At 34.2% G+C, this 65513-nt stretch overlaps 1 protein-coding gene across 1 annotated transcript; it reads left to right on the top strand.

Annotated features, from left to right (window-relative positions):
* Positions 1–14927: 14927 nt before the first annotated feature.
* On the top strand, positions 14928–46671 carry JMJD6_6 (jumonji domain-containing protein 6; the record flags this gene model as incomplete). Its single annotated transcript, XM_051219353.1, has 10 exons — positions 14928–15017; positions 15064–15261; positions 19153–19394; positions 32816–32870; positions 34182–34343; positions 36687–36729; positions 38200–38440; positions 40680–40869; positions 45568–45775; positions 46493–46671. 10 exons carry the CDS (start codon positions 14928–14930, stop codon positions 46669–46671), a joined length of 1608 nt encoding a protein of 535 aa, XP_051066713.1.
* Positions 46672–65513: the final 18842 nt, after the last annotated feature.

The raw sequence follows: 65513 nt of genomic DNA, 5'->3' as shown, positions 1-65513 counted from the left end.
CTAATACATGTCTTCATTAATAAAACAAACATCCCCAAACTTTCCATTTTCGTGTGTGTTCAGGTGATTTATCTACGAGTATAAGTTCTAACTGAACAGCGTTTGACAATGAAGTTTTTCTGTTTGTAAATGTATAGTCGTATTCCAAAATATGTTAGTGTGGAGAGTCAATGTTACTTAGTGTGAAATTGTAAATCAGATTTTGATTAGCTTTTAGGTTATTGTGATTGGAAACGTTAGGATTAATCAGTACTACTCAGGTGTTGGATTCTATAAGATGGAATTTTGTAGTTTATGAAATTTCCGTTCTACTACCTAGATAACTAGTCCTGACTATGTGCATATAAAATGATAAATAGAAAGAAACAAAATATCTAGATTGAGATTAAGATGTACAGTCTAAAATCCCTAGATAATGTGGACTTCTGAACTGCTAAATCCGAAAATGAGATTTGACAGTAGAAAATGATACACAAACGAGTGGATTTGAAAAAGCACATCTAATTGGACGTGTTTCAGATGTTTGACAGTGATTTGTGAGCAATGGTGAACACGTATGGAGACAGATCATATGCTTTCGGAGGTCAGGTTGTGTTTTTCCTATTGTCAATTAATTTTGTATGCAATATTTTGCTGTTTGTTTGTTCTGACAAATCACGTCTTTATGAGACAAGTGGCGTATCAGAAAGCTACGATGGTCGAGAATTTTGTCGTCACCTATTTCGTGACCATTTCTTACTGGTGAAATCCACATAAATTTGTCTAAATATTTTCACAAATGCAGTGCTAAACATAGCTTGATCTTTATAATCATTTTCTACCCCTATTTCACAGAATTGTGATCATCTATGTTATATCCAGTAACTCAAACTGAGCAAGAGTGCAAAGTGTTGTTTCACTACTTAGTGTTTTCAATGAGACATGTGATGGCAACACCTTTGACTGGAAAACATTTCTCTTAGTTGAACTACATTGGTGCATCTGAGAAATTCAAACTCGGAATGAAACAGTGGGAACTAATTGACTGTAATTAATCCAACATATAAATACATTTTTCAGTTGAATTAATAAAAGCAACCAACAGTTTTAACCACACTATTATAAAGGGTGAGTTTAACATGGTGGTAGATCACCTTAATTCTTGTTCCTTATTGTAGTTATTTATTACAAACAGTTCCAAGATGTGACACGGAGAGTTAATTCACTTTAATTACTATTTCTCCGTAACGTAATAAACAATGAAAATAATGGTGAAAGAACCTTTATTCACTGGAGCATACCAGATAGACAATAGAAAACGCCTAAATACCGGTGTCTTATATTCATTCAATTTGTTATCCTTAAATTATCTGCAGGCTAAATTATATCAATGCTTTATTACAATATGACAGATATGAATTGTTTCAATAAAGGGCAATCGATGTATTAAATAAAACAAGATATCAACGACCTCTTATAGAACACCATTTTGTATTATTCACTTATCAAGTCAACGTATAATATTGTTTTATTCAGTCACCTGGTTACCAAAGTGTTAGCTTTTTTCATTTACCTTAAGGACAACTTTGCAAGTAGTACAGTGTATCACAGTTCAGTCTCAGGTTCACTTCATACTTTCAACTCACTATCGACCAAAATACTAAAGACTTGTTAATCATCTTCATGTTTTTGGTCAGTATAAGAGTATGTAGAAATAATTGTTGCTAACGGAGTGTTCAAGTTTTTTGTTGTTCAAAAATTCATTCATATGACAAATATGTGGATTGTCATCAGGTTTCGTTTGTAATTTGGGATTAGAATAAATAGGTGTAACTACCCAAAATTCAGTGACTGCATTCTGATTGGCTGAAACGACTACATATTTTGCAACTATTTAAATGAATTCAGCTTTACTTGAAATTAATTTAGCTACTGACTGAAATTAGTTAAATCATCCGAAAATATTTTAAACAAAGTTGAACCCAAAATTTCATCATCATCATCATCACCTTCGTTTGACTTACATTTTCACATACATACATAATGATCGTCTATCAAAGAATTCCAACAGATTTGATCATTATACTGATTCATACTGTTTGTAAGTTGATGAGTGATTGTTTAGGTTTAAACTAATATATTGCATTCAGTAGTTCATGGATCATTTGAACAATCCTCAAAATTGTGTGAAAATAATTCATCGTAAGTCTGTTGATAGAATATTAATGGTTTATGATCATAGTAGTGATGGTAATAAATATTTACACTTTTCTCTTTAAGTGTCCTTAGTTGATTAGAGGTTTGTTAATAAACAGAAATCAGAAGATAAGTGACAAAATGTATTCAGTCGACATCAGTTATTTATCATTACTTTCTTGTTAATATTGTTCATCTGTAGTCATCTGCTTACACTGCTTGGTTACAGAATAATCGTTAATAACATGTATGTTTAGTTCTTAGTGGTGACCTAAATCTATGGTTTACTTAGCTGCTAACAAGCCCCGAACAATACACAACCAGCGTTTCCTATCGACTATCCTCAACCACCTAACAAATTTCTGTGTGATATAGATGCATAAGTAACACAAAATGTGGTATAATTGTTTGAACTGAGCAGTTACATGACATTTATTTCACTTGTGGTATATAGCATAGACATCAGTTATTAACTATTTATGTATAGAATTCGGAATCGCTAGTCAAATTGAATTAATGTGACTCAAACGATAGAGGAAGCGGTCAACTATAATCACAGTCAAATTAAACTGTGTTACAAACAAGTAGTAGAGCAATATCTTCAATTTTCTTTATCAATACTACATCCCAAACAGGTTTGTTCTACCATTCGATATACGTGAACTAAATTGCAAATGATTACTGTGCAAACTATCCATAAACATTTTACCAGACTATTTAAATCGGTACCTCTGCCTAAAGACAGGCAACTAATTGATAACAAATCAAATGAGGAAAGGATCACCTCTAGAAGCTAACACATAGAAAGCCCATAGAAAAGATTTAAGTAATCAGAACTACTAAACACGTCTCGACTTGATTAGTTTAAATGACGGTTCTAAACTAATTAAGAGTATTGGCCTGAAGACCTACCATTTGAATGATATAACTTTCAATATAACGTCCAATGAAAGACAGTGCTAAAGATAAAGTTTCTCGAAATAGTGTATCCATAAATTCAGTTGCTTGATTTTGAACTTTAACAAATCAGTTTCTTTTTCGGAAATAGTTTCACTGATTGTTGATTTTAATAATCTTAATATTTTTGGTAAGTGCGAAAACTGTCCAGTAATATACGAAAAGCAATTTAAAATATTTAGACTGTCTAAAATAAGGATGGGACTTAGTTGATCTTTAGTCAGCCATTAATGCTAATGCGTTATCTTGATATGAGCATGTTTGCTGACGCTTCTGTTTGTTTGGAATATCACATCAATAGTGTATAAGAATGATAGTTAAAAGTAAGCTGAGCAATACTCAAGAATTTCGGGCTAATTATTGGCATTATTTTCGGTTTCGTTTGTGGTTGAACTGAATGAACAAATCGTAGATCTTAGTCATCTGTTGTTGATTGTGTAGAAACTACAGTCAGCGATTTCGTATTGAAATCATATTCAAAGCCCTTTACTCTTAGTTTCGATTTACCAACTTTGCAAGATGGAGAAACTTGTAGAAGTACTACACTATGCAGAGATATTGGGATGACCAGGTCATATCCAAATAGTACAAATTCCGATATATTTAGCTAATGTATCGAAAAAAGTTTGTTGTACTAAGTATACACCTTGTTATCACATCTTCAGACTCAAATAACTGATTTTTATTAACATAAAAGTGTTTTTCTTCGCAAGTCGGTTTCACGCACTAAAACTAATGTTAATGAAACATCCAAAACAAATTTCACTTATCTACATATTCTAAATTACTGGTGTGTATAAGATCGTAATACACAATATTTTTGACTAGGAACTGTGTTAATGGTCACTGCATTAATGGAACGTGTGTATGTAATACATGTTGGATCGGGAAAACCTGTGAAGAACGAGGTAAGTCAGTCATTTATGGTTTAACTAGTCAATATTACTAATAACAAGATAATTTTCTGTTCGGTTTTATAAATATTTGGTTACATTCTATCCTTTTCTTTTTCGAGATGATGGTAAATACTCTTATCTGAAGCTCATAAGGTGTATTCTACTTTAGCCTGTTGACATAAGTAGTATATAGACCAATCAGAAATTGGATGCCTGTCAAAAGAAGCTTGAGAAAATAGCACTGAAAAAACAGAATGGGGAAGCATGAAGGGACTGAGAGATGGATGAATCATGAATGAGGTAAGGATAAATGATGTAGGATTTGGAAATGAAGTGTTCAATGTATGGTTTTCACATTTCATGGAAAAGCTCTGTAATTTTGCATTGAACAATAAATTTGTCTTCCACACCCGAGTTCTTTATTAACTACATTACTTGTATAAGAAATAAACATTACACTGAATGGATAATAATTCACACTTCTTGATAAGCTTGTAGTCAAATTTACTTCGCATCTTGTTATAAGAAATCTTGGAAAATCGTCAATTGGTTAACTTAAACAAAATTTATTCATGAATTTGTTCATCTATATGTAAAAACGTTCAATCATTTGCATTGTGCATTGGTTACAGTTGAAGAAATACTGTCCATTCCATGATTAATAAGTCCTTTCTGGTTTATATTTATTGTGAAATATTAACATTTTAGTACATAGAATTCCAAAATTCACTCAGACAGTATTCACCTTCGAAACCAAGTTTTCTAACTGGATCAATGGAAGTCTGATTGGTAGTCTTTCTCTGAGTGATGAAAACTCCTCCTTAGCATCGTGTGGAAGTGTTCGATTTAACATTGTATCTGGTTCAAACTACTTACCAGTAGCTATCGATGGAACAACTGGTATTTTGAAAGTAATTGAAAGTGATTATGAAACAATGAAGAATAATCACACCATCACTTTTCAAGTGACAGTTAGGAATGCAAATACTTCACTAAATATATCTGATGATGCAACGGTCAACATTTTAATTGATGAAAATTATTCTGACGAAGAAACAGGAAGTGAAATCACTGCAGTCAAGAGGGTATGATTTTTGTTCATTGTAGTATTTTTTAAAATGAAACTGCAGTTTTTGTCATTGATTTCACAATTGGTAAGCTGTCACTGAAAGAGATTCATGACTTGTTTCAATTGACACTGTAGTAACCTGTTCCTTTGAAACAAGCATAATAATATGATCAATGGTTCTTCAAATCTTATCTCATAGTTCTGAGCCTTGATTTTCAAACAACAACAACAACAACAGCAGAATATCAACGCGATTAGTGGTATGCTACCACTGGAGATAACCTACAAGTCAGATGAACGTCAAACTCTCATAAAACGCTACGAATAATTATTTTTGTCAAAAATGCTAACTTAAAAGTATGAAAACTATTTAAAATAATGGTAGTAATAAGAATTATAAGTAGGCATAATCGTCTTTGAATTCGTATGTATTTCACAGTCACTTATCCTACAAAACGATGTGGTGTTTCAGATTGCAACCTTCATTCATTAATGAACTCGATTTAATAATTCCGATGTTAATGAAATAAAATAGTGTTTTCATCAGGACGTTGTGATACGATTAAGCAAATGTGCACAGTAAGATATAGAACCATGATGTGTACTATCCAGAATAATTATGATTTGAGGTTTTCAGATGAGTAATGTCATTTTTTCTTCTTTATAGGGCGCCATACTTCCACCGAATACTATCAATGTCACATTTTCCAGAGTATACATCCAAGATAATCCAAATTATTGTCTCTTCGATACATGGTTTATTGATTCGGTAATTGTCCTTCCACCTGGAAATAATAGTTTGATCATGAAGTTTTCTGGTCCGTCTCTAAATAATGTCTATTACGGATATATACAATATTTGTTTGCTTACTACAACGGTTCAAATATAGCAAATAATTATCCTGTGAAGTTTAGTAATCTCACATACTTGAACAATAATTCCTCGGTAAGGATATGAATGTAGTTTGATTAATTTTACTGTTTACAGCATTTTCTGTTAGAGATTGTAAATGTATGTGTAACAAGGAAGTACAGATAAATATAGATATGACCCCTCTTGATTCCTGTCACTAGAGCTTGTTCGTTGTGATTTGATGAAAACTGTGTGAAAGTCTCAGGGTTTTGGATATTCATTGATACTGCACTTCAGAAAATAATGAAGCATATCTAGTAGATTTCTAAAGCACATGGTTATGTACGGAAACATTCATCGTGAAAACAGTAAACAAACGTGTTTGATTTATGTTCACAAATGATAAAATACACTTCGTCTAACAGATATTAAATGTGTATAAAAATGAGAAATCTCTAGATAATTCGAATAACATTATGTAGACACAGTCAGGTTTTCTGAATTCACTTTGTGTATAGGTATAACCCTTAGTTAACAGTCTCTCATGAAGCTGATATATCGTCTAATGCTTTTCTCCTAGCCTTCAATATATCTTACATTGTAATTAAAAATATTCTACTAGGTAAAAGTTACTATGGAAAGTACACCGATATGTGCAACGACTTATTCCATATTTCACTGAAGCTTGAGAGTAAATATCAAAGTTCTGTTTCATATAAAAATATTCAAAATGCCAGCTGATGCTGATTATGTACTCGAAAGAATAAAAGATTTTAAATAGTTAAAATCAACTATTAAATACTCACAGTGAGATTATGAAGATTCATAACAATGGATATTTAATTTGTATAAAATTTAATTCAGTTTCGCTTAAAAAACCTTCCTGATTTACGTCTCATCCAATAATCTCCATATCTTAACAACCTATCGAAAACCTGAATACAAAAACCCATTATGAGTATGAATTTGAAAAGTGAATGTAAATAGAACAGAATAATCTACAAGATTAGAAGAAAGAAAACACTGTAATATAAGACTATAGTCATCACTGAGTAAAAGTTCTAGAGAGACGAAGGAGTGGAAAATACAAGAACTAAAACAGAAAGGATCAGACAAGATGTGGCAACATCTTTGTGAGGTTCATATTTTAAGGAGCAGTAATAGATAAAATTTCTGATTTTCTATATTTGCTTTGTTTTATTCTATAAATTAGATTTTGGTTATAGATGAGTTGATATACCAAATAATTGTAGTCAATCTACAAACTTGAGGAAATATATGATAAAAGATGTCACATAAAATGACTCAACATCGCTTAAAATCGGTTCTGTGAATGAGTCTAAATTGGTTTGAAATTGCAGTAGTATATCTTCGTAAGTTGATATTATTTCATATTTTTGGTGCCAAATTATAGATATAAAAATGGATAATTTCCTGAGAATTCCAGCCCTTAATCCATTTTTGTTAATTGTTTTCCGTAGTCTTCGGAGTTCACAATGACAAGTCAGATAAGTGTTTCATCCGCTCCTGCCAATGATTCAAATGACTTCAGTATTAGGATGCGATTCAAAGTTGGTCTTTTCCCTCAAACGTCGATTCCACCAATAGGTACCAATTTAACAGTCAGAATGGAGACATTGTTGACTCCAAAGATTACCGTAGATATTCCCATGAGTGTTTCCTCGAACTGTCCGATTCAATATGATTCAGTTAACTTTACCAAGTGCCCACCGCAAGTGGAAGTAGGTGGGGTTTATGAATATTCTGTGGACTACTTTATAAGCAGACCCATTGACGATTACGTGGTGAGTGATAAGTATGATACTTGAAAAATTTACTTAATTGTTGCATACTATGACGTGCCTCATTGCGAAAAATTAATTTGTTCATCATCAATATGAAATGTGTGGAGCTTTATGTCATAAGACATTTCAACAGCTAGGTGGATGCATATTATTGTCTTTTGAGGATCAAAAGGATGTTCATCGTTCAGAGACAAGGCATGTAACGAATTTATTTAACGATCACCTAGACTTGCTTTTATCCACTTAACTATATCAAAACCTCTCTCTTACAAAATTGGTCATTGCTGACAGTCAGTATCCTACCTTAATTTACCACTAATTCGTTATCATTTAGTGGCCCGTGGATCTGACTCCTATTTAGATCGCATAAATGTTTGTTATCGTCTATTCTCATATATAATCGTTATCCAATAACGGAATTAAATAAGTCAAATAAAGGGAATGGGATTTTGAATACATATATTTTGTATATGTGGTGAGTGGAATAGAAGGAAGAGAAGCAACGCAGGGTGGAGATGGCTGGTAAGCCAACTCATTTTTAGTCAGGCGTTAATCAATATTTATAGGCAGACAAAAATAAGCTACAGACATTCAGTGAGTCATGGGATATGATGTGTGCACGCATATACGCTCATATAAAAACAGTCAAGGCTAGTAAGCGAATAATTAACAAGGTCAAAATATGACTCAAGTAGAATGAATAGAATGGAATGCCCGAAGGCTAGAATAAGATATATGGGCTTAAAATAATGACTGACACTACAATCATAATAATCCAGATCCTAACTAACAATAAAAAAATTGTTCAGGAAATTCAGTAATCAAGACTGTTTGTTTCCTCCTCTCAGATTTCGCTAATACGATAAATTTCATTTGGTGATCAATAACACTTATGATTCAATCTTCAGTACAGATTATACATATATTTAGTTCGCTCTTTCGAATAATAATTATTATTGGTTAGTTTTCGTACAAAAATCTGTGATCTAAAGGTGATGATAAATTCAGTAGAACTAGACGAGGCTATTAAAACATACCGGGTCCTGATGAACACTTCAAAATTACAAACTAAATAGAAAAGGTGTCAGGTTTTGATGACAATTACTCCAGAGAATATCAGCTAGAGGAGTACAGATGCTGCAAAATGGTAAAAACCTGATAGTCAGATGTCTGTGAAAATCTGATCTTATTCAGTTACTCTGCTGAAGAATATAATGATTCAGCTGACACTGTAAATAAGTGAGATGAATTACGTGGATTAAACACCATATAAATTAAATCAAGATCATTTGTCAAGATCAACAACATTCAAGTATGTTATAATCATCACCTCTATCTTTACCACACTCAACAAATACACTGAATGTCGTTCAGTGTTTTCCATTAATTTCCGATAATTTCTGATATGATATTGGAATACATTTATAAACCTTTAAATCATTAGAAGAAATATAAGAATAATCAACCACTCTTTTGAAAAAACAAGATCTGTTTTAAAGAAGAACGGGTGAATAAAATAAAACTCTATTAAGGTTTATCATCTCACATCGTACCGCCATAAATCAAAATCAAAGACTATATAACATTTAAAAACTTGAAGTACGTTGAATAATCGACCAAATAGAACGAAATGAAGTTGCTAGACTTATTATCCTGGTGATTATATTCTCATTTTTATAGGGACAATTTTAGGTATTGACAGTGTGTTGTTATAGCTGACATGCTATCACTATTTCTCTTTAATATCAATGGTCATATCAACCATAATTTTCTTAAGTATTTGACCTGATGAATATTATCCAATTTCATAATACGAATTTTGTTAAATATACCAGATCAGTGTTTCACAGACTATTAATTGTTTGAACAAATAAAGTGTGGCAAATTTTTAACAAACCAATACAATACGAAACAGGTAATTATTCAATATGATAACGAGAGAACTTCTACAACATCTAAGATCATCCATGTTCAGACAAAATTAATCGAGTACATTTAAATATGCATCATAGTGTTGTAGGACATTGAGTAGATATATCTGTATATAAACACTTTACTTTTGTATGTTCACGCAATACAAAACTCAACGTAATTATTTCCTTAAAGACACGTACAGGAAAATACTTACTGTTGTTTCTTAATAAATTGTTTGATAGTTCACGTTCACTACTGATGAGTTTAGTGCCTCGATTGGACATATATCTTTGACACTACCTACAACAATCTCTACATACCCAGAAGGTTACAAAATAGATACGCAACAATTCGTTGGTGATAACTTCGTACTGACTACCATTGGCTACGTTAGCGTTTCAAATCTACAAAATCCAGGTAAGTTCACCGTACAATTATTTCTAACGTTAAACACTCTGTTTCAGTATAAACCATCTATATTGTTAACTGTATCATATATTAACAGTTTTGTTCAGTCTAGCTGTGTTTTATAACACTAAGTACCTGATGTTTCACAACTAACCACGATACTCAAAACGTGGTACTCATAAATATTGCATTTTCCAAATATTACATCTTTTCCTGTATGTATTTTGATGAAATTAAGTATGCACTTGTCAAAACAGTAACAAGTGCCTTTCCATTTTCTTACACTTATTTACACAAGTACCGAATTTTCATACTGCATATCATTAGGTCAGTGGATGATATGATTTTAGGCACTTATTCTGCTACTTGCATTTCTCTGTTAATATTTCTTCGATGAATCACTTTTTTTACCGGTCAGTATGATGGCCTCGTCAAAGTGATGTTACTAATCAATTCTTAACAACCACATATAGTTGGTGACAAAGTTTGTGCATAGACAAATCTGTGAATGAAACTTTTTCAACTGTTGATGATGACTTTGAATAAGCTCAGTGTTTATTCTGTCTTGCCCAGTCATAAATTGAAAAGTGTTCGGCTGTTTTACTTGGAAAAGCTATTAATTATGACACTTGTAGTGTAATGGTATGACAGTTTCCACGTACCAAACATATTAATTACTGAACTGAAATGACAAGAGATTTTGTGAACAATCGAATATGCGTAAAGATGGAGTGATTAAGAGAAATGAAGAAGATGGTAGGGGCTGAATACATTGTTATTAAAGTTGGATAAAAATATTTGTTTCCAGAAGTCGTATTCCGAAAAATCATTGATTTTAAGATATATTTTACTGGTAATCATCTTATGAACAATGCTAGCTTTATAATTGTAAATAAACCAATGGATAAACGTAATGTTACTTTAGTCTCTGTGCTTGCTGAATACGAGATCATACTATTGACACGAATCTCCAAGTGAAGACAAAACTAATGGAAAGAAGAACAGGATTTGTTTTACGAAAAGTTAAATGTCTACATATAAAAATATGGACCACAAAAATGAGCATGTGTAAAAGTCACTTCAAATGTAAGCTCCTGTATGATACAGATTTCACGGTTCTCTCAATGAAATCGAGACCTGATGATTGAGCTTCATACCTACATTATATATCAGTTTACAAATGAAGAGCAATTGCTACTAACCAAATGATATCTGCTAGCAGATTGTTATACATTTCATTATCAGATATATTTACCTTTGTGTGATTGCATTTAAATTCCGAATAATCCTGCTACTTGTAACACTATTTTATTTTGTTAGAGATTTGTTAATAGATTTGTCTTAAAACTTCTAAACTTGTATTAGGAGAATTTGTAAAATGTGTTGTCATCATTCTGCTTAAAAATACACGATAGTACTTCTTCGCTACTTATCATGGAATCAATATAGATTTATTCACACTGCGAAACTTCTGATTTCGCTAGTTTATAGCCATCTCCTATTGTCATAGTGAAATTTAATAAGAAAAAAATAGTATGGTTTGACCGGGTTGTGACCAATAGTCGAATTCAACCACTATCAAATAGTTACTAACTTGTTTAGACCAACGAAGATACATTTGATTTTGTTGTTATTTTCTAAACTTTGTACATTTCACTTATCATCAAGCTGTCTATTGAAAGCAAATATCTCTTGTCCAACTTATTTCCTGAACAAAAATTATTTAATATATTCATAGTATGCTTTGTTGAGGCTTCCGTGAATTGTATTGTATACGTGGTTCAAAGTTATGATTTCACTCAACTCTGTAATATAGAAACAAAAAGATGACCTTTAAGACTATAGAAATTTAGCTAACTAGAAGCAATGAAAGTCAATCAGAAAATGGAATGAAAGTAATATGGAAAACTCCATTCAAAAAATAATTACGACGATGGTTTCAGTAAAATTATACATTAGGGACAAGTCAATCAGAATTGAATTTCAGCGCGAAATTCAAATACTATGTGTGACGAGCAGTGGAAATACTTTTGTGTACTGCTCAAAACATTCACAATGACTGCAAAAATTCAGTTTTTGCAGATATAGATTAAAATCGTAAGTGTTTAGTGTTTCAGAATTTTACTTCTGTCTCATTTGATTGTATTTAACAGGCAAATTGGCACTATCCATATGTCCTAACTTTAAATATTTAATCCTTAAACAAACCTATACCTAGTGGGACTACATTTTATGAATGAACTGATCAAATATATACTCCAGTATTTTTGACTGAAATTCACTCACACATACGACAACAGAGGAGTTTTAATTTGTCATTTTGTGAATAAAACTCCAAAGCCCTAACCATTACCGTAAATGTTCTATCCCTAACGAAAAATAATGTGAGAACTGGTTTTGGGTCATTTTAAAGATTAGCGAAAACGGATAGTCTCTAACAACACGGTTGAAGTAATATCTCTGTTTCTTCAACTCGCAGGCGGAACAACAGGTAGAAGACATTAATATAAACATTAATTACCTAGAATCTATTCACACTATAGTCTCATCGTTTTTTTCCATAAACTATTCATATTTAAAAGCTGCTTTCTGATTAGTTTAGAACTGACTGGAAATTCGGTTCAGTTTTTATAAGGTCATCCATAAAGCATGCTTTTACTATCATTTCTAGTATGGTTTCAGAATTATCAGGAAAATTTAAGTAACCTAGTAAACACCTTAAGCAGAATCCTATCCAGTAAATAAGATTGTAATATTTTGTGTTATTGACAACAAACAAAATAGACAAGTAGATATTTTAATTTTAATGGTTTCATACTTTCCGATTTAAGTACTAACTCGAAAAGTAACTTACAAATCTGTGTGTAAAATATTAATTTAAATCGATTCTAGTTCACTCCAGGGAGCATCCATTATCCTATTGAGGCTTCAATCCAAACCACGTTCACAGTATCAATTCAATGTCCACTGCGGAAAAAATGTCAGGCTTAGAGTGTTGCTATTATTCACATATATGCTGGCGTAACTTTCAGGGTAATCACTTAGAAACGAGAAAGAAACAGTTTTGGTTAGATAAATCAAAAAACATGATTTCTTTCATCTTGATACTACGACAGGAAGCGAGAGATCTCTCAATTTAGTTTGAAATGTCTTAAATATTTTCCGAAAGGAGAAATAAAGATCTTTGACAAGTCATAGTTACAATAGTTCATTTTCTGCTATTAAATATAGTAGTATAAGCTGAACAATATTCTTCGATTTAAGTAAGAGCAAAGGAATAGAGGAAACTGTGATTTCTATTTGGTAGTTAGTTTGCTAAAGAAGGTAACTAAGAGTGAGACGAACAGGATTTCAGTTTTCCAGGAAACCACTTTGAACACGTATTTACTGTCTAGGTCATTTTGAAAGTACCATCAAGACGTCTTGAAATTTTATGTAAAAAATTGTCCAATGACATAAAATTCATTATCTTTGGAAAGTGATGTTAAAAGACGGTTAACTGCTCAGTCGATAGTTCCTTCATCCCTGAATATTTAGTTTTCCTAATATAATTGCATTCGTAAATTTGTTACTGACTGGGGTAGGTTAAATTACAAAATCATAAGTAGGTGACACACACCCATTCTGTCTATGATCTATAGAAAGTTTTATGAAAGATATACTAGTTATTTTCTCTTTCGTGAATAATTACTAATTGCAGATGAATATCACACAGAGAAGTACCAACAGTAAGATGGTGGAATATTGCTCATTTCAATTGGGTAAACTGCTTTATTTTGACTTGAACCCCGACTATATAGCGGTCGTTACAAGGTCTGTAGGTGGCTATCGAACACAGATGCATTGTGACATAGTGAACCGTCAATTACTATCGCAAAAGAATGCGATGCAGTTAAAAACAACCCATGCTTTGCAATATTTTAAAAATTACCAGTGAAGAAAGTTATTTTTTACCTCTTTGTTTCTCATTTTACAAGACGTTCCATATGTAGACTGATAAAAGATGTAACAATAAAAATTTCTCACCCCTCAAACCTTGATAAAAAATGTGCTTCTTTTCTTGGCATAGTTGAATGGATGTATTGTTAGAAAGTTTGCGATCATTCTTGACTAATGTAGGAGGATCGTGAGGATTTTTGTGTTTCCGAATCACATACTGATCTTCGCTGAACAATTATTAAATATTAGGAAGCACTGGAAAGCTAAGTTTTTTTCTAAATTGAGACTTCTCGCCAGTACGCATCCACCATTTCACTGTTGTGAATAGTAACCACGAACCTCGGTGTGCCGTGCAAACATCTAACCTCTAGACTATTTAGCTTACATCCAGTGGCTCACATGCTTACCTTCAATCAATTCTTGATATCTTGCAGCTATCTTTCAGTGTTCTCAGTCAGATTGGAAGATAATGACCTTAGTATATTCAAGGTTACTAACATTACTCACCATTAGATCTCTTACATTTATGAAGCATATAATTACGTTTAGTTGATTATGTTTTAGCTTTCATCGGGCTCATTTTTTTCATGAATAGCTAACTGTCGTGTTAAAAAACTGCAAAAATAAACTATTATTTTCCAATATATTTCATTACCGAACTTTCGCGATTTACTCTTATAAGTCTCAATGACAAGCATTCTTTCACAAAATGATCTTGTTTTCATATTTCTTTGAATATTTCTTTTCCAAGTTATTGGGACGAGCAATTCTTATTTTATATTCATATGTAAATATTCACATTTAATTTAAAATATATTTTAGGTGTTTATGACACTACTTTGCCAATGATGAATCGATCAGTTCGTCTAACAGTTTTTATCCAGATATATAAACCAAGTTTGGCATCCGTTATGTTTGAAGCGAAAATCTCACCATTAGGTAAGAATTCTACAGTGAATTTTTGTGAGAGCCAACTCATAGCATTTACAGGTTCTAATTTGGTAAGTTTTCAGTACGAATCATGCTAACCTTCTTTTTAACGAATAGGCTGGGAAAAGTAACTTGACATTAAAGGATACCTCAGTGGTGAATCAAGCTGAAAAGTTGCAATTCGTTAATGTTGAACTGAGTGTTCCACCTTATGCAACAGCGACTTATACTATCCTGATAACTATTACTGGTAAACTAAAGACGGAACCATGTTCCGTGGATTACTTGTTAACAGAAAATAATTCAACTAAGAACGTAAGTTTAAAATATCGTAATGATTGTTTCCATTTTCTTTGGTTTTTAAAAAACTCTCATAAGGGAGAACAAACTTTACGTGTTTACTTTAACAAACTTTTGTCAATAATTTTAAAGCACGAATAACAGTAGAATTTTTTATGGTTGATAATTGACTTCGGCATGATTGTATTTGAATCATTTATATTGCTTGCCACTTGATATTGAGATACCTCAAGTCAATAAACAAGTAAGTGGTAGGGAAAATGAAAACTCATTTATAATTGAAACACCTTTTTCAGGTTTTTTATTAACGCGAGTAGTTCAATTTTCTACTTACTGCGATATGATCAATACACTGTCATTCTATCCAATGCACGGATTATTTGTAATCATTAAGTCGCCATGGTTGTCCGTCGAACCGTAATATAATTCGTAACATTAGGATTTCCCGTAAAATTTAAGAACTGGATATTTATGAAATGTTAAGCGGTGTTTGTAGAGAAAATACCTCGAAAACATTAATCCTTTTCGAATTGGTTTCTAAAACGCTTCAGTGAACTAATTGATGTAGTCAACAACGATATTTTGAAAGTACAACATGGAATTTTACTATTCCAATGCAACCATTGAGCATATGTGCTTTTTTGCTTTTCAATCAATAATTCACTATGATAAATATCAATGTATGCAAAGGTCATCAAAAGGATTGTTTGCATTCCGTGATATCAGCTTTTTGTGCATAGTCATAAGACGTATTTAGTATCAAGTCGTTCACTTCGAAACATATCTTATGACTATTCCAATCCCTTTTACCTTCACAAAAGGAATAACTACTTAATTGGAAACCCAGTTTCCTCAGTTTTGCCATTTCTTCTTGAATGAAAAAGTCTGGATCGAATATGTCTGTTATTATATTTTCATACTGAATAAAAACATAATCCACTCGATTTTCAATTCATTGTTTGGCATTTTCGTTGCACTGAGTACTTACAATATACAGCTCAATAGTATGAACCCGAAATCAATTAGTGAGTTACATAATAACGATAATATTACAATATGGTAAACAATGGTATCTGAATGCATATTTTGAAGATATTATTCAGATAATGAGTTAAATTATAGAGCATTTATTATGCACATAACTTTTAAGATGTTAAAATACTTAGGATGAAGGTCTAATATTTATCACGAATTCATTGATGTTGATCGATATTTTTGTAGTGGAGTGTATATGGCGCGGCGTATGCGTTCTATATTTGCATGTAACGTGAAATTGCGAACGGAAACTTCTACACCTATGTGTAATTTTGAGATGACTTGACATGTCTGCTCATTCTATTATTGTATGTAATACATGCTAGCGACCGCGCCCATCTATGCCTAGGTGTTTATCACTCGAATATTTCTGACATCTGAATTTAATGAATATATGTTTATACAACATATTTGGAATAGATCCATGTTTCTCCACTGATGGACTGATCAGTAGCACATTGGAGTGTTTGGTTTGCAAAAAGGTTTCCGAAATTGATAGGAAAGTATAGTGTAGACTAAAATGTGTCCGTCTGCACTACGTAATAATAATGATTTTTAAAATTATTATTCCAATGGAAAAACACATGTAATCAAATTCTCATTTATTAGTACATTCAGTGGAATAACAGCTACTTCCTCATAAATATTGAATTAGACATTTGGATTTTATTTATATTTTCCCTGATAACACATCTATCTGGCTTGCCATTATTTGACTACAACAGTCAGATAAAGTTGAATGTAGACTCGCTATGCTTATTGAATGCAAAAGCAAAATCCTTGCAATAGTCATTGGTTCTATTTATCTGATGTTGAACTCTGTTGATTGAGTGCTGTATTCATCATATGAAACAGTAATGGATTTTCAATAGATTTATCCCATCCTTTACTTAGTCATGTATCCATCTTCACAGGATCAGTTACATTGGGTTATATACATATAATCGATTTGACCCGAAAATTTATGTCACATGACTGAACAGTGTATAATATCTTCTCATTACAATACATGTCGTATATGTGTAGTGTTTTGTGTGTATTACTTCTTGCTAGTTTGATTGCTGGAAGTTGAACAATAATATTTCTCTCGAAGTCAGGCATAAAGTATAGATTTTTCTTACTCAGTGATGTTAAACGTTATCCTATTGATTTCGTTGATATTTATAGACAAAGAACTATCATGTCACCATCAAGGAATTCGATATTAGTAAATGTTTTGACATTGTATTTTTAACTTGATTGTTTTACTTACATTACAGATCAGGCTAATAACAGAATACACTGCAACTCAAACGCGAAGAACAACAGGCACAACGACAATTGGTATATTCAGAAACAATAGCCCATGGAATATTAATTACAATTTTCGAATCGGATTAAAATTATTTTACGATGCCAGCTATACCTTGGGTGATACAATGCAAGTGCAGCTTCAGATGTTTAGTATTGTACTAAATGTATGTTCTTTTGTTGTAACGCTTCCAATAACGTCTATGGAGCAACCCATAACCACTACTCCTGTAAGTTTGATTCATGTTTTCATTTACTAATGCATCTAAACGACATTCTACAAATAAAACCTGATCTATCAATGTAGGACAAATATCTTTTTCAATATCGATCTAGTTTATTTGTATTTGTTACATGGACCTTCCATTGATATGTTGAAGAGCAAATGATCATTTTCTTGTGGTATACGTGCATCACATCCAGATCACTTCGATATTGTGATTAAGTTATAAGTGTTTTAAGCAGAGTTGGGCAGTAGATAAGAATAAAATCCAGGATGATTATGCATATATGATCACAGACACTAAGTGGATGACGCATTGTACGTTCGAAGTACTGAGTTCTAGTCATCATATGAAAAACAATACTAGAGTACAGGAAAGCTTATATGAAATCGTATATGCAAGCTTAAACTCATTTGTAAGTCTACTATGCTACCTCAGTGATCAATAAGTTTATCTAACATTCAGAGCTCTATACTTCTTTTCAGGGTCATACTGGGAATATTTTACCAATCTATGGGACACCGGTTCGAATATGAAGAAGAGTCGTGGATTCTACTGATATCTACTGTCCAACTCTGCCTAAAATATTTGTGACTTAATCACAATAACAAAATGATCTGCATAGGATGCACATAAATCAACTATGACTAGTCAAAATTCAGTCAGAAAACCTACAACGGAATAATCCAAACTCTTGCAAGTCACGTCGAAACACTTTTGTTCTGTAAATATACTGATTTAGGCATGGAATCCCAGATCACATCAACCACCATTTTCCTATACACGTCGATTTCTTGTATCATAGTCTAATTTTGAGTCACCATCCATCTGTCACTGAATTGACTGAGCGTGAATATGCTCCACTGAAATAAATTTTTGACCCAATTAAAAGAGGTACAGATTTAGTCAAGATCTCTTGTTTAGCGTTAAAATGTACGGCCGTTTATTTTACGATATTTGACTTAGTGATTGTTGATTTATACCGAGGCAATTAGTGGTTACAGACGTCAGCAATTGAAATACAAAAATATCAATGTTTTAGCATGGAGCAGTTTAAATTGCACAGCTTTATAAATGCAGCATGAAATATAGTACTACACCAAGTTAGCTCCTGGGTAACTTTCAACCAAATCTGGATGTCCTACTTACCCAAATACTTTTCGTTTAAATCAGACCTAATTTAATCAGTCATGCTGTTTGCCTAACATTTATTATTCCATGCAAATCATTTCAGATGAATGCTTATAACGCAAATATAAACTGCATGTAAATGTAAACTTAAATTGTAATCAATCTCTCAATTTTGCATTCATTAAATTATTATTTGTTATCATTTGCAAACACTATTTGAAATTAGGTCTCTAAAACTCCTGTAGTTACTATTGAAAAAGTCGAACCACGAAATTCACAACCAACAGTAAACTTTAGTACAATTGTAGAAGTTCGAGTGAAATTCATTGAAGACTTTGTCTACATGCCGATAACTTTTCAACTACAAGTAAATTCAAATGAAGCAATTATAATCAGGCAGAGTATTCAAACAATTGGATATCTATTAAAAGCTGTAGCACTTGTGGGCTATGACTTTTCTGTTAAACCGTAAGCTTGATTATCAACCGTATTCTTATTTATATGTAAATATGAATACTTAATTCATTATATATATACTCATGTATAATGTTACAAAAAATCAAGTATACGGATATGGATCAATTCCGCGACATCAAACGTGGGCTAAACTAACTACGAATACTTGTAATTTACTATTTTCAAACAAGAATCCCTTGTTGAAATACACAATATCTACCAAACTTTCAAATTTTGGAGATTATTCTCGAAGACTGTCTTGCATAATTCGTCAATAAATCTGAATGTATTATCCAGAACTCTATGCCAGTTTGTTTTATCAGTTTTCCAAATTACATTTCACATATCAGTAGATTTCTGTGCAAAGAAATGCATTATACTTTAATGAGTTATCATTTCAGAAATATCCACTGAGTATTAGACTACATTTTTTCCGATAGATAAGATTTAGATATTTGAGAAAATACTTTAATTCTCAGTATATAGAAATTGTACATTATTATCCTTTTGTTAATCCATATTTTCGTTAAGAATTCAACACGTGTAGGGGTTGTAGATTGCCACATACATTCAATTACCAGTCACTGTAGTAGGGACCTAAATATAGGTAATCTACAACGAGTTAATGTTCAATTTTCATTTATATATATAAATGTTGTAGTATCCATGATGCTGACCGTTATCCTTTATATACGTTGAAAAGACTGAACATAACTGAATCACTGTTGATCAAGCCCGTTTGACGTATCAACATTATTATTTTTATTATTACAAAATGTACCTTATCACAATCCTTAACAATATGCGTAGCCGATTGCATACCAAGTGTTTCTCAAAAGGTAATTGAGTAAAATGTCCTATTATTCACTTCGTATTGTTTCCTTGAATCTTCCGATTGATGTTTAGGATTGCAATTGATCAGTCTTTTAATGGCATATGTGCACACTGTGCGTATTGTCTTGCTATTGCCATAATTCATAAGCATAATAAGCAAAGATGGATAGTGGATAGCAGTGGTATCCAGGACGCGCGTTTCGTTCTACTGAGGACTCAGTAGCTAAGTGGATAACACGATGGCGTTTGAAGCGATCGGCAATGGGTTAGAGTCCCAGAGTGAACATCACATCTAAGATGCAGGTACATCCGGCTGACGAGTCCAAAATCGGACGAAACGCACGTCTTGGATTTCACTGCTAGCCACTATTCATCTTTGCTTATAATCCTATTATTACTATCATTTCGATAAACCATGAATAAAATGAAAACTGAACCTAACCAGCTTCAATAACCACTTCTATATTTGTTGTTCACACTTTTGGCAAAACACTCATGAATGTGGTGAAATTATGCACTTTCTACTCACTAACTAACTGTGATTATCAAAATATTTCAGTAAAACAAAAACTCGGCCCCAACAACCATTATAAAAATGATTTCATACTGAACTATTTTTAAGTCAATTAACAAGAAAAAAAATTCACACCATTGGAAGTTTCATTGATTCCACTTAACGCCTCTCATTAATTTTGTTTTATAGTAATTAACTATGATAATTTGAAATCATTAATTTATTCATATCTTAGTTTGAAGTTGGGCTTCATCGGTAATGATCCCTTCTATGAATTTTAAATCAGAAGATGCACTACAGTATTTCTCTAATTCTAACAAATATCAACAAGTCTTTCTTCCTTTTCTTTCACTTTCCTTTTCTCGATTACCAAAGTAATTTGGCTAGATTGCAAATAAATTCGGTGTACTTCAATGAATCATGTACAGATGCTCAGTGTGATATTGCAATGCGTTATTCGATAATTCCAATCACCACAAAGCCTTTGATAATCACATCAACATTTACCTCTGGTGTATCCAGTTTTACGAAAACATTAACTATTTCTCCACGAGCTAACTACTCTACTGTGTTGGTATGACTTCAAACAATATTTTTTACATTGAATTTTACTTTATACTTTACTTCAGTTTGTTAACCCTACCATAAACTGCTGGCTGTTATTTAGGTTTACACAAATATTGTTAACTGGTTAGAACAAATATGATTTTTGCAACGTGTCATACATACACAGGTTGAAGTGATGTACAACAGATTGTTCACTTCGTTGCGTTGTAAAATTTGATAAATTTGAAGACGACTCTCATGTATGATGATTCAGTAACCAGCAAAAGCAGAGTAATATTGAATATAAGCATTTATGATACACACTATGTTACTAAATTATTAGTGAAAATTCACTAATTTATAATATTCTTCATTAATTCACCTCGTAGATTAATCCTATCAGGATTTACTTTCGATTTGAACACCAAACCTGACTCTATGATTGACTTACATGACAGGTTAATGGATCCAGCAGGAAATTCTAAAATTCATCTTGAATGAAACCACTGAAGAGCACTGTAAGTTTATCGAGTTTATTAATTCGTGATTATAGGGGTAAATTGTAAGTGTTTAGTTCATACCACATTCACATTTTACAGCGTATTAAAGGAATTTTCATCTATTATTTTTTTAAGTCATCAAGTCAGGCTCCAGGAGTTGATCTAATTTCTATTGATTCAAAAACAGTCAAAAATCAAGTTATACCGAACTATTTAACATCACTGAAGTTAACGCTAACTCTGAAACCCAATGTATGGCAATCGATATATTTTCAACTTTATGCTCCAGGTGCCTACCAAGAATACATATTAGTCAAGCCAATAATGCTAAGCCAATCAACATCATTGCCATATGTCAGCTCAGTTTCGGACTCTTTGGAAAATATGGTTTATATCAGTATAGATAAAGCTTATTACGAAGGTTTGTTAACATTTACTGCACTATTTTACTAATAGTGGTCGGTATTGATATGATTACTGATACACTATCTCTCATTAGGGAACGAGTTTATAGATGAATCCTCTTCGCTGTATTTAATAAGGCTACCGAATAATGTCACGGCATTCTTCAAGTTAATTTCTCGTCAGTTAATAGGGTTTTATTACAAATTCAATAATGTACACATTTTCTGTTCTAACTACATATGGACAATCCTATCTACGTCGTTGCACTTTCATATAAATCCCCCTGATTTTTGTTATGATTTCATCAAAACAATGGATGTAGATTGTTTCCTTGAATGGTAATCTATTCAGCTTACCGTTTCATTTAAACCACATACATTGAATCATTTCCCCATAAAATTTTAATTTTTGATTGATAATAAACAGATCAACTACATTTATCAAGACATTGAAATATTTAATCTGCAGAACGTGTTTCCCTCCGTTAAATAATCTAGTGAAAGTAAATCGGTTTCAACTCAGTTCAAGAATTCCAAGAAATTAGTGACGGTTCGCCAGTAAATCAAGATAATTTCCTATGTCTACTCTTTTCTTTGAAACACTTATATAGATATGTCTGTGAAAAAAAAAACATCTCTATTGTTGATCATTTGACCGTATTCTTAATTGTAATTAGTGTCTGCGATCAAGTCTACCATTCCTTAAGTTTATTGTTCCAAAGAGAACAAAATTCATCTAAGTTCCAAAAACCATCAATATCTGTGGAACTCAGAAAATAATTTTGTCACAGTCTCTTAATCAAACTGTGAATTTATGGACACGGTAGTATTAAGCTTGCAATTTACAATGCTCTGCTAGTTTGAAATTTATCCAGAAAGAATTAATTGATATTCCCACTGGCATTCCTATATCGAGACTAGTTTGAATTATTCCAACTGAAAAGTAATTATACTGACCTACTTTAAGTAATCTTAAAAGATTTATTGTCTGGTTTAATATAGCATTAGTTTATTTGAAATAATGATGATCAGTCATAAGACTGATATAATGGACTCAGTTCTAGTCAGTACTTAAAGTGAACGTTCTTGAGAAACTTCATACCACTTCTGTTTTATTTGTAACAATAACTGTATTGACTAATCATTGTCAGCAACCTAATCCCGTAGAAAACAACCTTGTGAAAACAAACGCTAATCAGAATAGACAAATTAAAGCAATATAACTCTGATCTCCGAGTTGAAGTATCTTCATTCAGAAGAACTATGAAGCCTAGTGGTGAAGGCCGAGATTCTTCGGAAGTCATGAGACCGATACTCATTCTAACAACCACAGCAACAATTTTTATAAATCCACGGAACGTCCGGATAATGTGGGAGACCGAGAACACTATTCAACTGGCTGTGGAAATGGAGAAATACAACTTGACGGTGCTCGAAATCAGTGAAGCCCATTGCATTCAATCCGCACAAAAAAGATAGATACGAGTGAGATGCTGCTATACTCTGATCATGAAGAGGGAAATTCTCTTCACACTCAGGGAGTTGCATTGATGCTGTTCAGTGAAGCATGAAATGAACTTATAGGATGGTAATCTCATGGATCCAGATCCATCAAAGCATCCTTCAAAACAAGAAGGAAGAAATCACAATGAATATTATCCAGTGTTATGCACTCACCAATGATAGCAATGAGGACAATAAAGAACAGTTTTAAGTGTAGCAAGACAGTCACCGAGATTTAAGAACGGAGGAACAGATGTGTAGAACACTTTGAGAAACTTTTGAGTAAGCCAGCTCCACTGGACCCAACGGACATTGAAACGGCACACACAAACTTTCATATAGACATAGAAGTTACTGCAAACATGCATCACATTCTATTCAGAAAGATTTTGAGGAGTAACAAGTGTCACTGACATACTGGAAAGAAGAACAACTCATCAAGATACCAAAGAAAGGAGATCTGAGCCAATGTGAGAACTACATAGAAATCACACTGTGGCGCGTGCTACTTATATTGATGTAAGTAGTATATGACGCGAGTTAAAAAGGTAATGCCTGGCAGCAAAAGATGGGAGGAAGATCAAGAAATGAAGAGCGGGAACACAATACAATTTGTAAGAAAACGCATGAACAATGAAATGTGAGATAATGGATTGATGATTGCAACAGGAACAGTCCGGTTTGTTATGATGAATTGATATTTTGCAAATTAACGACAGAGTATATGGCTTTTCTATTTTGCCAGATAACTCTGTAAATATGCCCTGACGGTGTTCTGTTCATTACAACACTACTGTCAGTATTCGACAGAGTGTTGCTAGACCGAATGAAGGATTCAGGAGACATCCAACTTCGAGATCCACGTACTGGATATCTCAAGAATAGGTCGTACACAAACCAGATCGCGACACTACGGATCATCGTTGAGCAATCAATCAAATGGGACTCGTCACTGTATATCTACTTCCTTGACTATGAGAAAGTGTTTGACATTGTGGATAGGAGGACTTTATGTAAACTTCTCCGACACTATGGTGTACCTGAAAAGATCGTCAATATCATACGGACTTCATTCAATGGACTACAGCGCAAAGTGGTGCATGTATGACAGCTGACAGATGGATCACAATTGAGGAACGGAGTAAGACAAGGCTGCTTACTCTCACACGTACCTGGGAAGCATCATCGATGAACATGGAGAATCGGATGCAGACGTAAAGGTGAGGATTAGAAATGCAAGCATAACATTCCTACAATTGAAGAACACGTATAACTCAAAGCAACTCTCAGTCAATACCAAACACACAATGTTCAATGCGAATGTCATAAAGTTTGTTCTGTTGTACAGAGCTGAAACTTGGAAAACTACTACAAGTAATTATAAACAATTGTCTACGTAAGATACTGGTGGGTGGCCTATGCTCCAACACTAGGGGTAACAGGAGTTAGTAAGCAAGTAATTAAGTACCTATTTGAGATCGTCCAGCTAATTTGGTAAATGATATCCATCTTCTTAATATTCAACTCAATGTTATTTTTTTACATAATGCTTGCACAAACTTTTTTATTTCCTCATGTTATTTTACTTATTATTATTATTATTATTATTATTATCTGTTCTGACAATTATGATACTTTACTTCCATATATGTTTTGATAAATTCTACATATCCTTACTGTATACCCACTTTAAAATCTAAATGTGAAATCCAACTTCAGGTACTAATTGTTTCTAGATTGATAATTTTGCATGCATACGTGCTGGTGCATAGTTGAAAGTAGATTAGTTGACGAGGAATTCCTTCGTTTATCGAACGTTCTTGAAACCTAGTGGATATGTTACAACCTAGCACAGTATTTAATATACCTATACATTACTAATTGATCATCTAAAATATCAATATTTGATTTTACAATCAAACAATCTGAACACTTTCAAACAAATATTCCTTCAGCTGATCGAAAAATCTTCAAGAACGTTATGTTTGTAGTAGGTCGAGTGTATTAATATCCATTTCGTATGAAATTGTCGTTTGTCGATCCCATAAGAACTACGTTCTCTTGTGTAGATGCACAAAGATGTAATAAATTGATAGTTGTCAAAATTCAAGCGTTCAAATTCGCCTCATTAGGAAATTAGACTGTCAATTTATATCTTGCGTTTATAGGAATTGCAACCGATCAAACGACTTCGGCAGCAAATCAGTTGACTTACTATATCCCAATGTTCACTGCAAATTCTGTCAGACCACTGGTCAATTTCACTTACAATCTGACAGTCAATTCAATCTCTATATTTGGGAGCTTCATATTTATTACCACTACTCCAGCAGTAAGTCAGAGTACTCATTTTCATTCAACTTGCTTCAAATTACATTAAGATCATTTTGTTACTTGACTTATTTACATTATTTAATGGAATCGGTATACAATACTTATGGTTAAAGTGTTATTTTCAAGCAAGACACTGATGTTTAGATTACGTAGACTCGATAAAACTTTTATCCGTATTATAGTTGTATATTGTAGTTTTATTGAGGTCGTTTAAGAAAAGACAGATTTGAGGATACCACTTATCTGTGGTTGTAATTAGATGTTGATAGTTCGTCAAACACAATCAGTACCGAATTTTGGCGTGAAATCGTTATTCACACTAGAGGATCTTCTCAAATGGCCGATAATTCGGTTATTAAGCTTTTCTGCTGTTCGTTCGGTTCAATTTATAACTGGCAGAATATAATATGAATTGTATTTCGTTTTTCACCTCAGCTAAATGCAAGTTAATAAGTCTAATTAGTTCAAGGTAATAACATATATGAGAATAAAACATAAACCATCCGTCAGAGGACAATCATTGTTTACCATGACAACATTGTGACAAGTTTAACAGGTTTATCAATAATTTGAGCAGAATACGTTGATATTACGCTAAATTATTTTCTTACATTCTCAGTTGTCGCTTTCATATTAAATTGAGCCCTACTATAACATTTCAATAGAATATTTCTATTATTTTATCTCGCAATGAAATTATCATCATCATCATCATCATCATCATCATCATCATCATCACGTCATGCATACAATGCCGTAATTTTGTTCTTCTTAGTTTCACAAGGAAGACTTGAGCAATGACTCGTCTCAAATGTTTACTCATAAATATACAGGTTCTAGACAGTTTGTCTTATTGCTGAACTAAAAATGTATGTTTTTAAGTCATAGCCATAACAACTCTGTGAATTGTGCCTAGAATATAATTATGTTGAACATTTTAATGGCAACGTTAATAAGCAAAGATGGATGGTGGCTAGCATTAGAATCCAGGACGCGCTTTTAGTTCTGTTTGGCACACGTCAGCTGGATGTATCTGCATCTAATATGGGATGCATTTGCATCCAACTGACGTGTACCAAACACACGTCCTGGATCCCACTGCCAGCCAACACACATCTTTACTTATAATGCTTGTGAATTAAGGAAATATCGAGACAATCCGTACAGGATGCACATCTGTCAACAAGAGACTGATCAATTGCAGTCATCAATGGAAACGTTCGAAAAAACAATTCCAAATGAAGTAATGATAATAGATCGTAATGAAACGTCAGAAGTGTGGAATGTCTTACATATGAACTTAATTTGTTACTTCGGGAAACCTAAGATTGTTCTCCAAACTGTACGCGATCAGTCCTTAATCAAGTGGTTTTACCTAGTTTTCTCACAAATGGACCAATTTGTAACAGGAAGAGTTACTCATGAAGACTTCTGGCTTCAGTAGTTTAACATATATTGACCTTCACATGGACAATAATCCACTCCATTCTGATGCCGTTCTACCACTAGGGTTTTTTTTGGAGAACTATCTTAGGTTTTTACTCCTGTTTTAGTGATGAATATTCAATCACTGTCACAGTGATAAGTCATTGGCTTAAGAAATGGTTCGCAAATGGCATCTAGTATTCTAAAAACCATCATCATTTTCCGTAAATACTCGAACTTACTAATCATTGAAACAGTAGAAATGTTGTCTGTCTAAGTTAGTACTAAACACTTGTTATTTCTCAGTTCCAGTAATCCATTATAATAATCGTCTACAGTTTCTCTATTCAGTGATCATGAATTATTAAAGCTTTACTCATGTTTGGGATGGGTGAGTAATCTTGACAGCTTAATCCTTTTTCTATTTTTAGTCTCTTATGAGACTGCGAAATAGCGGTTAATATTAGATGTCTAAAGCCTAATTAAAGTCTTGATTGAAAACATGTGGATTATACCAGTTATAAGAAAAACGAGAAAAAGAGAATATTGTATCATAAAAGTTATTATTTCGTAAAATCAGTCCACTAATTTTGTGAAACAGCGACAAATAAGCAATGTTGCTATGATAAACTTGTTCGTCGAAGGAAATATTGCTAAAACGTTTCGTTGGCAAGGTTTGATTGCCGGCCACTATAGTTACTGCCCAGGGTTATTCTATAAGATCAATAATATTTGTATGATGAATGAAATCAAAGTTCATGTGAAACACTGATGCGACATAGATTTGAGTTCTCCTGAAAGTCACGGCTTGAAAACCATGAATGTATTAACTATAACTTTATATAAAGTGAGTTAAATGGACTTTAACTGATAATCGACACAACTTAATTCTACCTAGTTATATGAATTTTCTATAATAAGATAATTAATTCAGTGTATCAGAATATTATTAAGTATCACTTTAGGAAACAGAAGTTTACTCATGTCAGGTACCTTCAAGATTTTTAATGAAGTGAAATAAACGTATCTTTCAATCTTCTTACTAGTCCGTAATTTTCAATAACAGTTTTGTATCAAATGGAAGTGTTCTATTATATATAGTAATTTTCTAACATCAATTACTACAATACTAATAAGTCCACGAAAGAAAACGATGTCGAAGCAAGAAATTGGAAAAAATTAAGCTCTATTTTCTCCATAAGTGGGTCATTTAAATTGGGTCACTTTACTTAAACCCATTATTGATATGAAACTGTATACTGTCTACTTATTGAACTTTAGTTTTGATCTATATGACGTGAAAATAGTGGGATCACAAGGATTAGCCATTCCGTAGTTGTAAAGTATATGTTGATAAAAGTAAAATGTTATCGCAAACAATTAATTGGTAATACATTTGAAACCACTATTAAAGTATACTTGACACCTGATGACATTCGTTAAAAAAACACTTTGTATCTCCTCTTATATTCCATTCATGTAGATGATGTTAATGGTTTTGAAAATAATGACATTGAATTTTTTCATCTGAAGAAAGATATGAAAACAATTTCCAGGTTTTAGAGGATATACTTGACAAAAGAATGACATTGAAAAATGACATATTAACTTAAGTTCATTAATGAGATTGTAACCAAAATTTCATATAATTTTCATTGGTTTGAAAGATGGTTTTAATTAGGATTTATTTACTAAAAAAAACATGACACTATTTCCTAACTAATTGTAATTATCAGTATAAGGTCGTGGAGATTGTTGAGTTTTTATCGAGATTCTTAACCGATCGATGTTAGACCACAATTGAAAACATGTAGGCACTGGATAGCCGTTTCATCCCAGGACTCGACTCCTCAGCAGTGCGTCTCCATGATCTCGTACGTATGACTCAAATATAGTGCTTTCTGTCTAGCGTGAGAACCCTCATCCTCCAAACCACAGAGCAACAACAATGTTAATTTCTAATCGTCTCGGGTGTGTGACAGTTACTCACGAATACAATTGAAAATGGTCGCACAATATCGTGTATTGGTTGAAGTTATACATTAATCCGGCGTGCAGGATCATGGATACGCACTGCTGAGGAGTCCCATACTAGGACCAAATGGCTGTCCAATGCTCACAGGTTTACAACTGTGATCTAACATCGATCGATTTATGATTTTAATTAATTGTAAGTAATTGACATTCATGTTTATGTTGATCTAAAATATCAGTTGAATATACATCTATGAATACATTAATCTTATGTTTTTGTTGAAATTAAACATGTTATGCATGGAATATCTCTTTTTCTGATACTAAGATGAGAAACATATTATTGAATAAGTACAGTACATACTTGTATGAGTGAGGAAAATCTATATTAATTTGTGATTTTGCCAAGCAATTTTTAAATTCGGGATTATAAAACATTTTCTTGCTAATTGTGTAACTTTTTTCATACAACGTAGTGATTTCAGTCTTGATATTTTTTAAATATAGGCATTTACTACAACTTTTACAAATACTTGGACTTTAATTTCTCCAAGTGCCACTGATGTATATAAACAAATGTGTACTGGAGGACCGTTTGAATTTAATTTCAATATGTGTCCGGTTGAAAGACGTTGTTCATTCTTTACGTATTGGATCAACAGAATTGTGAATGGTATTGCAGCTCTTAATGTCACAAATGTAGTTGTATATAAAAGTGGTTCAGATGTGCGGTTCTCAACCTCATTCTCTATAAATTTGACATCTGAACGTAGGTTAGTTTAAACTGATTAAATTCTACGTTGTTCATTAATTGTTTTATATGCTACTGTAACTAGACTTACTTGCTTACTTACTTACGCCTGTTACTCCTCGTGAAGGAGCATAGGCCGCTCACCAGCATTCTCCATCCAACCCTGTCCTGGGCAATCCTTTCCAGCTCCTTCCAGTTGTTATTCATCCTTTTCATATCTGCTCCTATTATCCGACATAATGTGTTCTTAGGCCTTCCTCTTTTCCGCTTCCCTTCAGAATTCCAAGTTAGAGCTTGCCTCGTGATGCAGTTTGACGATTTGCGTAATGTATGTCCTATCCATTTCCATCGTCTCTTCCTGATTTCTTCTTCAGCTGGAAGTTGGTTTGTTCTCTCCCACAGAAGGCTGTTGCTGATGGTATCCGGCCAATGGATGTTGAGTATCTTGCGAAGACAGCTATTTATAAATACTTGTACCTTCTTGATTGTGGTTGTTGTAGTTCTCCAAGTTTCAGCTCCATACAGTAGAACTGCCTTGACGTTGATATTGAAGATTCTGACTTTGATATTATTTGAAAGTTGTTTTGAGTTCCATATGTTCTTCAATTGTAGGAATGCGACCCTTGCTTTGCCAATCCTTGCCTTTACGTCTGCATCTGAGCCTCCTTGTTCATCGATGGTGCTTCCCAGGTATTTCTCTATGATTGACTGCAGCCGCTCGTAGAATTGATCTTTATGTCGTCGTTGCTATCATTGGTGGATGCATAACATTGGATAATATTCATTGTGGTCCCCTCCTTCTTTGTTTTGAATGATGCTTTAATGATTCTGGATCCATGAGATTCCCATCCTACAAGTGCATTTCGTGCTACTTTGGACAGCATTAGAGCGGCTCCCTGAGTGTGTGGAGCATTGTCCTCTTCGTGACCGGAGTATAGCAGCATCTCTCCCGTAGCTAGCCTTTTCTGTCCAGCTTGAATCCAGTGGGTTTCGCTGATTCCCAGTACTGCCAAATTGTATCTCCTCATTTCCGTTGCTATTTGGCTGGTCTTCCCGGTTTCCCACATTGTTCGGACGTTCCAGTTATCTATAAAAATTTTTACTCTGGTTGTTAGAAGGGGCATCGGCCTTGGGGCTTCCGAAGGAACTCGGCTTTCACCATGAGGTGTAATAATTCTTCTAAATGAAGACCTTCTAACTCCCAGGGCAGAGTTAAAATGGTTTGGATTATTTTTTCTGGTAAGCGTTTTTTTAGCGAGTTAGTTTTCTACTGGATGGGGACGCTGACCCCATGCTCAACCCTCCTCCTTTACCCGGACTTGGGACCGGCAGTATCTCTAGAAGAGCTACAGGCGGAGTTACTGTAACTAGACTAGCGTTCCAAAAATATACACACTTACTTTCACTTATCGAAAGTGAATTGTGTGAAATTATGTGAAAAAAACTCAAGAGATCTAGATAAGAATTATACTGGTAAATCAAGAAATTGTTTTAGTTGAACAGCTGGAGCTGAATACTTACGTTTGACATGATTTTCATTGTAATTGTACGCGCTAAATATTCATACTTTTGCTGAAAGTTATTTATCACTTTACATTCACAAGGCAATAGATAGTAAAACAATCTATTAGTACACCGATTAAGACTACTTATGAGTCAGTAATCTTATGCTTGATTCGGCCAATTTTTTACCTCAGAGCAATTCATTTCTTCACATTTCAAATTACGTCAATAATTGAAGACCACCAAACCAGTTCATTCATACAGATGAAGAGGAAGCAGTAAAATGCAATGATGAATTCATGAAATCATCCATTTAATTTAGTTCTTCCTTCATTTAAATTTGTTAAGGGAACTGATCGGGTAAAAATGTAAAACAATGTACAGTCATAATGAAAAAGAAAGAGTTAAAAAAGAATTACTTCTCTCTAATTAGCATTTTCTAAACATGAAAATGATCACTTTTACTCAACTTAAACATGAGTACATAGATAAACATTAAAAGTTATCTGATTTCAAACATTAACAGAATGCTGCCATGAAATAACTGAGAAAGTGATAAACCAGTTGGTGTGATAAAATAGTGATAGAAATTTACTTGTCTATGACCACATATACACGTCTTTAAAATGACGAGTACTGCATGATTTAGATGTCAGTATATGGTTGTAGAGATTCCTGAATTTCATTAAAATCATGAACTGATCAATGTTAGACCATCATTGAAAACGTAGAAGCAGTACACATAAAGCAAACTGTTGAGGAGTCGCATACTGGGGAGAAATGGCAATTCAGATTTTGAATGGTGGTTTTACGTTGTTCAGTTCATGGTTAAAGTGAAACAAGATTTCATTGCTTTTAACGTAAACATATGCCTAGAAAGTTGAAACGCCGAATTATTTCATAGTGATTCTATCTCAAGATAATGTCTTTATTAATTATTATAGTTTAAATAAGAGAGAACATTTGGTTCACACTTTTTCTGCAATCGACTGTATCGTTGTTCCGTTGACGCCATACCAAAAAATAAATTTCTGTCCATCATTAGCATGACTTTTGTGCTTACCGATTCAATCGGTAACACACCACATTACTCCTCTAATATGTACAAACAAACCATAAAATTATTGATTTTTAATTTTTTTTAGTTATGTGAGAGTGGATTACGGCCCATTATGCACTATTAATCGAATTTTTTATTGCGTAAGTCTACACAATAGTAAGTGTTCTGTTGTACACTGTGTTCAGATAAAACTGTGTCGGGATTGTGTTCTTACATAAAAATTGAAAATAAACATGCTTGATCCTTTATACAATTACAGTAAAATGCATTAAAACCAATTTTCGAGCTGTTAATGGTAATCTAATGGAATGCATTAAGTAGTTTCGATCAAAAACTTAAAAACTTCATGAAACGTAGTTACACAAAATTTTGTCACAAACAACAGAAAAAATTAGTAACTAATTTAAGTGTAGTTAGTAACAGATATACAAATCAAAGTTTACATTTCGAATCCAATCAAAATTAACACGGACAAGGTTTCACTTTCAACATGATTATCTAAATATCCTTAGTAGCTTTGATAGTGAGGATTTCTCACTACCCTCAAATCTAAATGTCTGTCCCAGAGTTAATCAGAATCAACTTTCAGTTGAACACCAGAAGGTCAAGTGTTGATTAGTGTTGACAACTCCATTATTGTCAGTATTATTTTCACTGCTGATGATTCGTTAGGCCGTTCGAAGACCATGGTAGGCATCCGACTGACAATATGAAGACGAATATAGTAAACATCAGAATGAGCTCAGTTATTTTACAGGTATTTGATGGTGATTACATTCTGAGATGATATGGTAAACACCAGTCATTCTTTGAATCCTAGTGTATTCGTTATTTTGCTGACAATTATAACTGTTATATATAATGATCGAGTCATTCGTCTTTATCTTGGTGAGATACACGTCATTGGAATATTTTAAGGTTTTCTGCAGAAATTCATAACGTAATTATTGGCATTTCCTAGAATTAGACAAAATATAAATAAAGTATCTTTGTAGTGAAAGTGTCAAGTAATAAGGCTACTTACAAATAAAAACATACTTGACTTTTATGATAACGAAAACACTGAATGATAGTGACACACTGTTAGTTTAGGTCACTTCTAGATTTCAAATTCAAATTGTTGGCCTGACGTATGTATTTATGATCGATTATTTCACGTTTTAAGATTCACATTAAATTCCTGCCGATTTTCTGGAAAATGGATTTATTTATTCATTCACGAAATTCATGAAACTGTAACTCACCTACTGATCATCAATGGAAAAGACATAATTTATGTTAATCCTGACATTTGGCCTATTGATACGACGCTTAAGCAGTAAGATAATTCTTCAAATACAACGGTGATTTGTTGATGATATAAGAAATCAATACAACACTGTAATCAACCATTTTTCTGTTTTTCATTATTTTCTTACACCTTAACAATGTCATTCTATTTTATTGCGTAGACGCTATTTAAACATACTCTTTATGTAATGGGAGATTGCAATGCGACAACGACAATAAACTACGCTTTCCCAACATTTGTTAATATCAGTGGGAGTACAAAAAATTTTACCGCCCAGACTTTGGTATTGAGTCCAATACCAAGTTTCCCAATATACACCGACGTAAGCTATAATTGATTTAGAAATAATTTCAACTTCTTGTTATTACTCAATTATTTTCTTATTTCTATTTGTTTTACACAGTTCCGATTTAGTTATGTTTTACGTAAAATTATTACATAATGTGAAGACAAATCTACAGATAATCCAATAAAATAGAATCTTAGTTTTGCAAGTCTATTAATGATAACTATAAGATAAGAAGCATTGGTTTAGAGAAGGGTTCTGTTTACGGTGAATTCATTTTTAAAGCTGTACAACCGCAAACATATACTTATTTTTCAAAGTGATGATAACTACGATAGTAGTGATAATAAAATTTTGCTGAACGTGGTTACAGTGCAGTGAACTAAACATGTTTTTACTGAAGAAAAATGATAATAGTACGTTTGGTGAAACATTGAATATTCATCATGGAGATAAATAAAGAAATTATAATTGGATGGGGAAAGCTCAGCATGATAAGATAAAATGCTGAAATTGAGATGAATTGTATTTAGTAGGATCATAGAAACAGAAAAAATCCAGGGTCTGTAGTGAAGATAGAAGTGAAGTAGATGATCATGAAAGAAGGAACGAATAAAAAGTCACGAGAGATTAAGGTCATGGTACACACACATACACAGCAGATGTTTGTGCAATGCCAATACAACTGTCTCTGACAGCTTGCCATTTACCTTGCAAATAACTTTGAAAGTAGAGTCAATTTGCATTGAATGCCCTGTGTTCACAGGGTGTTCAATTGTTGAGCTTCTTATTAAGCCATTCTCGCCTCTTTTCAGACAGTGTTCTTGAATTCTTTTGAATGAAATACTCATCGGATGACCCAAATACCTGGCTCCACATGAACAGGTAAATTGATAGACAGAAATGAAATTAGTTGAATATGATAATTTGTCTTTGAGATTGTTAATGAACAATGGTCGGTTAGAGAACAACAGTCACAAAGTTATTTCGATGAATATTCTACTGAGAGAGTCGAGAATTACCTTCTTGAGGATGCATGTAGCTATATCGCCTCTGAAATCGATCTTCGTATAAAGAGTTTTCTTTGATAAGGAGGTTAGTCGTGCTTTAGGAGGTTTGAATTTTATATTCGTATCAATAGATACCGATGGAGATCCGTTTTCTACAGTTATTCTCTTTAGGTGGTTCATTTCGTTATCTATGAACTCGAGACAACAAACTCTAAATTTTCGTGTGGCTAGGAGTATGATTTATTACTGATTTCAACAGATGTGGATCCTGACGTGAAAGCTTTGTAGCTGACCATTCTAGGAAGGTTTCTAGTAAATAGACCTTCTTACAGTTTCTTCATGATTTACTGTCACTATGTTATCAAGAAAGTGAATACTTTGTTTATTTACAACTTCTAGTGTGAAATTTATTGCTGTGTGGCGGTAATCAAATGTTTGCAGAAGATGATTAATCAAATAATATTTATTGTTGCAAATGATAAATATATCATTCACATACCTTTTATATTAGTGGGAGTTGTCAATACTCGTCTGAAGTTATTTGTTTTCCAGATTGATTAAACTATTTAAAGACAATACAGACCATGAAGTATAGAACAATCACTGTATATCATGTTAAACAATAAAATAAGAATGAAGCCCATAATAACTGGCAAAATAATATCAAGTGAGTAGAGAAAGCATATATTACTTCTCGATCACCCAATACATGAGCAAAGTAATCAAAGTATACTTTTCAACATAAAACTGATGAATTATTATAACATTTCTCTATAAACTATCACTGAGAATGATTAAACATGCTTCTAAACTAAATTATTTGGTTGAAGGTTAAGACCATGAATTCTAACGATGAATTTTAACAGTCAGAAAATAGACTCGGATTGTAATTTCCACTTATTCGTCTTAAATACATTGATATTATTTGAAATTAAATTTCTATGCATAAACCTAGGTTGAGATATTGAACAAACCAGAAAAATCACATAATACTTCAAGTTTGTATCTGATATCAGATGCAACGGTTGGAAATCGGTGATCAGTGGATTATGCACTGAAAACGTTCATTCCAAGCTTGTCGCCATCCGAGTATAGATATCCACCTCTGAATACGTACATAAATTATATTTATTTAGGCTCTATACATTCTTGAGATCATCATTTATCTCAATATACCAGTTTCGTAGTTGCACTATTATATTACAACAGAGGTGTAGTTAAACACGGTGTTTCATTAAAACTTCTATAAAGAACATCAGACAAAGACTTGTCATTTTGGAATTGTCTTTTTTTACTTCAAGTAACATCTGTACCTTAAATAATAGTCAACCAGTTTTGTTAGATTAAAGCTTAGAATATTTCATTTCAGATTATGATTGAAGTAAGTCCATCTAGTGTAACGCTGCAGCCAGGTCAAATAACAACTATCAATGTGAAATATATATTCCCACTGAACTCCACCTATCTGAAATCTACAATACAAATCAGTGGAACTGGAAGCAACAACACTAATGAATCTATAATAACTATTACAGATTTTAGAATAAATTTGGGTTCTAATTTATTTTACACAACAACTGCTTATTCATCTAATTATTTGTCAACTTATCCAACCGATCAAAATGATCAGTTGTTAATATACTTCGAAAATATCACAAACATTGGTGAGTTTAATGAAAAACTACGGTTTGTCAGTTCATATATGCCTATTTCTTGGGTAACTGTCATTACTTACACTAATAAAATTCAATATCATAGATATGTTTCTTAATTCATGAGATATCTTGAGTATCACACTTGTCAATTTGAGCAAAATATGTTTATTCTTAACGGATAGTGTTCTGCAACTTCTTTTGCAGTTAAAATATTTTACCACAATATTACTTTAGATGACATATGAGAATAGGTGTATGATATTTTCCTTACCACTCCAAGACTGAATTATCTTTACAACGAAAGTCTAAAATTTAAGTCGAATAGAATATTACTAGTGTAGTGAACGAACTCCATCGTTCTTTCATTGCTATTACAATCACTCTCATTCTCTATCTACATTCCCATTCTCTTCAATTCGATCTTCTCAACTTTCGGCTGTCAGTCATTCCACTTCTGATTGGTGTTACACACCACTTGTGTCAACAGACATAAGTAGCATACACCACACTAGTGTACAAGATCAAAGTTAGGCAAGAACATATCTCTAAAACTATTACTGAAACACAAGATTAAAAACAGTGAAATAAGTTGAAGTATTTTGGAATAAAATTTGACAAAAGCACTATCACTAGCTTACTGTTTTCCTTGAAATTTTGATCTTCATTTCATCCTGTAATTTTCAATAGCCTACCTCACAGTCAAAAATACCTGGCTTTATACATGTTCTAACTAATAAACACCAGATAAGCAGTAAACTGAATACTGTCCTTTAACTTCTCTCCAATCAGAAGAATGTTGTTAAACATTCGTGGATATGGCCCAAATCTTGAGGAAACTTTCTATTAAAAAAAGACATCTCACCCTTACATTACAGAAACTAAGACAGCGATATGAATTCTTTCTGTGTGTAAACAATGAAAATGTTCCACAATGAAGGTTATTAACAAACAGTAACCAAGATATCTCATGAAAATGCAAGCAAATTCATTGCCATTATGTGAAGTGGAATAAAATAAACTCATTTGTTGTTCGTCACCACTTTCCAATGTATTATAACTTACTACTTGATTGATTATTTGAGAGTACTGTTTTGAATTTTATTGTTCTTGGTTAGCTCCTAACCAATTTAGTCCTGATATCTAAAACATTGGCTGTTAATTCAGAGTGAATAAAATGTTCAGCGTCTTCTTCAATGCACTATCTTAAAAAATTATCACCTATTTTAGGTACGGTAAGTGTACCCATAATGCGAAACACTCTGAGTCTTTCAGTGGATATCCAGTTGAGTGATAGTAAAATTGTAGAAAACGGAACTGTTTGGCCGTTGCAAATCACTGGTCGATTCAATGCTGTCACTAATATTAGCAAAGTATCTGTGAGTTGTGTAAGAACTGGGTCAGAAAAACCATCAATTCACGTTGTACTATCTCAACTGTCATCGTTCACATTCAGTGATTATCCTGATAGGTATGTTTAAATCGTTCTGACCTTTAGTATATACTTATTTCATGGAATAGTTGGTTCACTTCTAACGCAAATTCATTTTTCACTTGAATATCAATTTTATATAAAACCGTCATTCTACTGATCAGATAGTGTCCAAATGCCCATAATAATATTCCATATAAACGATCACGCAGATGACTACTCACATGAAGAGTACAAACTTTGGTCTTGAACAAAGAGTTTGAAGATCTATCTGTTATCCACCAAGCAATACAAATATCATGCCCAAATTCCAGTGACCGAATGAATTAGTTTTATTTATTTCTTAAATTGGTTTTAAACCTCGTTATTATTGGGTAACCTTCAATGTTAATATTCTCGGTGTTAAATGTTCTTGGAAATCTTTCTCATAACACCTTAAAACCAGACACACAACTCGTTTAAGCATCCATCAGATAAAACACTATTTAAACATACAATTGGTGTCTTAAACAGATGTAGCTGTTGGGATGCAGTACAGATTACTCATCTGAGTTATAAATTTCAAATCCATGGGTCAATCACCATCATTGTGTATCCTGTTTATCCACAACAAGTCTCGGACACAAAATCAGAAATATAAACTTGTGCTAGACTCAAATAACGCATGTAGAAAAGAAATCATATAATCCCATTAGCTGACTCTTGACAAATCGGTTTCCAAAGAACTGTCTATCTTTTCATCTATCAAAAATGAGTAGCGTGAGTAACTACTGAACTGATCTGTAAATTAGAACATGACTAAGTATTTTTTCATCCTCAGACTATAAAGTAAATCATAACTATTAAGCTTAAATCAGTTTTGCTATTTGAAGTATCCGAAAGCCGGTGAAAATCGTACCTGAATTATCGTCCACTTATCTCAGCACAAAACATTTTGACTTTTGTTAAATCAATCAATCTGTCCAAGACAATATTTAAGCATGGAAGGTGATATAGTTTTTTTTCTCAAAACTCTCATGAAATCATTATTGCTTTCTATTCATTACCATTTACTTCGAACAAACTAAACTCACGTTCACTGAAAAGTGAAAAAATGGAGTAATGAAGAAGGCAGAAGTCGGACATTGTTCTCCGTGATATCTCCAACAGTTAGCGGATTTAATTTAATTTCAACAAACAAACCTAATGTTATCATGTTTTCTCATGAACCAACTATGTTATATATTTCTGATACACAGTAAACAATCAGCTGGGAACATTTAACTGATGGAACTACCCACTCATTTATATCAACATCAAAAATAATTCTCTTCGAATTTAAGAAAAATAATTCATTTTACTTGTTAGATCTATCGAAGCGTCCAAGTCACCTGATTGAGATACGCGCAAAACCGAAGTTTCCAAAACAACAATTTGTCTGCAGTAGAGGTTCTTTATTGAATAATACACAACATTTAGTTACAAACCTCAACTTGTGGGGTGTCTGGGGCGTTCAAACGCGTCCTTCAAGCATGAAATAAAAAGGCTTCCTGTAACAGTAACATAAAGAATAATTACAACATACGATAGTACAAAGGACAGCTAATAGCTGTGTCTAAATTTGATAACAGTTTATGAACAATCGAAACCCGAACCAAGAGCAAAACAATATGGAAACTGTTGCGTTTAAACAAATGCACAAAACTGTGGATAATCGCTACAGCGATTAAGGTACAGTGATTATAATGATAAATACAATGATAAGTACAATAAGCATTATAAGTATATGTGAACATTTCAGAATATCACACTACAACTTGCGTTACAACATAAGTGTAAAAATTGTTGGGGATAAACTGCTTACTGAATGTAAATAAGTAGTATAAAATAAGATACAAAGGAGTGGAAAGGGAGCGAGTAGGAACAATGTAAGTCAAACTAACATTAATTCTTACAAGATCTCCGACAATACTCGACATTATATGATTAGGTTAGCAATAAAAAGTCGTATTATTGTACAAAATTCTAATAATTTTACCCTTTTTGAGCCATACACGTCTACGCTGTACTTAAAATATTTAAATACTGAAATCTAAGTAGATGCGAAGTTATAAATATTCTTGCTATTTCTCCGTTGATTGTAATCAGTTAATCCAATCAAAATAAATTGAAAAGCGTGTAATACCAGATATCAAATCCAACTACTATTTGAACTTAATCGTCAAAATTTGAACTGTTTTACTGATTGATATGAAATAACTCTCTACATATTATACATTTTGTTTAATCCAATACTCAGAGATGTGGTGTATCTTCAGACAACCGTTCAAATGATGAATGGTACCGGATTGGAATGTGAAAGACAATCGATAATTTTCTATCTCAGTCCAGAAATAAAATCAATCAGTTTAGTTAATCAAACAGGCAACATAGATAATGTAACATTGAAAACTCCTTTAAACCCAGTAACTAAATCAGTTCAGTTCATAGTAAGTTTCTGTTTCAAGACATATTTTGAAAATAATGTTATTCAATTTAACTCACTCAAAATTTAGTTGAAGCATTTAAAGGGGTTGAATTAATTTTCCGATTGCAAATGAAATCATCATCAACTAGTCTAAAGCCGTTAACATAATCATATTATTTGAAGAAAAGAATAACTGGTAATATTGAGAAATACACATTTTGGCTTTCTAGATTTAAGTGATCCATGAGATAATTGTACATAATGATCTAACAGAAACGAGTGATTTTCTTCGGTCCTATGTTTGATACCAAGTTATACAACAACTGGTCAGTTGAACGTGACATATTTATGATAGACCACGCCAGGTGGATGGATCACAGTACTGCATCAAGCGTCTCAGATACTCAATATGAGACAAACGATTGAGAACCAAATATGAACCACACAATAATTTAATGATGTGTAATATTGGAATTGAAGTACGATTGGTTGTTGAGTGTGGACAAACCAGCATAGCCTACCGACTATTAAATATGTGATTTCTTGAAACAATTCATTGTCATCGCATAAACATAAAGAGGATTCAGCGAAAAGAATTTTCTTTTTCACGAAATCACTTACTTAAGTTATACAATCACATTTATAGTTGCATGGTAATTATATGTTTGTAGAATAAAAAAGATTTGAGATTTTGGAGACGATTTGTAGCTCAGGTGGATCATTCTGGTGGAGTTTTATTCTTTGACCCAAATTGTTTTCTCGTCATGGAGTGATTCGACACTCCAAATATCAAACGAGAGTGCGTAATAATCAGGGGGTTAGAGAAGAATGGAGGGACGAGAATAATTTACAGGTTAGAATTATGAAAGACAATTGTCCTCTTTACAGATATGAAGAGAAATGCTAAACACAAAAATGATGATGATAATAATAATAATGACTGAATAATAATAATAATAATAATAATAATAATAATAATAATAATAATAATAATAATAATAATAATAATAATAATAATGAAAAATTGTTGGAGTATAATAATAACTGGGATGCACGTACATCCAGCTGACGGGTTCCAAATAGGGTGAAACAGGCGTCTTGTCTCCCACTGCTTGCCACCATCATCACTGCTTATAACTGATTACGGTCCAAAACTGCAAAACAATAATTTAAAAAAGGAAAGGAAGACCAAAATATACTACAGCAGGGAATTAAAGCCAATGGAGGATGAGTGGGTGCACAAGTTGTTTTTGCACACAGAGTTCAAGCTCGGATTTGTGAATTCCCAACGCCTCAACAGTGAATAAGTTTTTGAATCGGCCTTCCTTCTATCCAATTCCTTTGATTATTAAGTGTACCTGTATCGGACTGGTAACTGTTTTGCATCCTCCCTTTGAAAACCACGTCAGGTATTGTTCCGAGATGCGTTTAGAAAGTGATCGCTTTATGCGGCCTATGTAACCTGCTTCACACGAACAAGTAGATTTATAGATGCACATCAACATGAACAAAGGCAGAAGTTTATCCCTTTTTGTCTGTGAATGGTAGGCCTACTTGAGAAGACAAGACGGAGATTATTCGAATAGGTTTTATCCAGGGATTTTGAAATACGTTCCTATCTATTAATCTAGGTGGATAACCATTTCTGATGAATGAATGTCGAAGTTGAAGTAGTTCGTCAACCACTTCATCATCAGAACATTCCCCTAGGTCTTGAGGATAAAGAGTGAATCAATTTTCTTTTTCTACTCAATAAAATCCAACTATGGAAATTCGTATACCGACCATTCCAGGTCAATTTTTATATGCAGATCCCTGTAAAGAACCGCATGAACTTTTCAACCGGACATCAAGAAAATGAAATTCCTCATTCGCCTCTGTTTCCAACATGAATTAAATTGAGTGAAGACAACTATTGAACCAATCAGAAATTTCATTGTGATCCATTTTTTCTTCACAAATTATGAAAGTATATGGTAATCTGAAGTATTCGAATTTATGTGCTAACTAAGAACTCCCGAAATAGAGCAATTTAACTCAAGTAGAACAAGCTGAGACAAGGGAACGCATTATATTTGGAATTGATAATCAACGGGCAATCAAGTACAAAGCAATCATTAGTTTGTACAAATACCACAACCACCACAGCTTAAATGGGAACATAAATTTCTTTAATCGATTGCACTTTTCCTTAAGTTCATCATGTGTTTGTCCGATTGTGTATTGGATGTAGATTCTGCATGATCTAGGATGTGCTCATTAGTATTAGAATTAAAAACCGGAATTGGAACAGATTCACTTGGTTCCTGGAATTGTATTTGATCAACATATCGGTTGTGTGTACTTAAATCATTGTCATCTAGGATTTCAACCATGGATTTTGCAACATTCTTCATCACAGTTCTCATGACTGGTCGAAGATCATTTCCACGATAAGATGTAACACATGGAGACTCTAAACGCCTTATATTCGAGTGAAGGATTCTTCCTTTTATCAGCTTTGTTGGAATCTCTTTCGTTACAGAATGCTTAGCATTTCCATATTGTAGTAGAACTGTGTCTACTCCTCTCTCCAGTCCATCAAATGTGGAAGCAATAATGGAATTAATAGCATTTTTCAATGTCCTGACGGAATGTTTTGCCTGACCATTAGCACAATGATGCCTTGAAACAGTGAACAGATGTCTACACCCTATACGTTTGAACCAGGTAGTGACTGTGTCTGCAGCAAAATGAGACCCATTATCAGTCACTAATACCATGAACTATCATCCATACATCTCTTAGATAAATGAAATCTCTCAATTATCGGTCGAAGTACTGTATTTTCTAGATTATCCATGAAAAAATCAGCCAAGAGTGCATGGAGCTAGTGATGAACCCATTCCAATTTCATCGGTTTGTCCATAGAAATGATCAATAAACCTGAATCGCACATTGAGGGTACATCGTAGAGATAGCTCTTCTAGATAATGTTTTAGGGTACTAATATCAATGTTGTTATTTCAATATCGTCACATAAAAATCACATGGTTTCTGTGAGTGGAACATTTGTAAAGAGAGAAGTGCCATACAATGAGATCATTTACAATGATATTTCTGAATCGACAAAATCAAACGAATCATGAGCGTTGTATCTATTGATGTGATTTTTCACGGGTTGTAGAATTTCAGCAAACCATTTAGCAAACAAATGATACAGAGAGTTATTCATATCAAGTATAGAACATAGGGAGATGTTCTTCTTCTGAACTTTTGGGAGTTCATATATTCCTAGTATAGTGGAACATGATGGTCTAAGACGTTCATAGAGGTCACAATTGATAATAAAGTCATCTTCCATCTGTTCCGTTTTCTCAATCGCATCTTAGAGAATATGACAGCATCAGATACTATCAAGGATAGTTTGGTGATATAGTGCTGAACAATCCAAACTGAATTAATGATGAAAATGTGGTCAGTTAACACTCAGTGAAATCAGAGTAGACGTCTCTTGCAGAAATTATTTCATAACATAATATAATCACTTTTATTCATTATAATCAAACATTTCTATCTTAACTCACTAACCAATTACTACTTATTTCCATAAGGTATATTACAACGTTTTAGCGATCGTTTTCTACTTGATCAACATAACGAATAAACTAAAGTTACCAGTCTCGTCTTCAATGTTCGATAAGTGTTCAATTTTCATGCACATTCAGGTGTGAGTGAGTACTCCATACAACTTTAAAACTATCACTAGTTTTTATCTCAGACTTTTGGAGTTGTCTACAGCTATCTGCTATGAATATGCTAGTGTTGCGCATTACGACATACCGGATGGAAAACACAAACTCGTTGAAATCTTATGCCTGAAATAAAATTTACGATCAAAATTACATTCCCTACATAGCACTCCACTCAGTAAATGAACTAAAAGTTACTAGAAAATACTGTATACGTCATAGTTATTGAACACTAAATACGTTAATGATAACTTCCATCTATTCGATCTGTTAACCAAATATGGCAAACGTTCAGTCAACTGAATCGTGAAGTTTTTATTATCAATAAACGGTCTGTAATCTTTGTTCCACAATATCACTGATGTATTCTAAGGGCACTTCATGATTTGATTTCATTGTTTAACCGCATCGCTACATAAAAATAATATTTCTTCTACCAGTTTCTGGGTCATAGTCAAACATTTTCGATTTCAAATTTCGATTTTACAAGTGAAATATCACTCTGCAATACCTTTCTAAAACAAAAGTTGTATTTGTGAAGGTATTACAGGAGACAGATAAAACACCTCACTTCCATGTTTCATATCTGTTTATCATTAATTGCTGCATATAGTTCCAACTCGAGGGAAATCTATTTAACCACTGCAGTCATTTCAAATTTTAAGTTTCTACTGTGAAATACTTTCAGTATTGCTCGTCAAACATTCAAACTCATTTAAATCCATCGAAACATTGTTTCATTTACATAACCGAGAACACGAGATCGATCTAATATCGGCATTCACTGTCATTTACTGTACCAATGAAACTTCCAAATTTTGTACAATTCCGTTCACCAAGCATAGGGGAGGTAAATTACATTTGTTTTGTTTGCCTACGTTAGTCATCATTTGAAATCGTCTCATATCACAAAACGAAACATGAATTTCAAACATATATGAACTCTTGCTCTGAAACAACACTTAAGGATGTTATTTTTCTCGTTTCAGGCAGGACGTTTATATTTCGGTGCAAAGTATGAAGTCATCTTTAGTCTGAAATTTAATCCATCTCTTAGTACAACCATTGTGAAATATCCAATTCTAGTCGAAATTGTGTGCAAACCCTATGAACGTGGTAGTCCCGTAGTGAATAGCTGCGCAAAACAAAAGTTTTACAAGTTCAAATCTCATCTGCGTGTTCAACTTGACCACACTTGTGAGTTTTATCGGTCTGTATTTTTCCGAATTCATGTTATGATTATAAATCAACACTACCTACCAAGGAATGACTGTATTATGGGAGATAAGTTTACCCTGTACGTCGGATACATTACCTTTTATGGAAAATGCTGTTAAAATTTCCGCTGTTGTGAAAAAGATTTCAATCTTTGCATTGCATCCGAGTTATCATACTGTCATCAAGTATTCACACATACAAATACAACTTCACAACCCATCATAATTTAATGAATTTTTCTCATGCTACTGAAACCACAATCATTCTCAAAATGTGAGGTGTTTGTTAATTGCTTTCAGAGAAAAGATGAGTTAGTCCTCATATACAGTTATCAATTATTTGGAGGCTTTCCATAATGATATTTCTTCTGATCATACAAAACTGCTAGTAACGTACAATCGCAAACAAAAGATAAAAAGAAAAACACTAATCTTCTTGTTGAGAAGTATCAACTAAATATGTTTACACTGTAACAATATGCAATTCTCTTGCACTCCCCTATTAAAATGACCTCGAATTTCGTCAATCATAACCATAAGGAATATTTGTCATTGGTTACTTATCTACAGTCACATCACATTACTGGGAAAGAATTTTCTATAATTTCATTGATTTTTGGGATAGTTAAAATAATTCTCAATGACTCTGTGATGCGTTATTTAACAACACTGCCTTGTATTGACCTTTTACATTCAGATCCTTACAACTTACCTCATTACGTTGCAATGCGGAACCCTTTGGTACAGTTGCCCGACCGTCAAGCAAATACATTTCTAAATGTTGGTGATCTTTTGTTTTATTGTGCACGTGCGTTTAGTATAAAGGGTTCATTAGATTTGGTGAGACGATGTTTCAAGATTAGTAAATTGCCTTAAAGAATTTGGTTTGGTAAGTAATCATAGACAATCTGTTGTGTTTTATTATTCAACAGTGGATATTTGAAGTTTAAAACTACATACTTACGTCTGTTACCCCTAGTGTAGGAGCATAGGCCACCCACTAGCATTCTCCATCCAACTCTGTCCTGGACAGCCCTTCCCAACACTACCTAATTCCTATTCATTCTCTTCATGTCTGCTTCGAACTCGCGACGTAGTGTGTTATTCCGCCTTCCTATTTTCCTCTTGCTTTCAGGATTCCCAGTTGGCACTTGCCTCGTGATGCAGTCTGATGATTTCCTCAACGACTGTACTATCCACTTCCATCGTCTTTTCATAATTTCCTAATGAATTGAAAATTGATTTGTTCTCTCCCACAGTAAGTTGTTGCTGATGGTATCCAGCCAACAGAAATTGAGTATCTCTCGTAGACAACTGTTTATAAATACTTCACCTTTGTGATTGTAGTCCTCCACGTTTCAGCTCCGTACAATAGAACTAACTCTATTGATATTTGTGTCGAAGATTATGTCTTTGATATTGCTTGAGAGTTGTTTTGAGTTGCATATGTTCTTCAATTGAAGGAATGTTATCCTTGCTTTGCCAATCCTCACCTTTACATCTGCATCTGATACTCTTTGTTCATCGAAGATGCACCACAGGTTCTTGAATGTTTCCATCACCTCAAGGCCTTCATTTCCTCAAGTGTGATCGTGTTGGTGTTCTCTGTGTTGTACTTGAGGATCTTAGTTTTTCTCTTGTGTATGTTAAAGCCTACTAATGCACAGGCTGCAGCAACACTGACTGTTTTCATCTGCATTTGTTGATGTGTATTTGATAGAAGGGTTAGGTCATGTGCGAAGCACATCCGTGCAACACTTTGCACTATAGTCTGTCTCATCACTTCTGTATGATATTGGCGATCTTCTCAGATACACCATAATGTCGCAGAAGTTTCCATAAAGTCTTTCTATCCACACTGCCATACGACTTCTCATAGTCAAGGAAGGTGATGTATGGTGGCGAGTTCCACTCAATTGATCGTTCAACAGTGATCCGTAGCGAAGCGATTTGAGTTGTGCACGACCGATCCTTACGGAATCCAGTCTGTTGATCTCAAAGTTCGGTGTCTACTGAGTCTTTCATCCGTTTCAGCAACACACTGTTGATAGCTTTTAGTCACCCGAATCTTAAAGTCAATTGGATGTTTATTAAAGTTATCTTTTATGTCAATTACAAATAATTCCTTTCTCAATTTTATAAAACTACAGAAATCCCAATAACAAGTAAACATATGTTTAAATCAATACTGAATATTCTCCCAATGCAAACCTATTTCGTTCAACTGTAGTAAACAAGAACACCAGTTGGCACAACCAAATTCATTACAATATAAAATTATAGAACATCCTAGTAAAATCTAAGAACCACACAATAAATACTTCATTTGCAAAGTTTCAATCAATCGTCTCATACTTGATTGTTTCTTCGTTTCCATACCAAACATTCGCTATTCTTGTTCTCTATTATTCGATCTCAACTTTCTACCACCAGGCATTTCAATTTCGATTGATGACAAATACTACTTACATCTGTCGACTACAGTAGTCCACACCACACAACTAAGATTTAGATTAATCAACAGGTATGATGATTTCATCAGAATAATCAACCTTTTGATAATCATAGCTTATTACTTTGTAACGGGAGAGTGTCCACTACCACCTCTGTTCGATTCTACATATTGCCCTATTTTTACCACATTCATGATGTACTAACCTACCTTAGTTAGTTGACACCACATTGTAAATCAATAGAATAACAAGTATCAAAAATGATTATTCATGAATGTATCGACTCAACATCCGACTCAGTTTACAAGACTTAATGCATTAAAACCAAACATTATCATAATGAAGGAAAACAAATGTTTTACATTAAAGACCGACACCACAAGCAAATTATGGCAGAACTTGTACTTGGAAGGAGGATTTATAATTCATTCTCTTCATATTTTACCATTAATTATACATGACTACTTGAACTGATATATACGGTCATAAGAGAATTTTTGTTCATGTAGCACAAATAAAGTATTTTAATAAGTCATAACTACAAACGTTTAGTATTTTAAAACATCCATTGTACATAGTTGCTAAGAATTTTGGTTCATCGAAAATTTTGTTTAGGCTTATTTTGACAAAACAATATCAGATATGTTTCGACGGATTTCTTTTCGATTCTCAGATGTCGGACCATCTGTTGAACAGATTATAGCGTACACAAATCCACTTGGCATATTGTTTGGTTTGGGAGCAAATGGTGGAGGTGTAATGATGAGTAAGGATTTGGGGAAAACATGGATTTCAATCAACCCATTCATGTATCAAAGAACTTTGAATACTTCGACTGAAATCATTACAGCAAGTGTCATACCATGGATTTCATCAACTGGATCAATTGACAATACAGTGTCTGAGTCATTTTGCAAGATGCGAGTGGCTAATCAATGGAATGGTAAGTAATGTATTGTAGTAACCAGATGCTCAAACGTGTTTTCTGTCAACCCACATGAAAGTGTGCATCAAAACCTAAGAGTTTTCAATATTTCTTCAAGGTTCAGAGTCATGACAATTCCAACCGAACACATAGCTCTTGTGATATGCACTAGATAGCAATAACAATATGTGTGATTTTTATTTAAAAATGAAGAATATTTGAGAGAACAATTGTTTTCAATAACTTCATCATCAGGCTCTATAGTTATAAGTCCATAATTATAATAATTTTACAAAGGCCAAAAATAAGGCATGTATTAATGAATTTGACAGTGTTATGTGTTAAGTAGTATATATATATATATATATACTTCAAAATTGTATTATTTGCAAATCAGAAAGGTCATTCAATAAAGGTCAGGATGATTTGGAGTAAAGTGTTCAGTCACAATAAGTATAATAGTATTATAGCAAAAATGAAAATGCAAAAAATTGTGTGAATAAAACGCTTAGTAGGGGAATTTAATCTTGTCAATTGAGATAATGATAATAAGATTGTAGTGTGAATGTAATATGTATTAAGGAGGGTGTTATCAAGGTAATTACGATAAAGGAATTGGGAATGATGGATGTGAAGATTAAGATAGAGATAATCAAAAATAATGATAATAAGGAAAATAAATAAATAAATAAATAAAAATAAAGGAAGGGTGTAAGAGGTTTATAATATTCAGTCTAGATATTCGGTGATCCAGTCGTAGGTCAAGGTAAACAAAGAGGCTGGATATATTTTTTCTGGATACATAAATTTGGCCTTCTGGAGTTGATCCCGATGGCTTCGGCTATGTAAAGCAGTCGTAATCTAGTTCTGTGAGGTAGATATTTTGGAACTTGATATAAAACAGGGAAATCTTCCTCTATTTTGATATGATGTTCACTATCTATCAAGTGAGAAAGAATGGTGCTGTTAATCGATTTGGTAACTCCTTTTCCCAACCAAACTGGTACATGTTCACGAACACGCAAGGATAAAGCCCTCTGAGTAAGGCCTACGTAACTAGCTCCACAGGAGCAGTTGAATTGGTATACACGCATGGAAGAGCCCATCTTCGGTAACCTATCCTTGATTAGTTGTGTGAGTACTGGTTTAGTTGAGAAGATTATGTGTAGCTTGGCGGCATTTTATTCACACAATTTTTTGCATTTTCATTTTTGCTATAATACTATTATACTTATTGTGACTGAACACTTTACTCCAAATCATCCTGACCTTTATTGAATGACCTTTCTGATTTGCAAATAATACAATTTTGAAGTATATATATCGTAACAGATGCACACATAAAATTGTCAAATTCATTAATACATGCCTTATTTTTGGCCTATGTAAAATTATTATAATTATGGACTTATAACTATAGAGCCTGATGATGAAGTTATTGAAAACAATTGTTCTCTCAAATATTCTTCATTTCTGAATATTCTATGGGGATTTCTAAACTGCTGATTTTTGCATCTCATGTAGTCGGTTTTTCCATGAGTACATAATTCGTCTTTCACACGGTTGTCGTTAAATAGTAACTTTATTAATTCCTAATAATGCATAGCTTAATTTTTGTAATTTAATGCTCAAATGAAGACGTCAACACTACATTCACATGATTTTATTGAGGTGCACACAGATAAACAACAAAATTTTAATCTGAATTGGTTTATTTCTATTGATTGATCCCACCGTTTGCATACTTGTAAGATTTTACTCATTGTATACTGATTTGACTGCATTCTGCTATCTAGTATTGTTTAAATACGATAGATTATTATAGGAATTATTACAGCAGATAGCCGGATTTCTATGATATACGTGTTTGGTTATACCGTGGATACAACACGCATTCGCCAACACATCGTAGCTTGGTTATAGTTCTGTTATTAACATTCGAAATATGTCTATCAAAAATGATACTTGGTTTGAAGTTTGAGAAGTGAGTTTATCAGCTGATTGACCACCGTTTGATCTTGTTTGTTTTTACATACATCTCCTATAGTATGCATCAACGCAATTTATGCAAATGAACTTCTATTGGCAGACTGGACTAACACCTGTCCAAACATCAAGCCTTTTTAACCGATCAATCACTTTCAGTTGGAATACAAATTTTGTTCAAATATTTGTGCCTTTTTAATGTGTTCATTTTATGTTGTGTGTAATAATAGAACATTTAGTTAATTTTCTAGTATATTACTTATCCTACAATTAACCATTTTAAATAAAGTACATATTAATCACATTTGCATTATATTCTGACCTAATGAAGAGTGGCTTAAGTAGGAATTCAGCAGACTGTTGGTTGTTATTTAACTACTTTCTAGTGTAAGAACAGGATTTTTGTAAATTACAGCTTCAGTAATATCTCGAAGTTTACTTTCAAGAAGTTTGTTAATCTGTTTGATAATTATACTATAGCTGGTGACCATCGAACTATGACCCTTATTTTAGTGAATGATAAATTAAATTTTCAACACATACTTGAGTCATCTGATGCAACTTGAATATAGTCAGTAGAGTTTGCATACTAGTATTTTAGGAAATAAAACATAAGAATAAAATTAAAGACCTTTCTCTAGGCTAAATCCTTCCTTACACAGATTGATAAAGTAAAGGGAAGTCAGCTGGATATGTTGTCTCAGATATTTCGTTACTACATATCAATCTGTTCAGTAGCCAGGGAACTTCACTCAATTATAAAACCAGCGTTCTTCCAAGTAAAAGAGGATACAACGTTATTGCGAACATTAGTTTTATTTTTTATATTCCTCTACTATATCAGCTGATAACAATCTGTATTGCGCTGCAGTGGTAAATCTTCCTCGGTTTTGCATCCATCTGTGATACCAACATGTTATTTGACTGACGACTACCATAGGCGAATTCGTTGAAAATGTACTATTTGTATTATTTTAGACGAACTAAAGATGCGTCTTATTTTTGGATACGCTCGTAATACACAAAACTATGAAGTGAACTCTGTGTTCCATAATCCAGTGACTTTTAGTGAGAAAAGGCATTTCCAACTAGTTCAGCAACTTCTATGTTAAACGGATTTAGACAAGTTATTTGGAGTTATATAGTTTGAAGGTACATATATCAATAAACCTCATTATGAAATCGATAAGTTAGAAACTTTGTGGAAGACTGTTATTAAATTAGTTCTTCATAAATAAAAAGCAGTCAATCAATTAGCAATTGTAGCGTACAAATTTTCGAACTTGTGTAGATATACAGAAGAATAAATTAGTTTAAATGACTTGGATTACTATTTATCAAAGATCACATCCATTTTAAATAAGTTGTATGATTGCTCTATGCCCTCTAACTTGGACAAACCACTAGAAATTTATTCCACCAGACTCTCGTATTCTATTTGCAACACTATTTACTAACGCTCCATAAACACAATTCAGTGTAACAAACTACATTCTGCCGTAAAACTATCGATTACTAAAAGTATTATAGCCTATGTTTGCAGTTCTTCATTGGATCTAAGCTCACTCGGTTATTCGCGAGGTGTTTAACTTCCGTTGTATTAGCTGATGACATTGTACATAAATACTGTCCTTGATCAATATGGTTACTCTCGGTAACACAATTTTTTCCATTGCTATTTTATGATGAAAAATACTGCTACTGTATATTCCGCGTAACATGATCTATAAAATTTTGCAACTACCAAGGTTGTAGGTGTTACAACTCTTCACCCTTTAGTAAAATATTCCTATCAAAGTGATTGATATATCGAGCTAACTTTGGTCAATGAATAGTGATTGTTGATTGCAAAATTCATATCTAACAAAATTCATAAAATTAGTGAATGAAGTCTTTATATAAAATGTATATTAAAGGTATAACCGTAGTTTATGTTACATATTCAGTGCGGCATCGAGTTGCGGTTAACTGTGATCACCACTACAAGAAGGCTGCGTACCAGATATCAGAAGGCGATTGAAAGTTGTAGTGATATATATTTGTTGGAGATCTCGTGATATCGAAAGAATACCGAGATCGTGCTAAAGGAGTACAAACGGAATCACTGAGCAAACGTAAGTGCGGCAAGGTCACAATCAACGGAAGGAAGAATGTCTTTAGTACAGTTAGACAAACAAGTACAGTGAAACAATCACTGGTACAATTGGTTACAATGATAATTGTTTCCATTAAACCAGTCGCGTTCTCTTGATAAAAGTAGGTCACTACATGAGCCCCCTCCCGCCAGAAAGGGTTTACACTTTCGGTAGGTAGCGGTTTCGTTCGTGGGACTGGTCAGCAAATGTGCGACTGTCGGACGAGAGGATTGGCGGTACATGAAGCGATCGTTGGTACTCGAGTTGCCACCGAAAGTCTTTTACGTGGAATGGTACCAGGAGAAACGTGCTGTATTTGTTGCTCGAGTTAGCATACCACACCCGAGTGGTTTGTGTCCAGGATCTGAAGATTGCGTTCGTAGGGATGCGGACCATAAAACGCTGCAAACGTAGGACGAAACTACGTTGAGTCAAGAAACCGGAAGCGACCATAACAACCAATTGCGAGACCAAACGTATGCCAGACATATTCGGAACCAGGACATCGACTGAGTGCGTTGACAAGGGCGTGGGTGATCCGGCTGCAAAGAAATCAAAGAAAAATAGAAACGGTGTACCATGAATGTGGTATGGGTACGGAGTCCTATTGCGTATCCGTTGTTGCTTGCGTGGTAAGTCACGAAAGCGTACAGGTAGGCGTACCCGGCGACCGGGACGTGAGACGTTAGTCTCATCCGTACTTCCTGAGCCTGCGATCTCGTCCGAAGTCAAGTGCGGCGTGGTCTGCTGATCTGGACGTGAGACTGAAGTCTCATCCGTAGATGGTGCAGATGATACATGCTGTTGACCGGGACGTTAGAATGAGGTCTCTGACGTATCTAGCGTAGGACCTGAAGTAGATGTAAGGATCCCGCTAGTAGGTTTGATAGGTCTATCATTGAGTCTCAAGTTATCGTGTAGGGCACTGTCATTGATGTGTGCTGGTTTGAGGCGATCAATGCTGACGATCTCGATGCGGCCATGCCGACCAACCTTGAAGGTCTTTACGTGACGAGAAATCACGTGAAAAGGTCCTTCGTAAGGCTGTTGCAGAGGTTTGCGTACCGAATCTACTCGTATGAAAACATGTGAAGAGGTAGATAACTTCCGAGAGAGAGCGACCTGTTGATGTTGTATTCGAGTTGACACCGGAGATACTGTTCGCATAAATACGGAAAGTCGATGGACGTAGTCTGATTTACCGAAATCGTTACTGCTCCGTGGTGTGAAGAACTCCCCAGGCAGACGCAATGTCGTGCCGTATACAAGTTCAGCAGCGGGACATTGAATATCTACCTTTAAGCTCGTTATGATACCTAAGAGGACGAGCGGTAAGGTTTCGTACCAAATGTTGTTTTCGTGTGCTCGAAGAGCACTTTTAAGTTGGCAATGAAACCGTTCAACTTAACCGTTTGGTGCTGGGTGGTAGACGGTAATGCGTATGCGTATGCGTTCCGTACCAAGCAGCTGGGTCAGCGAGGAGAATAGTTATTAGGGGAAACTTTCCCGATTAAAGCGTGGAATTTGTTGTCACGCGAATAAAAAGTGCCGAGGATTCGGTACACATACATGGGAGTCTATTACTTACTTACTTACGCCTGTTACTCCCAATGGAGCATAGGCCGCCGACCAGCATTCTCCAACCCACTCTGTCCTGGGCCTTCCTTTCTAGTTCCATCCAATTCTTGTTCATTTTTCTCATGTCTATCACCATTTCCCGGCGTAATGTGTTCTTTGGTCTTCCTCTTTTCCTTTGACCTTCAGGATTCCATGTGAGGGCTTGTCTTGTGACACAGTTGGGTGCTTTCCTCAATGTGTGTCCTATCCACTTCCAGCGCTTTTTCCTGATTTCTTCCTCCACTGGGATCTGGTTTGTTCTCTCCCACAGTACGTTGTTGCTAATAGTGTCCGGCCAATGGATCTGAAGTATTTTGCGTAGACAATTGTTAAACACCTGTATTTTCTGGATGATGGCTTTTGTAGTTTTCCAGGTTTCTGCCCCATACAGTAGAACTGTCTTGACATTTGTATTGAAAATCCTGACCTTGGTGTTGGTTGACAGTTGCCTTGAGTTCCAGATGTTCCTCAGTTGTAAATATACTGCTCTTGCTTTTCCGATCCGCGCCTTCACATTTGCATCAGATCCACCGTGCTCATCAATGATGCTGCCCAGATATGTAAAGGTTTTTACACCTTCCAAATCTTCCCCGTCAATTGTGATTGGATTGGTGCATTCTGTGTTGTATCGGAGAATCCTGCTTTTCCCTTTGTGTATATTGAGACCTATTGCTGCTGAGGCTGCTGCCACATTGTTCGTCTTCTCCTGCATCTGTTGTTGCGGTTGGGATAGAAGGGCCAGATCGTCTGCGAAGTCCAGATCGTCCAACTGCATTTAAGATGTCCATTGTATCCCGCGCTTTCCTTCGGACGTTGACGTTTTCATGATCCAGTCGATCACCAGGAGAAAGAGAAAGGGTGAGAGTAAGCAACCTTGCCTAACACCGGTCTTCACTTTGAACGACTTGTCAACTGTCCTCCATGCACGATTTTGCAGTGTAATCCATCATATGAGTTCTGTATGATATTGACTATCTTCTGAGGCACGCCGTAGTGTCGAAGAAGTTTCCATAGTGTTGTTCTGTCCACGCTATCAAATGCCTTTTCGTAGTCAATGAAGTTGATGTAGAGTGATGAATTCCATTCAATTGATTGTTCCACAATTATCCGTAGAGTTGCGATTTGGTCTGTACACAATCTATCCTTACGGAATCCTGCCTGTTGGTCACGAAGTTGGGCGTCTATGCAGTCCTTCATCCTGTTTAACAATACTCTGTTGAAGACTTTTCCCGGTATTGAGAGAAGAGTGATGCCCCTGTAGTTATCACACTTGCTGAGATCGCCTTTCTTTGGTATTTTGATCAGTAGTCCTTCTTTCCAGTCTTTTGGTACTTGTTCCTCATCCCAAATCTTATTGAAGAGAATGTGGAGTATCCGTGCAGTCGCCGCTACGTCTGCTTTTAGTGCCTCTGCTGGGATGTTGTCCGGTCCTGCTGCTTTGCCACTCTTGATTTGTCTGATGGCCATACTGATTTCTTCAATTGTTGGTCGGCCAACATTGATTGGTAGGTCCGTCGGTGCTGCTTCGATGTTGGGTGGGTTCAGTGGAGCTGGTCGATTCAACAGTTCTTTGAAATGTTCTACACACCTGTTTTGTTGCTGTTCAATGTTGGTGATTACCTTGCCTTCCTTGCTTTTCACTGGTCGTTCTGGTTTGTGGCGATTTCCAGAGAGTTTCTTTGTCGTGTCATACAATTGTCTCATGTTTCCTTCTCTTGCAGCCTTTTCCGCCGTCGTTGCTAAATCTTCCACATATTTACGTTTGTCGGTTCTGATGCTCCTCTTCACTTGTTTGTTTATTTCCGTGTATTCAGCTTGTGCCTTGGCTTTTTCTGCTCTTGTTCGACTGGTATTGATCGCTGCCTTCTTGTTCCTCCTTTCTTGAATCTTATCCAGTGTACCAACAGTGATCCATTCCTTGTGGTGGTGCTTCTTGTGACCCAGGACCTCATGACATGTTGAAGTGATTGCCTCTTTGATCCCCTTCCAGTTGCTCTCCACAGTAGTTCCTTCTCCATTGAGTAGATCATGAAAGGCCTGGAACTTGTTTCTGAGGACTATCTTGAATTTGTTGAGTTTGTTAGTATCCTGAAGAAAGGCCGTATTGAACTTTTGTGATACTGTCTGCCCCGTTGTCCAGTGCTTCTTGAGTTTCAATTTCATCTTGGCGACCAGTAAGTGATGATCTGAGGCTATATCAGCTCCTCTCTTGGTTCTCACGTCCTCTATAGTCCTCCTGAACGTTTTGTTGATGCAAATATGGTCGATTTGGTTTTGTGTAGAGTGATCCGGTGAAGTCCATGTGGTTTTGTGTATGCGTTTATGTGGGAATATGGTGCCGCCTATGACCAGTTTATTGAACGCACATAGGTTTGCAAATTTCTCACCATTTTCGTTTCTTTCTCCCAGTCCGTGTCGTCCCATGATGTCTTCATATCCAGTGTTGTCCGTTCCAACCTTGGCGTTGAAATCTCCCATCAGAATGGTCAGGTCCTTTGTTGGGCACTTCTCGACTATTGACTACAGCCTATTGTAGAATTGATCTTTAACGTCTTCATTGTAGTCGTTGGTAGGAGCATAGCATTGGATGATGTTCATTGAAACGCCCTCTTTCTTTGTTTTCAAGGAGGCTTTGATAATCCTGGGTCCGGGAGATTCCCATCCTATAAGTGCATTTTGTGCTTCTTTGGACAGCATCAATGCAACTCCTTGTGTATGCTGAGCATTTTCTTCTTCATGACCGGAGTATAACAGGAGCTCTCCTGTAGTTAGTCGTTGTTGTCCAACTTGTGTCCAATGTGTTTCACTGATCCCAAGTACCTCTAGGTTGTATCTTCTCATTTCTGCAGCAATCTGGAAGGCTCTTCCGGTGTCCCACATTGTACGAACATTCCATGTACCTAAATAAATTGTCACTTTGGTTGTCAGAAGGGGCATCGGCCTCGTAACTTCCGAAGGGTTTCGGCTTTCATCATGAGGCGTCATAATTCTTCTAAATGAAGATCTTCTGACTCCCAGGGCAGAGTTTAAAAGGTTTGAATAATTTTTTCTGGTTAGCGTTTTATTAGCGAGTTAGTTTTCTACGGGATGGGGACGCTAACCCCATGCCCAACCCTCCTCCTTTATCCGGGCTTGGGACCGGCAGTAGCCCCGGAGGGACTCAGGCGGAGTTATGGGAATCTATTATATTAATACAATTCTTATCGTTATCCGTCATGTCAAGTATATTACATATTAAAAAATAATATGAAAATATACGACAGACGTGGATAGATAAACGATAGACTCACCGAATTGGCTGGCATGGAATACGAGACGACGGTAAGCAGAGGGTACGATGGGTCGGGGAAGACCGGTAGAATATCACATAGGATAGTATCTGAGCTAGTAGCTAGGGGTACTTCCTGGCACTGAAGGAATGTAGATTGTGGTGCTCCTGTACAAATGGGATCGTTTGCTTGAGCAGCAGCCATAGCAGGAAGATCGAGCGATGGTAAAGTAACTGCATTCACTTGGATACGTGACAGAGCATAGTTCGACTCGACTGTAATGTGACGAAGGTCTGTTGTGAACTGAGAGATTTAGTCCATATGCCTGCACTTTCGTGGTGAGTAGCGGACAGACTTGGTATGCAGAGCATACGTTAAAGGCATGTGGTCGGTGAATAAGATGAAATTGCGGTCTTCTACTGCGTGTCGGAAATGTTTGATGGCACAGTTGGCTGCTAGCAGCTCTCGACCAAGAGCGCTATATCTCGTCTCCGTGGGAGTAAGGCGTCGTGAGAAAAATCCGAGAGGTTGCCAACTTCCGGAGATGTTCTGTTGCACAACAGCTCCTATAGCGAAATCCGATGCATCAACCGCTATACTAAGCGTGGCTGATGGGTCAGGATGAGCGAGGAGTGTGAGCGGGCTTACCAGTCGTAGTGTGGCGTCGAGTCGCGTTTGACTATGATCACCACTACAGGAAGACTACGTGCCAGTTAACCGATAAGATCCCCCTTAAGGCAAATATTAGAAGGCAGTTGATGGCTGTAGTCGAAATGTATTTGTTGGCGATCTCGTGGTATCGAAAGAATACCGATATCGTGCCAGGTCACAAGTGGGGTTACTGAGCGTACCCGAATTCGTGCAGGGTCACAATCAACGGAAGAATATATGTATTTAGTACAATTAAACAAACACGTACAGTAAGAACGTTGGTTGTAGCTGCACTGGCGACTTAGGTACTGTTACGAAGGATTTGCCAGTGCAGTAAGTCTACTTGTGCTTCTGGATGCTTGAGGAATATATTTCCCCGTCCAAACTATCAAACAATTTATTAGGAATTTCTATTCTACCTAAGAGGCCATTTAGAACTAAAATAACTTCTAATTATTGGGTGCTTCAGTTAAATCATGTTGACCATGAAAAAATGATCATCTCTCGTTTTTACATCACATCTGCTTGAGTAGCTAGCACTAAAACTGGGCGTTTAACGTTTTTACCCGATCATCTCCTTAAACAATTTATTGTATAATATGTAAAGTGGTCGGAGCCAGACAAGAACGAATAATTAAATCTAAAGCTTAAAGTTATGGTCGTGCAAGTTGAATTCATTTTGATCCGCACATCATGTGGATTATGTAGTGGAATATGTTCATAAACGAAATAAGAGTATAATTAGTGTTGTGTCCTTATGGCCCACTAGTTATCACGCAATCAATTCACCAATCAAAATACGACTTATTCGCTCTTATAGTGTACCAAACCAATGACGTCCGACCGGTCTGGTCAGCCTAGCGCCCTATTGGTCCGTCGCTCGCCTAGCCCGTCCAGCTGAGTCCAGAATGCCAACATCAGCCTCTACTATGCGAATCATTTATTTCAGACATACTGGAATTATATACCAAACATACAGACCGCAAAGCACCATAAAATAGGAAATAACATTCATAAACAATAAAGTCAAAGAGTGGCTGTGAACGTGGGAGACAGTAATTAATAAACTGTGTATAACTTAGGAACATTAAATCGTACAATAATAATCTGTAGGTCAAAAAGAAGCTTATAATAAGATGAATATATATAATCTAGTTACTGAATAGGTATACCATACGAATATATAGATAATATTAGTCCATTAATAGGTCCCAGAAGTTACTCGTACTTTAATCTTCACTAGGATATAACAAATAGTATCATTGAATACATACATTATTAGTTTCGAAATGTTCAAACTTGGCCTAACAATGAGAACAATGTTTGATCTGTGACCATGAAATTAAAAAGCATGTCCTTAAATTACAGGAAATTATGAATTCTTATGTTTCAATGATATTACAAGTAGGAATGTTGGTTTCTGAAACATTAACAGTATCATACTAAACATTACAAAATATTAGATATAAGGAGAATAGTCAAGGTAATTCAATAATAATTGCTCATTCAACCAAATGAAGATTTAACAAAATTCGTGTTATGCAATACTATTCAGTAGGTCAAACACTTAGGAAAATTATGATCATTGATATTAGAGAGAAATAGTGATAGCATTTCAGCTAAAACAACACACTGTCAATACCTAAAATTGTCCCTATAAAAATGAGAATATAATCACCAGGATAATAAGTCTAGCAACTTCATTACGTTCTATTTGGTCGATTATTCAACGTACTTCAAGTTTTCAAATGTTAGATAATCTATGATTTTGATTTATGGCGGTACGATGTGAGATGATAAACCTTAATAGAGTTTTATTTTATTCACCCGTCCTTCTTTAAAACAGATCTTGTTTTTTTCAAAAGAGTGGTTGATTATTCTTATATTTCTTCTAATGATTTAAAGGTTTATAAATGTATTCCAATATCATACCAGAAATTATCGGAAATTAATGGAAAACACTGAACGACATTCAGTGTATTTGTTGAGTGTGGTAAAGATAGAGGTGATGATTATAACATACTTGAATGTTGTTGATCTTGACAAATGATCTTGATTTAATTTATATGGTGTTTAATCCACGTAATTCATCTCACTTATTTACAGTGTCAGCTGAATCATTATATTCTTCAGCAGAGTAACTGAATAAGATCAGATTTTCACAGACATCTGACTATCAGGTTTTTACCATTTTGCAGCATCTGTACTCCTCTAGCTGATATTCTCTGGAGTAATTGTCATCAAAACCTGACACCTTTTCTATTTAGTTTGTAATTTTGAAGTGTTCATCAGGACCCGGTATGTTTTAATAGCCTCGTCTAGTTCTACTGAATTTATCATCACCTTTAGATTACAGATTTTTGTACGAAAACTAACCAATAATAATTATTATTCGAAAGAGCGAACTAAATATATGTATAATCTGTACTGAAGATTGAATCATAAGTGTTATTGATCACCAAATGAAATTTATCGTATTAGCGAAATCTGAGAGGAGGAAACAAACAGTCTTGATTACCGAATTTCCTGAACAATTTTTTTACTGTTAGTTAGGATCTGGATTATTATGATTGTAGTGTCAGTCATTATTTTAAGCCCATATATCTTATTCTAGCCTTCGGGCATTCCATTCTATTCATTCTACTTGAGTCATATTTTGACCTTGTTAATTATTCGCTTACTAGCCTTGACTGTTTTTATATGAGCGTATATGCGTGCACACATTATATCCCATGACTCACTGAATGTCTGTAGCTTATTTTTGTCTGCCTATAAATATTGATTAACGCCTGACTAAAAATGAGTTGGCTTACCAGCCATCTCCACCCTGCGTTGCTTCTCTTCCTTCTATTCCACTCACCACATATACAAAATATATGTATTCAAAATCCCATTCCCTTTATTTGACTTATTTAATTCCGTTATTGGATAACGATTATATATGAGAATAGACGATAACAAACATTTATGCGATCTAAATAGGAGTCAGATCCACGGGCCACTAAATGATAACGAATTAGTGGTAAATTAAGGTAGGATACTGACTGTCAGCAATGACCAATTTTGTAAGAGAGAGGTTTTGATATAGTTAAGTGGATAAAAGCAAGTCTAGGTGATCGTTAAATAAATTCGTTACATGCCTTGTCTCTGAACGATGAACATCCTTTTGATCCTCAAAAGACAATAATATGCATCCACCTAGCTGTTGAAATGTCTTATGACATAAAGCTCCACACATTTCATATTGATGATGAACAAATTAATTTTTCGCAATGAGGCACGTCATAGTATGCAACAATTAAGTAAATTTTTCAAGTATCATACTTATCACTCACCACGTAATCGTCAATGGGTCTGCTTATAAAGTAGTCCACAGAATATTCATAAACCCCACCTACTTCCACTTGCGGTGGGCACTTGGTAAAGTTAACTGAATCATATTGAATCGGACAGTTCGAGGAAACACTCATGGGAATATCTACGGTAATCTTTGGAGTCAACAATGTCTCCATTCTGACTGTTAAATTGGTACCTATTGGTGGAATCGACGTTTGAGGGAAAAGACCAACTTTGAATCGCATCCTAATACTGAAGTCATTTGAATCATTGGCAGGAGCGGATGAAACACTTATCTGATTTGTCATTGTGAACTCCGAAGACTACGGAAAACAATTAACAAAAATGGATTAAGGGCTGGAATTCTCAGGAAATTATCCATTTTTATATCTATAATTTGGCACCAAAAATATGAAATAATATCAACTTACGAAGATATACTACTGCAATTTCAAGCCAATTTAGACTCATTCACAGAACCGATTTTAAGCGATGTTGAGTCATTTTATGTGACATCTTTTATCATATATTTCCTCAAGTTTGTAGATTGACTACAATTATTTGGTATATCAACTCATCTATAACCAAAATCTAATTTATAGAATAAAACAAAGCAAATATAGAAAATCAGAAATTCTATCTATTACTGCTCCTTAAAATATGAACCTCACAAAGATGTTGCCACATCTTGTCTGATCCTTTCTGTTTTAGTTCTTGTATTTTCCACTCCTTCGTCTCTCTAGAACTTTTACTCAGTGATGACTATAGTCTTATATTACAGTGTTTTCTTTCTTCTAATCTTGTAGATTATTCTGTTCTATTTACATTCACTTTTCAAATTCATACTCATAATGGGTTTTTGTATTCAGGTTTTCGATAGGTTGTTAAGATATGGAGATTATTGGATGAGACGTAAATCAGGAAGGTTTTTTAAGCGAAACTGAATTAAATTTTATACAAATTAAATATCCATTGTTATGAATCTTCATAATCTCACTGTGAGTATTTAATAGTTGATTTTAACTATTTAAAATCTTTTATTCTTTCGAGTACATAATCAGCATCAGCTGGCATTTTGAATATTTTTATATGAAACAGAACTTTGATATTTACTCTCAAGCTTCAGTGAAATATGGAATAAGTCGTTGCACATATCGGTGTACTTTCCATAGTAACTTTTACCTAGTAGAATATTTTTAATTACAATGTAAGATATATTGAAGGCTAGGAGAAAAGCATTAGACGATATATCAGCTTCATGAGAGACTGTTAACTAAGGGTTATACCTATACACAAAGTGAATTCAGAAAACCTGACTGTGTCTACATAATGTTATTCGAATTATCTAGGGATTTCTCATTTTTATACACATTTAATATCTGTTAGACGAAGTGTATTTTATCATTTGTGAACATAAATCAAACACGTTTGTTTACTGTTTTCACGATGAATGTTTCCGTACATAACCATGTGCTTTAGAAACCTACTAGATATGCTTCATTATTTTCTGAAGTGCAGTATCAATGAATATCCAAAACCCTGAGACTTTCACACAGTTTTCATCAAATCACAACGAACAAGCTCTAGTGACAGGAATCAAGAGGGGTCATATCTATATTTATCTGTACTTCCTTGTTACACATACATTTACAATCTCTAACAGAAAATGCTGTAAACAGTAAAATTAAACAAACTACATTCATATCCTTACCGAGGAATTATTGTTCAAGTATGTGAGATTACTAAACTTCACAGGATAATTATTTGCTATATTTGAACCGTTGTAGTAAGCAAACAAATATTGTATATATCCGTAATAGACATTATTTAGAGACGGACCAGAAAACTTCATGATCAAACTATTATTTCCAGGTGGAAGGACAATTACCGAATCAATAAACCATGTATCGAAGAGACAATAATTTGGATTATCTTGGATGTATACTCTGGAAAATGTGACATTGATAGTATTCGGTGGAAGTATGGCGCCCTATAAAGAAGAAAAAATGACATTACTCATCTGAAAACCTCAAATCATAATTATTCTGGATAGTACATATCGTGGTTCTATATCTTACTGTTCACATTTGCTGAATCGTATCACAACGTCCTGATGAAAACACTATTTTATTTCATTAACATCGGAATTATTCAATCGAGTTCATTAATGAATGAAGGTTGCAATCTGAAACACCACATCGTTTTGTAGGATAAGTGACTGTGAAATACATACGAATTCAAAGACGATTATGCCTACTTATAATTCTTATTACTACCATTATTTTAAATAGTTTTCATACTTTTAAGTTAGCATTTTTGACAAAAATAATTATTCGTAGCGTTTTATGAGAGTTTGACGTTCATTTGATTTGTAGGTTGTCACCAGTGGTAGCATACCACTAATCGTGTTGATATTCTGCTGCTGCTGTTGTTGTTGTTGTTGTTGTTTGAACATCAAGGCTCAGAACTATGAGATAAGATTTGAAGAACCATTGATCATATTATTATGCTTGTTTCAAAGAAACAGGTTACTACAGTGTCAATTGAAACAAGTCATGAATCTCTTTCAGTGACAGCTTACCAATTGTGAAATCAATGACAAAAACTGCAGTTTAATTTTCAAAAAATACTACAATAAACAGAGATCATACCCTCTTGACTGCAGTGATTTCACTTTCTGTTTCTTCGTCAGAATAATTTTCACCAATTAAAATGTTGACCGTTGCATCATCAGATATATTTAGTGAAGTATTTGCATTCCTAACTGTCACTTGGAAAGTGATGGAGGTATTATTTTTCATTGTTTCATAATCACTTTCAGTTACTTTCAAAATACCAGTTGTTTCATCGATAGCTACTGGTAAGTAGTTTGAACCAGGTACAATGTTAAATTGAACACTTTCACACGATGCTAAGGAGGAGTTTTCATCACTCAGAGAAAGACTACCAATCAGACTTCCATTGATCCAGTTAGAAAACTTGGTTTCGAAGGTGAATACTGTCTGAGTGAATTTTAGAATTCTATGTACTAAAATGGTTAGCATATAATCTCTACAAAGTTAATATTTCACAATACATATGTAAATGAGAAATGAGTTATGAATCATGGAATGGACAATATTTCTTTAACTGTAACCAATGCACAATACAAATGATTGAGCGTTTTTACAAACAGATGAATCAATTCATGAAGAAATTTTGTTTAAGTTAACCAATTGACGATTTTCCAAGATTTCTTATAACAAGATGCGAAGTAAATTTGACTACAAGCTTATCAAGAAATGTGAATTATTATCCATTCAGTGTAATGTTTATTTCTTATACAAGTAATGTAGTTAATGAAGAA

This window comes from Schistosoma haematobium, chromosome 4 (genome assembly GCF_000699445.3).
Source record: "Schistosoma haematobium chromosome 4, whole genome shotgun sequence".
In the NCBI taxonomy this organism is placed as follows: domain Eukaryota; kingdom Metazoa; phylum Platyhelminthes; class Trematoda; order Strigeidida; family Schistosomatidae; genus Schistosoma; species Schistosoma haematobium.
This window is presented reverse-complemented; position numbering and strand designations above follow the sequence as displayed.